The 64,523-nt window shown below is 42.7% G+C and overlaps 2 protein-coding genes across 4 annotated transcripts; one reads left to right on the top strand and one right to left on the bottom strand.

Annotated features, from left to right (window-relative positions):
- The first annotated feature begins 2,725 nt into the window (after positions 1-2,725).
- Positions 2,726-17,798, top strand: ZCCHC9 (zinc finger CCHC-type containing 9). 2 transcript variants are annotated; one of them, XM_037903172.2, is made up of 7 exons: positions 2,726-3,104; positions 4,496-4,546; positions 6,706-7,097; positions 7,954-8,104; positions 8,352-8,444; positions 9,976-10,044; positions 16,425-17,798. In XM_037903172.2, exons 3-7 carry the CDS (start codon positions 6,732-6,734, stop codon positions 16,541-16,543), a joined length of 798 nt encoding a protein of 265 aa, XP_037759100.1. In that variant the 5' UTR covers positions 2,726-3,104; positions 4,496-4,546; positions 6,706-6,731; the 3' UTR covers positions 16,544-17,798. The 2 variants fall into 2 exon arrangements, with proteins under 2 accessions (XP_037759100.1, XP_043402920.1); XM_043546985.1 differs by lacking the exons at positions 2,726-3,104; positions 4,496-4,546 and adding an exon at positions 4,631-4,952.
- Positions 17,799-20,713: 2,915 nt separating this feature from the next.
- On the bottom strand, positions 20,714-58,443 carry ACOT12 (acyl-CoA thioesterase 12). Of its 2 annotated transcripts, XM_037903174.2 has the most exons (15): positions 57,998-58,442; positions 53,246-53,315; positions 48,601-48,661; positions 47,423-47,524; positions 44,889-45,033; positions 39,313-39,469; positions 35,926-36,045; positions 34,147-34,297; positions 32,562-32,617; positions 32,081-32,144; positions 30,886-30,969; positions 26,162-26,295; positions 22,579-22,707; positions 21,962-22,088; positions 20,714-21,379 (listed from the first exon to the last, which is right to left on the bottom strand). In XM_037903174.2, exons 1-15 carry the CDS (start codon positions 58,131-58,133, stop codon positions 21,230-21,232), a joined length of 1,686 nt encoding a protein of 561 aa, XP_037759102.1. In that variant the 5' UTR covers positions 58,134-58,442; the 3' UTR covers positions 20,714-21,229. The 2 variants fall into 2 exon arrangements, with proteins under 2 accessions (XP_037759102.1, XP_043402919.1); XM_043546984.1 differs by lacking the exon at positions 47,423-47,524 and having other exon boundaries at positions 57,998-58,443.
- Between the last annotated feature and the right edge of the window lie 6,080 nt (positions 58,444-64,523).

Raw genomic sequence — 64,523 nt, forward strand, 5'->3', positions numbered from 1 at the left:
TGCAGTTGTATCGTAGAGCTTGGCTGTAGACAACGGATCGTGTGGTGTGGTCTGGGTGAAAGCTGGAGACATGTAGGTAGGAATAGCGGCCAGTAGGTTTCTGGTATAGGGTGGTGTTTATGTGACCATCGCTTATTAGCACCATAGTGACCAGGAAGTGGATCTCTTGTGTGGACTGGTCCAGGCTGAGGTTGATGGTGGGATGGAAATTGTTGAAATCATGGTGGAATTCCTCAAGGGCTTCTTTTCCATGGGTCCAGATGATGAAGATGTCATCAGTGTAGCGCAAGTAAAGTAGGGGCATTAGGGGACAAGAGCTGAGGAAGCATTGTTCTAAGTCAGCCATAAAAATGTTGGCATACTGTGGGGCCATGCGGGTACGCATAGCAGTGCTGCTGATTTGAAGGTATGCATTGTCCCCAAATGTGAAATAGTTATGGGTGAGGACAAAAGTCACAAAGTTCAGCCACCAGGTTTGCCGTGACATTATCAGGGATACTGTTCCTGATGGCTTGTAGTCCATCTTTGTGTGGAATGTTGGTATAGAAGGCTTCTACATCCATAGTGGCCAGGATGGTGTTTTCAGGAAGATCACCGATGGATTGTAGTTTCCTCAGGAAGTCAGTGGTATCTCGAAGATAGCTGGGAGTTCTGGTAGCATAGGGCCTGAGGAGGGAATCTACATAGCCAGACAATCCTGCTGTCAGGGTGCCAATGCCTGAGATGATGGGGTGTCCAGGATTTCCAGGTTTATGGATCTTGGGTAGCAGATAGAATACCCCAGGTTGGAGGTCCAGGGGTGTGTCTGTGCGGATTTGTTCTTGTGCTTTTTCAAGGAGTTTCTTGAGCAAACGGTGTAGTTTCTTTTGGTAACCCTCAGTGGGATCAGAGGGTAATGGCTTGTAGAAAGTGGTGTTGGAGAGCTGCCTAGTTTTCAGACAGCCCCGCAACCTGAAGCAAATACTCACCAGCAACCACACAACAGAACCACTAACCCAGGAACCTATCCTTGCAACAAAGCCCGTTGCCAACTGTGTCCATATATCTATTCAGGGGACCCAATCATAGTGCCTAATCACATCAGCCACACTATCAGAGGCTGGTTCACCTGCACATCTACCGATGTGATATATGCCATCATGTGCCAGCAATGCCCCTCTGCCATGTACATTGGTCAAACTGGACAGTCTCTACGTAAAAGAATAAATGGACACAAATAAGAAGTCAAGAATTATAACATTCAAAAACCAGTCGGAGAACACTTCAATCTCTTTGGTCACTCAATTACAGACCTAAAAGTTGCAATTCTTCAACAAAAAAACTTCAGAAACGGACTCCAACGAGAAACTGTTGAATTGAAATTAATTTGCAAACTGGATACAATTAACTTAGGCTTGAATAAAGACTGGGAACGGATGGGTCATTACACAAAGTAAAACTATTTCCCCATGTTTATTCCCCCACCCCTACCCCCCACAGTTCCTCAGATGTTCTTGTCAACTGCTGGAAATGGCCCACCTTGATTATCACTACAAAAGGTTTTTCCCCCCAGCTCTCCTGCTGGTAATAGCTCACCTTAAGTGATCACTCTCGTTACAGTGTTGTATGGTAACACCCATTGTTTCATGTTCTCAATGTATATAAATCTCCCCACTGTATTTTCCACTGAATGCATTTGATGAAGTGAGCTCTCGCTCATGAAAGCTTATGATCAAATAAATTTGTTAGTCTCTAAGGTGCCGAAAATACTCCTTTTCTTTTTGCGAATACAGACTAACATGACTGCTACTCTGAAAGGTTTCTAAGTATCCAGGAATATGTTGTGACAATTGGATCATCCTCTTTGTAGTTTACCATAATACAAGGAAAGAATATATCCTGAATATTTCAAGAACTACTTCACACTGCTGTGTTTGGAATATTTTAAATAAGAATATACATTGTCATAGAAATAAACAAAACATGCAAAGCAAAAAGCAGAATTCTCTCTGGGCAAGTAATATTTTTAAATAAGAAATCTTAAGTGCTGAGAATCATGGAAATATGGGAAACTTTGGGAGAACTTTCCTGTGTGTTCCTTCCTCTTGAGAGCATTGTTTGGTGGGGTTGAGCAATGCCAAACAGAAAAAACCAGGAGAGAATATTTGTCAACTGGTGACATAACTAGATGGTTTTTCGTGGTCATATACTACTGCGGTAGGGACTTCACTTCTGTGCTATTCTAGTTCTTATACCACACCCACCACCGTATCTATCTGCATGGCCTGGTATCTGAGTGCCTTCACTTGGCATTGAGATACCAGGGCTACTGGAAGGAGTAGCATATGCGGGCATGTCTATCCCAGTATTTGGTGGAGGCTTTTTACAAAGGGGCGTAGGTAGGAATTTAAAATTTGAATCCATCTGGTTTATTCATTGCCCTGTGCCCACAGTATACTTCAGAAGCTTCCCGGGGGAGACGTGCCCGGGTATGCTATGAGCGCTAACCCAGGCGGCACAGCTGAATGGAGACAGCACAATGTTCAGAAAAGACCTTCTAAGGAAGCCAGAAATTCTGCCAGTCGCCCAAGACCTGCTCCCCTTCGCTCCCCACCGGCCCGGAGCTGTGTTTGCTCGGGGAGACGCGGCCTGCACCTATACTCACACCTGGACGCACCGCTGCTCGCCTCGCTTTGCTCTACCCATAGTCCCCGTTCATTTAACGGAGAAGGGGAATGAAAACACGAGCAGCGGCTTTGCGGGCCGCGTACACCTGCACACTCGTGTCGCGCTTCCCGCCTTGAGCACCGCGGGGCTTGAGCGCGGCTCCGCCTAACTCGCCTGCGCGCACCGCAGCCCGGGGATGTGCCCAGCGGGTTGTCTTGTCCCGCCGGCGGCAGCGCGTGACGGGCGGGCTGCCGGCCAAGGCCTGGCTACAGGAACCGGCAGCGGCCTTACACCGCAGCGGCCCGGCTAATCCCGGGGCCGCCGCAGGAGCGCCCGTCCTTTGGCCCCGCCCCCTGCTCCTCTCCTCCCCCGCCCCTCGCCCTGTTCCGCCTCTTCCCCTGCAGGCCTCTCCCCCTGCTAGCCGGGCCGGAAGCCGGAGTCTGGCTGTGGACAGTGAGGTGAGCATGTTCCTCCCCCCCACCCCGCGCGGAACTAGGCCGAGCCCCTCCGCGCCTCCTCCCCCCACCCCGCGCGGAACTGGGCCGAGCCCCTCCGCGCCTCCTCCCCCTCCCCCCACCCCGCGCGGAACTGGGCCGAGCCCCTCCGCGCCTCCTCCCCCTCCCCCCACCCCGCGCGGAACTGGGCCGAGCTCCTCCGCGCTTCCTCCCCCTCCCCGCGCGGAACTGGGCCGAGCTCCTCCGCGCTTCCTCCCCCTCCCCGCGCGGAACTGGGCCGAGCCCCTCCGCGCCTCCTCCTCTTCCTCTCCCCCCACCCTGCGCAGAACTGGGCCGAGCCCCTCCGCGACCCCCCATCTGAACCGGTTATATAATAATTGTTTGACCCTCAATTCCAATCACTGGTATTTATTTTAAGCCTTTTTTTATTTTCAATGTCATAACAAAATAAATATCTAATTCTGTCAACTATAGGGAGGGCCCTACCAAATTCACCTCCATGAAAAACATGTCAGGGACCTTGAAATCTGGTCTCCCACCATGACATCTGGTCTTTTGTGTGCGTTTACCCTATACTATAGAAGTTTCTTTGGGAGACCAGAGTTTCTCAAATTGGGGGTCCTGACCTAAAAGGAAGTTGTATGGGGGTTGTAAGATCATTATAGGAGGATTGCAGTATTGCCACTCTTACTTCTGTGCTGACTTCAGAGCTGGGCGGCGGAGAGTGGCAACTGTTGGCTGGGCGACCAGCTCTGAACGTGACGCCCCGCCAGCAGCAGTGCAGAAGTAAGGGTGGCAATACCATACCATGGCACCCTTACTTCTGCACTGCTGCCGGCAGAGCTGGGCCCTAAGTGTGGCAGTACCACACAGTGCCATCCTTACTTCTCCACTGCTGCTGGCCGCGGCTCTGCCTTCAAAGCTGTGCTCCAGGCCAGCAGCTGCGGCTTTCCAACTGCCCAGCTCCCAAGGCAACTCCATTGCCTGCAGCAGTGCAGAAATAAGGTAAGCAGTATCGCAACAGTCCCCCTCCCCCAATGATCTTGCAACCCCACCACATTTCCTTTTTGGGTTAGGACCCCAACAGTTACAACACTGTGAAATTTTAGATTTAATTAGCTGAAATCTTGAAATTTACTATTTTTAAAATCCTATGACTGTGAAATTGACCAAAATGGACAGTGAATTTGGTAGGGCCCTAACAATAGGGTTTTGACCCACCCCCTCCCCTAGCAGAGATGGAGAAGGGGTAAAACCTCCTCTAAGAGAATTTCAGGATGGGGATGTGTGCACATATGCATAGAGGGTAATTTGTATTTGAACGCAAAGAGCAACTGTAAGTGTTGTTTTCTTTTAATTTTGTTACTGACAAAATTTCCTGTTTTTTCCTAAAGGTTTTCAGTAATCCGTTGGGTGTGTAACTCTCAATAGCGTTATCTGCTGAGGTTAGGAAACATTTCCCTTTACATGGTGGATCGCTCTCTCCGGTTTAAGGATGCAAAATATTCACAGGCAGAGCTGAGTCCTAAATGGTGGCCTGTACCACATGAAGCTGAGGGACATGAACAAGAGGGGCCAGCGGGGCTGGTGCTTCCCCCGCTCCCCGTTACAGCTGCCCGAGGCGGCTTGCAGCTCTGCTAGCCAGTATGCCTTATCCCCCTTGTCCTAATAGGCCAATGTCAAACCCTCTGACTGCAGGACAAGGGGATCCCACACTGAGGCCCCGCCAGGAGCACCAAGCTTGGGGTGCACTGCCAGGTGCTGGTGAGCTTGGCACCCCTGCGGGGTGGAGACTGGTGACTGCAGGCCCCAGGTCTGGCAACGCTGGGGTTGGCAATGCTCTGCTGGTTGGTATGTGCAGCCCCGCCCCGCCAAGTTGCTCCATCTAGGTTAAAACAGTCCCCAGCCCCACCCGCAACCAGCTCAGCTCTGCTTCTGATGAGTGACGGGAAGTGCAGAGCAGCATGTTGGGAAGTGTTTCCAGGGTGGTCGGACCCTGTCTCTCCCTCCCTGCGGGTCTCTACTACACTGGAGGCCTGGTCCTGACACCCTGTCTAGTATGTGCTTTGCTGTTCGCCTGAGCCCGGCTTGCCCCCCACACAGGGAGCGGTGCTCAGGCCAACAGCAAGGGCCACGATGGGGCTTGGGTAAACCCCGCACAGTGTCCCGTTTTCCCTTTGGGAAATGTGATCACCCAACCCCGGGGCCTTCGCGCTGCACCAGTGGTGAGTGACTCTTGTGGGCTGCGGCCCCCTGGACTCTCATGTTCTGCATGGTCAAATCCCTCTGCATGGCTGTGAAGTCACAAGAGGCCAGTCCGTATTGAGGCTGTGTGTTGGTGGGGTGCTGGGCCCATGGTGGCTGTGGGTTGCCTTGCTCCCTCCACTCCCCGCCAGGGGCAGCCAGGGCTGCGTTGAACCTGGCTGCTGAAACCTGGACTGGGATCAGGCCCTAAACGCTGGGCCCCGTGACTGCCTCAGGCCTGTAGCGTTGGGGGTGGGACTGCCTAATGCCCAAGTTGTGGGGTGGGGGCGCTGATAACCTCGCTGCTGAGGTCGCTTCCACACGCCCTCGCCCTGACCATGAGAGTGGCTCCAGCACCTCATGCTGCTCCCTGGGGAGGAGTTCGTGTGTGTGGGACTGGGTGGGCCAGATTAGCAGTGCCACACCCCTACCCCCTGGCGAGCAGCCCCATGTCTGGAGTCCTGTCTCCAGGCTGGGGAAGGCAGCACAGCCTGGTAACTGGGGAAGGGTCTGCTGGGAGCCCTATACTAGTGCCTTAGGTCAGAAGAACCAGATTAACCTTTTGTGGGCCCTACCCCTGCTTGGCATTTTCCCACCACTTGCACCGGTGGTGGAAGGGGTGGAGAGGAGTGAGCAGCAAGTGGGGCCATGGGGAGGAGAGGCTAAATGGGACAGGGCCGTGAAGCGTGGGCAGAGTCTGGAGCGGGGCCGTGATCCAACGCCCTTGTAAACCCGGTACTGTAGGCCAGGGCTATACAGCAGCGGCACAGCCACAGCCCTGGGGGCATGCTGCAGAAGCTTAGACATCTCCTGTATCAACGGGAGGGGTTCTCCTGTTGCTGTAGTTAATCCACCTCTTCCACAGGTGGGAGCTAGGTGCACAGAAGAACTGTGCTGTTAGCCCGGCCATATTTACACTAGAGTTAGGCTGACCTAATTGTGGCACTAAAGGTGCAACCTTTTTCACAGCCCTGAGCAATATAGCTAGGTCGATCCAATTTTTAAGCATTTGATCTGGCCCAAAGTTGGCTAAAACAAAAGTGTAGATTATACATTAATGTGACGGTTTAGCTCCACCGACCCACCCAGCAGGGCAGTAACTTAGTGGTCCCAGATGCTTGAGCAAAGAGACATCTCAAGCTGTGGTACAAATGTAGAATTTTGTTTTTCTTTGGTTGGTGCCTTGTGCGGTGATTTTACATGATTTTATTTTTTAATAATGTTTGTAGAATAGTGGTTCTCGGAGTCCCCGATCTTAAATTTAAATGTAGTCCTATCATGCTAAATTTTGTGCAAACTGATAAAAAGTCATGTACCCTGCCCAAAAGAACAAGTGTGACCTTCAGTATTTGCTTTAAAGGCTTGTAAAATATTCCAGAAGAAATAATGACCAGGTGGGCCCGTACTAGTACCACTCATAGCAAAAAGCCTCTGGATGCTACACCATGGGAAGATATGAAAAATGGATCCACCAGTGGAACAGTGAGGAATAAACAGCAAAATTATTCAAGTACGCTTTCTTTAAAGAATGATCAAGTGAAGAAGAAGAATAAAAAGAAAAAGGACTATTTGAATGAAGATGTTAATGGATTCATGGAATACTTAAAACAGAGCTCACAGTTTATACATAATGGAAAGGTGAGAGCAGCCGACAGCCATGAGGTGAGGGAAGAAGTAGCAACAGCCTTGAAGAAAGACAAGCGTCGGGAGGGAAGAAGATTGAAGAGACAAGAGATGAAGAAAAACACCATGGTGAGATCTCTGTCCTGTTCTGCCGTTTCTCTTCAAGTTTTTGTTCATAAGTGTGTTCTAAGATTAAGGTAAAAGTAATTTAGGTACTTATATACCTATATATTAGGTGTATAAATTGCAGAAAATTGTAGAAAAGTCTTAAGGCCTGCAGAATTCCAGTATAACTAATGTTAAGTTGCCCGCCTGTTTGGAATCCACAAAATGTACCAAACTTACTTTTTGAAGGAGGATGCACTCCTTCTGTAATGATCAGCTGTTGATCAGTGAATGCGCAATATGATATTCCTATATACACCTTTGTACAATCTTATAGATGGGTGAACAATGCCTATAATATTGGAGCTTGATCATCTCATTGGTTGTGGGTGCGGGTCTGTGACAACTATTCTGTAGCAAATTGGATTCATCCCCATTATATTCTAAGAATTTTCCCCTTAAGGCTGACTGTGTAAGATTCATAAAGTACTTATTACAGTGGAATTTTGTGGTCTTGCTTTCAGTGCCAGTTATTGAATCTTAGACCTTGAGATCATTATATGTCTTATTGGGTATTGATGTGACCTTATTTTAAAGATCTAAGGACCAAAACTTATCTTGATTCCAAAGTCTAAAACTAGACCTTGCTGGGGTTCTCTTACCCTAAATATGTGTCTATGACACAGAGATTTCAGTTAACTTTAATTTTAATATGAAAAGTAGTTTGAAGAAAATAAAATTCTGTTGGAGGTAAAAGCTGATTGTGTGTGTGTGGTATTAGCAGTAAATGTATCCTTTTAAAATATTCCTGGCTGTAAAAATACACAGCAAAACATGAGTTTCCATAGTTGGTTTAGTAATTCACATTTTATTTTTGAAGGTATGTTTTCACTGTAGGAAGCCTGGCCATGGAATTGCTGACTGCCCAGCTGTACTTGAAAGTCAGGATATGGGTACTGGAATCTGTTATCGATGTGGATCTACAGAGCATGAAATCACCAAGTGTAGAGCAAAAGTAGATCCAGCTCTTGGTATGTTTTTTTTTTTTTTTTTTTTTTAATATCTACTTATCTCTCTTAAAGGAAGTGCTTTGTAAGGGTTTTCTGATCACTGAGAAGAGTTTCATTTTTAGTCAGTTTTGAGGACATGCATTACCTGTTAAAGTGGTTCCACATTACAGCAATATTGATTTATTTTCTGTAAAAACAATGACATTATCTGTAACTTTGGTGTTAAGGTTTAATATGTATTTTAATAAGAACAATTGGAATCTTACAGGGGAATTTCCGTATGCAAAATGTTTTATTTGTGGCGAGATGGGGCATCTGTCAAGGTCCTGTCCAGATAATCCTAAAGGACTATATGCTGAAGGTCAGTATAATTATTGCTGTAAACCAAACATTTGCCCTCTTATAATGGTGGTTAAATGTAGCAAAGAACAAGGTGACAGCTGCCAGGAATGAGAGAGTGTAGTGAAAAGAGCTCCTTGTAGAAGGTGGACTATGTACTTTGTGTAGGAAAAATTATGTCGCAACTGTAGAGTGTCTAGTGCATATCTTCATTAGCTAGTGATTACCCCAAGTAACTGAGCATCAGCAGGATGAGTAGAAGAGCATATGAGCTAAATTCAATTTGAAATTCAAAAAAGGGGTGTTCTCAATGATTCTAATAGGAAAAAGACCCTTTATATTTATGTACCTGGAGAAAGGGAGACACTCTAAACCTGTGGGGAGGAAGTGTATAGACTCTTTTGGCTAGAGAGATATTTTGAAAGCTAAATGAGCTGTTCAGTCCTCCCATTATATGTTGGATACATGAGTCTCTTCAGGTATTCCATGGCTGTTAGCCAAACAAGTTATTACTGCACTAAAATTCTATGTTTAAATATGTGATGACACTGCAAAAAAATAAGGAAAGCTGCCTTTAACTCGTCCTTTTGGAATATAATTCATTCGGCCTGTGACGTCACATGTAGATCTGAAACATGCAGTGCCTCGGCATCCTCGTAATTGCAACATGTTCTTAGTGAAGGCTTTATGTTAGAAAAGGGACAACCTCAACTTAAATCACATTTCTGTCTGAAGTTGTTTAACATAAGAAAGGGATTAAAATAAAGTCTTTTTTTAATTTGATAATCCCTTTTTGTATAGTTAACTTTTTCATTTCCCAGTATAATCAGCTAGTTTGTAGATCTTTCACACTGTAACCTGGCAAAAATAGGGAAGTGACTAAAATCTCAGATTAGTTGGAGGACTCAGTCAGATGTATTTTAAATTGGTGTTAACCTTTTTTGAATTGACTAGACCTCAAGTAGATGTTGCCCCTTTAAAGGCTGGATTTTGTCCTCAGACATCCACATGCAACTCCCATTAACTTCAGAAGAAGTTGGTATATGCTGGTATCTTGGAACAGAATTTGTTCCTAAAAAAACAATGTCAGAATTTCAAATAGCTACTAAGTATTTCTAGGAAAATATAATTCAAATGACTCTTTGCAGTAACATTAATACTGGATTTGTGTATATCATTTGGCATCCGTAGATGAGAGTGCTTTACAAAAGAGGATAAGTATAATTATTCCTATTTTATAGAGGGGAAACTGAGGCCCAGAGGTCAAATTACTACTCCAGTGTCACAAAGCAGGTCTTCTATACACTGGACCACGTTGTCTCAAGTTAACTTGAATTTTAGTCTATGAATGACCTCTGAGTTAGTCTCTAGAGGAAATTTTTATCTTAATTTGTGATATATAATATTCAATTTGTTTAACTTCTAAATTTTCTTGTTTCAAGTGAAGATCAGTCTTTATAACATGTTGACAAGTAATTAAAATATGCATAATGATAAAGCCAATATTATTTCCAGTTGTTAAGAAATAGCTTTGGATGTTGCTTTCTTAATAGGAGGCTGCTGCAGGCTTTGTGGATCTGTGGAACACTTTAAAAAAGATTGTCCAGAAAACCAGTACTCAGGTGAGATCCACGGGAGTATAGCTTGCATGTCAAAGTTTTAAAATATAAAGACAAATTATTCTGTTGTAATGATGAGACCTATAAAGGGGGCTTGAAAAATACACTCACCTAGTAGCAAATATGAAACTGTTCGGGAGGAATGGGGAGTGTAGGTGGGGTAAAGCAAACTGCAGAAATTGACAACTTTCATTACAAATGGTTCTAGCCCTTAACACATATGACAATAGTGTTCCAAATATAAAATGCATGTGAACCAATAGAATGCTGTCTTCATGAGACAGTCTGCACCAATGCCTTTACTTTCTCCAGGGGCTGCAGGGTGAAACTGACAAAATGGTCATTTTGCTGTGGGTAGCAGTGAAACTGAAAAAGTCAGTTTCAGAGTGGGAAAGCTTTGAGTGGCAGTTGGGTACTGGAGCTATTTGAGGAAGAGGATAAATCGAAAAATGGAGACTAGGGATCCTCCCTGTTCTACAGCAGTCAGGAAAGAGAGATTCTGATGAAGGGAGAATGGTGGGTCCTATAGACTTCTTAGTAGGGGGAAAAGAGGAGATCTCTCTGGCTGCTGTAAGGGAGTTTGACATCTACTACTAGTCAAGGCTGATACAAAAGATGGGGGGCCCTGAGCAGGATCTAGGGACTACAGCCTGGTATAAATCCAATAGCTGAGGTTGGAGGAATGCACAGCTTGCTGTGGTGTTGCTCCTTAATTGCTGCTGGTGTGGGGGGAAGACACTTTACCAGTCTCTGGCTAACTGTTTTAGTTCTGCGCTAAAGGTTGTTGGTTAGCCCTTCTAAGCCCTACCAAATTCTGCCAAAGTTATTGTTTGTTCAAATATCTGGAAAAAATGAATTGAAAAATATCCTTACATTGTCTACTGATAACTCTGAAAATTCATCATTAGGTTTTATTTTCATTTACTTTTCTTTCCCCCTAACCGACCAGCGTTTCTTTATTATAAAATTGTCTGCATCTGGGAGATATGGTTTAATGATCATGCAGAGAATGGAGTCCAGGTATTCCTAATTTCTAATAGCTGTTAGGCTACTGCTTTGTTTTCTGAATATCTGTAATAGAGACTACAGGAAGGTGAAATCGCAGGAGAGGGATTGTATGTTGTTATAGTGACTCAGTAATTTTGAGCTGCACACGTCCCCCTCCAAAAGTCTCTAGTGCCATTGGCTCTAAGATGCTGTCAGATTTCAATCATCAAATCCAGTTTCCTTCACCAGGATCTCACACATTCTTCATCCATCACTACTAAATGTATATATCTTGATCATATAAATGTTATGTCAATTATTCGCAGTGTGCAGGGAGTATCTCTGTGCCGGCATCAGGTGTACATGAATAGCTGAAGTGTTTTAGTTGTTGAAGCATATTTTTGTCAAGTAGGGTTTGTTGGAGGTTTCATAACCAGTGTATGATTGTCAAAGATTTGTAACATAGAAGGGGCGCTAATGGTACTTGTGGTAATTTGGTCTTGAAATTTTTCCAAAGGTTAGCAGGCAGTATAGATTTTAATTAGATGTAGTTTAAACAAAAGCTGCTTCTGGTAACGTAAAACAAAAGAGATGTTTTTTTTAATGTTGGGGAGATCTGTAATGATTGATTCCAAGGCTCAAACCAAACCCATGTCACATAGCAGACTCCCATGGAGTGGAGTTAATTTCTCAGGAATCTGATTCCAACCCACTGAAAACTAAAACATAGAAACTGCCCAGTTCTAAATTAAAGAATGGCCCACCCTGGAATGGGTTGGGGCAGTCCTAGCTTTCACAAGAAAGACTTACACAGAAGTAAACAGGCTATAGAGGCACAGGTAGGGGCTTGTCTACCCTACAAAGTTTTGTCCTCAAAAGCTGCCTTTTGCCAACAAAATAGGGAAAGTGTACACAGTACAAAGCTACTTTTGGTGGCAAAAACAAAACCACCTCAGTGAGAGGCATAGAGCCTTTTGTGGCAAAGTTAAGCGACAAGGCACCAGTGTAGACACTGCTGCTTGTTTTTTCCACAGACCTGGCTTCCACCAGTATCCCACAATGCCTGCTATGACTGCTCTGCTCACTGTTTTGATCTCAGCTGCCCTGCAGGCATGTGTCCCTCCCCTTCCAAAGCTCTGGGGAAGTATCTGAGAGCTGAGCCTTCTGCTGCTTTTGGGAGAAAAAAGAAGAAATCATTAATGTGGCATGCTCCTGTTCTGCCCTGCTCTGGGAACTCAGCAGCAGGCGGACTGCTGCTTGGGGGGTGGGGGGTGCAGGGTGAGACTGCTGTGCTGCTTTGACATTCCTCAGCAGGCTCCGGATGCTGCTCCGAGCAGCTGAGGAGGCTGTGCGAGAACTCAGACGGAAACACAGAACGGCAGGCAGGCAGAGCGGGCTGCTTCGGGAGAGACTGCTGTACTGAACAGAGCTGAGGGCTGACGTGGGAAGGGGGTGTCCCCCTCCCACTGCCTCAGGATAGGTCAGTCAGCCTGTTTTCTCCACTGCCCCAGACACACCACTCTCCTCTTCTTCTGCCCACACCCTTCAGTTGGAAAAAGCAGCTGACAATCTACTTGGATGCTCCTGGAATGATGGGATTGAGAAACCTGCATTATGTGATGCTGTATCTGCCCCATGAGGCATTGCAAAGCCTTCTTAAAGCACCCTGCCGCCAGTTGCTCAGTGGGATACTACCACAGTGCACTGCTCTCTGTGTTGATGCAAGAGCTGTCACTGTGGATGTGCTCTGGCGACACAAGGAGCTAGCGTGAACATGCAACAGCGGTTTTAAGTAAAGCACTTTAATTAAAGCAGCATAACTTTTGCCGACACAACTTCATAGTGTAGACAAGGTAAGTGTAAGATGTTCTAGGGCAAACAGAATCTAATGAGTGCTACTGAAAGCTTCCCTGCCTGGAGCCCCACTGTGAGTGATGCACAGGACTTGGGAATGCAGCTCGAAACTTCTGAATAGCTGTGTATATTGGGGCTGTGTATACCCCATGTCCATGCCCTTGTGTGTTTCTCTACCCCACGTCAGGGTCTATTATATTGCAGTTGTGATTGCTTTGCTGTTCCTTTTGATCACCGTAAGTACTGAACAGAGGAACTCCTTGGTATATTTCGGGTCATTATTTTTTCTTTGTTTGTGGGATGGTCAGCTAGTGTTAGGATTTTTAGTCCCATTGGATAGTTAGTTTCAAGGCTGAGCAATTCCCACACTCCTGTGGACCTTATCTAAGGTGGCCAAAGCCCAGTCTACCCACTTCAAGTAGTGCCCCTCTTGTAGTGGCATTGGATCAGTGATGACACAGGAGGATTACATTCCTAGTTACTGTTCTAGCCCAGACCATCTTAGAGGGGGTTGTGAGTGTGTCCTGTGGCCCAGTAGAATACAGGACTCCCCTAGATACCATGCCTATCAGGGGTGTCACGGCATTGATGTCTGGACACTCTTTGATACTGCTGGTGTTGATGCCTTGACACTGAGCACCACTACATTGCCCATACTGATATCACGTGTTTGTGGGTTGATGGGCTCTTCCTCTGGAGCCCTGATGTCAGACTCCTGGTATCCAGTGCCTCAGCGGTAAGTTCTTCTTTTATGTAGTTGTTCTGCAGTATGACTCTTAAGGGGGGAGTCCTGAGGACGTAGGCAGGGTACATGTGCGGCCCTAATGGCTGGGTACTGTTCAGACATTCTGACCAAGGTGGTCGTATCCGCTACAACATGGACTCATGTGGGCAATAGTCTTGTGTTACTTTGTTTAAGTAACCATTTTTTATATACCATGAAAAAACACAAACTTTCTGTCAGGCTGGCACACAAGTGGAAATTGGAGAAGTTTCAATAGGAGAGAAGGAATTTTGTAGTGAAATCAACAGCAGTGCTCTGCGAACCCTTGTGAATGACAGACTGTCACTGTGTGAGTGGCAGCCTTTAGTGGATGAATGTGGTTTTCATTTAGCAGTGTTGGTATTCATGTATGTCAGAAGGCAGGAGAGCATCACTAAACAGTGTGCTTACTCCATGCAATTCCTATACTGCAGGAGATATGAGAGTCAAAGGTTTAGTGATGCCTACACCTTGAAATATATAGCTTCTGTGAGATACTTAATGGCAACTGACAAATACCATTTTGTTTGCAGAAGTACACTGCATATCCCAATCTAGAAAAATGTGGATCTCTCTCAGGAGACTAAATTATATGTATATATACGAAGCTGAACTGGAATTCTCCATGGTTGGAAAACACATCCATAATGAAGACTGACAGTTAGATGCTGTGTAATTTCACAGGAGACCTGTTAAAACTAACACTGATATTTAAAAACAAGCACTGCTGCTTATAAAACTGTTAGAATTCATTGAATCTATAATGATATGCTGTGGATAAGAATGAAGAGAGAAAATTTTGTAATCAGTTTGCATCGTGCAAAGTACTCTTTGTGAGTGGGGATAAATTAAGATAACCGATACTCCCAAGACTCAGGGTTACAGTCAGTTACTAAAAGAAAAGGAGTACTTGTGGCACCTTAGAGACTAACCAATTTATTTGAGCATAAGCTTTTGTGAGCTACAGCTCACTTCATCGGATGCATAAAGTGGGAAGTACAGTGAGGAGATTTTATATACACACAGACCATGAAAAAATACACATTGTAAGGAGAGTGATCACTTAAAATGAGTTATTACCAGCAGGAGAGTGGGGTGGGGGGAGAGAAAACCTTTTGAAGTGATAATCAAGGTGGGCCATTTCCAGCACATTTCCAAGAGTTAACAAGAACGTCTGAGGAACAGTGGGGGGAGGAATAAACAAGGAGAAATAGTTTTACTTAGTATAATGACTCAACCACTCCCAGTCTCTATTCAAGCCTAAGTTAATTGTATCCAATTTGCAAATTAATTCCAATTCAGCAGTCTCTTGTTGGAGTCTGTTTTAGAAGTTTTTTTGTTGAAGGATAGTCACTTTGAGATCAGAAATCGAGTGACCAGAGAGATTGAAGTGTTCTCCGACTGGTTTATGAATGTTATAATTCTTGACATCTGATTTGTGTCCATTTATTTTTTTACGTAGAGACTGTCCAGTTTGACCAATGTACATGGCAGAGGGGCATTGCTGGCACATGATGGCATAAATCACATTGGTAGATGTGCAGGTGAATGAGCCTCTGATAGTGTGGCTGATGTGATTAGGCCCTATGATGGTGTCCCCTGAATAGATATGTGGGCACAGTTGGCAACGGGCTTTGTTGCAAGGATAGGTTCCTGGGTTAGTGGTTCTGTTGTGTGGTGTGTGGTTGCTGGTGAGTATTTGCTTCAGGTTGGGGGGCTGTCTGTAGGCAAGGACTGGCCTGTCTCCCAAGATTTGTGAGAGTGATGGGTTGTCCTTCAGGATAGGTTGTAGATCCTTGATAATGTGTTGGAGAGGTTTTAGTTGGGGGCTGAAGGTGACGGCTAGTGACGTTCTGTTATTTTCTTTGTTGGGCCTGTCCTGTAGTAGGTGACTTCTGGGTACTCTTCTGGCTCTGTCAATCTGGCTCTGTCAATCAGTTACTAAAACACACACCATTTCCCCTGGTGACTCTTATTCAGATGCAGTTAGGGTATGCCAGAGCTGGCTGTTACTTGTTTTAGACACTGGAACTGCCACATATGCACTGAAATTAGTATAGGTTACTGATAACTAACGTGTCCATGTAATATTTTCAGCACATTCTGACTAGCTGGCCTCCAAAAATTGAACTGCTGTACAGAAGAGAAATATAGCATGCCAATGAGCTACGTGTTTAGGAGGGGTATGTTAACTGGTATTGAATGGAGTAAAGTGTGGAAAGATGCTCTCATAATTAAAAAGAGTCAAGAGATCAGCCGTGCCACAAACTTCTTGCATGACCATTGGCAGATCATTCTGCCTTAATATCCCAATCTATACAATGGGGATGATATTTACCTACTCTCTAGGCGTGCTAAGGCTTATTTAATGTTGGTTAATTACAATGAGGCCTTTGTGGAAGGTGTTGGAGGGGAAAGAAGGTATTATAGTTAACCCAATTTGGTGGTGATAGGTGAGGGCCTAATTTGAGAATCTTGGTGAGTCCCCTGCTGAGAAAATATACCCTTATATAGTGTGTTCCTTGTTTTGGGGTTTTTTTAAAGTTACAATATTTACTGAACCCTAATAATGCTTTGGGAGATAGCTGAGTTTGCAGAATAGAGGTTAAACAACTTGCCTAAGGACGTGGAGAGTTTGTCAGAGCTAGAATTAAAATGCAAGACGTCCTGACTGAGAGGATGTCGCCCAGTGGTTTAGCCCCAAGACCGTTCAAAGTGAAAATCTGGGATATAACCAATGGAGTTTTACATAATCTATTTTGCCTCTCTTGCTTCACAGATCAAGCAGTAACAGTTGGTCGATGGTCCTGTGGAATGAGTGCAGATTACGAAGAAATTCTAGAGAGCCCTAAACCACAAAAACCAAAAGTAAAAGTACCAAAAGTTGTTAATTTTTGATAACTGCTCTTGGCTCTCAGACTATATTAAACATCATTTGTCTTCTGAGTGGTCACTGACTTATACAACTGAAAGATAAAGCTGGGTTCCTTAGGCCAAATTCAGCCCTAGCATAGTGGGCATAACTCCACTGACACCTACTTACATTGATTCTGGCTTCAATAAACCAGCTGGATCGCATGACTTCCTGTGTGTTCACAATTTTCTACAAACCCCCTCTCCCGCCAACCTTAAATGGTGATCACTTAAAAACCTAAACAATGCTTAAATGAAGTTGTCCTGGGGAGAAAAGGTAATACAGCAAACAAATGGTTTTTTAAAAATGCTGGTTCATAGCTGTCATGGTTCAGGGCTAACTGCACCACTGGCCCCTCTCCAGTCTCTCTAAATGTGCTCATTAAATCTCAGACTTCATGCTTTCAACTCTCTCAGGGTGGAATGGCACAATTCTCCCACTCTTAGATTGGGGATCTGGGCTGCAGTACTCCGTGTACCAACTATTCTCACCCCTACAGGTCTGCTTGTGTTCAGCACAGTCTCCTTAAAGTATGGTTTATGAACACATCCCTTCAGCAAAAAAAAATTAAAACAAAAAAAGGCCAACACATATGAAACCTCAATTATGCAGCTTCACTTACTGTCCCCAGTAACACTTGGATAGTCAGTTATACTCTACTGCAAAACTTCTAGAAGCCACCCCAGATTTATTAATGCTTTACAAAATGGTGGGTCTAGAGCCACAAAATGTACTATGGATGGCGAGTGGTGTACTATGGGTGCCAAGACTGATTTGATGCATTCAGTATTAAATCTGAATTGCTAAAGCATTTACAGACAAAGTAGTTCTGTGCACCTTAGAGGGTGTCAAGGATCCCCCTCTCATCAAAATCTTAACGTTTGATTTAGAACTCTAATTATGAGACACTGTACTAAACTTTAAAGTAGCTTTGTCATAGTTAATCTTTGAAGGATAAGTATGTAGTGATCAAGATGTTCACTTAACTTCCTATTTTAACATGTCCTTTTATGAATGTGTTATGACCCTTCTTAAGGTGATCTTCATGCGCTTTGAAAGATGGCATGGCATAGCAGGCTCTTTTGGGCCAAGTCCTGGCTTATTGCTGCCTTGGAATGTACGGTTTCTTGTGGTAAATCCGAATACACGAACGTATTGTTTAAATGCTTCCTTATTTATACATTTTGCTTAAAATTAACTATTTTTATAAAATATATTAAAAGTTTGAATTTTCTGTAATGGTAGTTGCATTTTTCCTAATGATTTCCCTGGTTTTGGTTGTCTTCTTCCACAGAATAGCTTTCCTTTTAATGACAGGTTTCAGAGTAGCAGCTGTGTTAGTCTGTATTCGCAAAAAGAAAAGGAGTACTAGTGGCACCTAGTACTCCTTTTCTTTTTCTTTTTAATGCATCTTTGGACTAAGTCTCTCTGGACTTTAGGAAATAAATGTGTGTGCATCTGGCTCATCAATGGCTCAACAGCTTTCAAAAAGTACATAAATACGATTTACAAAAGCCAAAGAAAACAAACAAACCCAAAATGGAAGTAAATACCAGGAACCACCTGACTGCCTGATGCCTTATAGCGATTAACTACAGAAACCTAACAGGGAGGGAAAGCACAGAATAAATACTAGGCTGAATCTTTTAAAGCTTTGACTGAGATTTCAGCAGGTGCATTGGTATTTGGTTTACAGTACGGAGTGGGGAGTGGCATCTGAGGGAGAACATTACAAATGTACTGGAAGTAGATAGTGTGTAGCTGAACTTTATACATCCCCTATGCAAGGAGCTGCTAAAGCAGCCTGAGGATTGCCCAGATTTGTGCTCCCTGCTGCCATAGTCCCCATGAGTGTTTCAGTAGTGGGGAAGGGCACAGCACTGCTCTGGCTATATCTACTCACATTCCCAACATGTCCCTCCAGGCCCATTCCTTCACCAGCGATATCTAGAAGGTGATGGGCATCACAGAGCTGACTTGGCACCTTATAGGGAGCTGTGCTGGGAGAATTCACTAGAGTGGGGCCATGCAAACGCTTTGCAGAAGCATCTCTGGTGTAATGTGGCTGAAGCACAAAACTGCATTCTCTCTCCCTCCCCCTCCTCATTAGTAATTGAGCACTCCCACTATATTATACACCAGGCAAATACAAAATTAGAATAAGTAACCAATGTTAGTTTTCAATCAGTGCTTCAGCGTGTCGGGAGCACTTCTGTGTGGCTATTTTTAAGTAAAGTAAGAAAGTGAGTAGTGTAACCCCAACCGACAGGCAACACTACTGGATGTTTACGGATCTATTCACTTCTGATGTAAGTTGGAACAATTCCTCTGTGGTCTGTAGAGTTATACCTGCTTAAGGCAGTAGTGACTGGTGTGTGAAGTCACCAAATGCTTAGGCAGCTGTGGAGCAACCTGACAGCATCAGTGGGAAACGTCTATGCAAGAACTAAAGAACCCCTAGAAACACTGGATTGTGCAGGTTCTCTGCCTGAGATTCAGGGTAGCTGTACTGGACTGGGACCCATAAGTTGCTGGGGCCTTTTTGGCTTTTGCATAGTCAGTGCAAAGGGTTCCTGGGACACTGCTTCGACTCAACACTTAGAGCCAAATTTTGGCATTAAAGAAGCCCCTCGTGGTTCACCTGAGATTTTTGGAGAGGGAGTAGGGTGGTTCCTTCCTCTTCCCTGCAAGTTTCCCCTCCGTTTGTGTGATTTCCCAACCATGTTTTTGCTTCCCATAGGTCATTTTTAGACAACTACCCACAGCTAGATGCTATAGTGGTGCCTTGGTGTCTCGCACTCAGGTAGACTCCTTACATCCTCTATCACTGTGCAAGGGGTGTCTAAATTAGTGGAACAGGTGTGTGTGTGTGGGGGGGTGAATAAAACCACCCAAATGACTGATGATGAGCCTAAGGGTAACATTTTTGAGGGCATCTCAGTCTGATTTTTCAAAAGTCACGGGGGCCTATATTCTCAAGGCTAGTGAGTTAGGTGCCTAAATACTTTTGAGGAGCTGGGCCTAGGTGACTTTGGAAAATGTAACACTCATATGTTGGTGGAGTGGCTATAAAGAGGCCTAAAAGAGTCTTCGTGAGTGTAAAGCAGTCTGAATTAGTGTTAGAAGACCAGATCCTAGCTCCTGTTCCATAGTGCAAAATGGGGTGGAAACTGGTTGCGTTTTCTCTGCAGGGAGAAGATCCCAGCAGGCACAGAGCTGATGTCACTGGCACCAATGCCAGATGCTCCTACAGCTGTCAACATAGGGGCTGGGGAGGGTGTGTGGCTCAAGTACTATGTGTTCTGGCTATCCCAAGCTGCTGGACAGCTCCTTAGGCGACTTTTGCGAGCCAGCCCAATATGAGAGAGCCCCATGGCTGCTCAAAACTGCTCAGGGCATAAAGCTGGGATGAAAATCAGGGAGCAGTAACCAGCTCCCTTGTATTGCCCCCTGCCCTCCCATCTCTGCTACCTGCAACAGAGGAGCTGGGGACAGAGGTACCAGTAACACTACCTTATACATCCTGTTTTCTTAGGACTTGATCCAGCTGTAGTTGAAATCAATAGGAGCCTTTCCACTGACTTCAGTGGACGCTGGATAGGGTATTAACCGCTCAGGTCTGAATGCAACAAAGCATGAGCCTCTACTGCAATCCTGAGGTGCACCAACATGATTCCTGAACTTTTATTCTTTAAATCCATCCGAAGGTATTAATTCAGACTAAGGACTAACTGCCAGCAATATTCCATTTTTTAAATCTCAAAACAGTTTAGACCAAAAAGCCTCTGAAACCATCATTCCTTTAAGTCTATAATTTAACATGGCCAAAATAGTTTATTCATCGTTACTATTTATTGGTATATTTTTTCAAAGCTATCATAATATTAATACCCAGCACTTCCATGGCACTTTTCATCGGTAGACCTCAGAGCACTTTACAAAGGATGTAAGCTTCATTATTATTGCTATAGACCAGAGCAGATTTTTAGAACTGAGTTTAGCGGCCCTTCCAAAATGGTATTTGTAATAGAAATTATGCCCTCATTTATGCCTTGGCCTCTCCACCAAATTCAAGTGAGCAGTATAAATAAGAACTTTCCCCCATTCTATTTAAAATTAAAAATATGAATCAATCCATTCCTGAATCAGTGGGAATTGCAAGTGCTCAGATACTCTCAAGATAAGGGCTGAGATGAGCTGTGTGACTTAAAGTAAATATTTCAGTCTGCAGATCAGGGGTTTTCAGCCTTTTTCTTTCTGAGCCCCCCACCCCAACATGCTATAAAAACTCCATGGCCCACATGTGCCACAACTGGTTTTCTGCATATAAAAGCCAGGGCCAGCATTAGGTGGTAGCAAGCAGGGCAATTGCCTGGAGCCCTACACCACAGCGGGCCCTGCAAAGTTAAGTTGCTCAGGCTTTGACTTCACTCTCGGGTGGCAGGGCCCCACACTTCAGCCCTGTATGGCGGGGGCTTTGGCTTTTTGCCTGGGCCCCAGTGAGTCAAATGTTGGCCCTGCTTGGTGCCCCCCCCAAAAACCTGCTGGTGGCCCAGACTCCTGGTTGAGAACTACTGTAGTAGATGATATAGATATTGAGAAGCCTCATGTTTGCATGCGGCACTTAAAAATGTTTTATGATAATCTTTAGAGCTTCCCTGATATTTTACTTAAAACAAAATACTGTAAATCTTGGTACTGTCCATCTCCAAGAACCTGATGCATGCAGAAGCAGTATCCTCAATGGATTTTGATGAGCCAATGAGATTTGCAGCAAGGTAAGGCAGAACACCAGAGGTAACTTGGTTAAAGTAAGACACCTGGAATAACAAATTAAAAATGAAAAACTCAAAACTTGGGGGTCATTTTCTCAGAACTCATATCAGCATCAGTCCCTCAGAGTATTTTAATACTAAAAATAAAAGCACTGTGAAGGCAATATTAACTGGAAAATAATCACCTTTTAAAAATATGTTAGTGATATTAATGTCCCCACATCAGCTAACTGCTCAAGCATGTGCTAAATGTATACAGCAGCATAGCAGAGAGCAGAATTTGTTCCATCATCTTTAACTCATTAAATACCTTTGTTTTAGTAACACAAATGTTGGCAGAAGAAAGGCGACTTAGCCCAGTTAGGGTACCCAAACATTTTCATAAGTATATGTTCTTATATAGTAACCTTCCCTTCAAAGTGAACACAGACATTCCTTACTCTCAAAGTCAGTGTAATGCTTATAATTTAATATCCACAGGAATTCAAGTGTTTAAGCAAATTAGGAAATAAAGTGATTCCTTCCATTGTGTCACTGGCCTATTTCAGATAGTGCACTTCAGTGAGATGATGCACATGTAATATTTGAGGGACAGCAGATACCATTGTGATTTGTAAAGCTGCTTACCATACAGGAGTGGTTGCCATCACTATGGATCAGGAATCCTGCACATAGGATTTCATTTCTACGATAGTTTGGAGAAGGTGGCACAGATGTCAGGGTAACTGACCTCACAGCTATTATGTAAGGGTCCCTGTAGGGAAAAAACCCAAGAGTCTCTTCAACAAGCTGTAAAAAAATACATATGAGTAACTTGAACTATATTAAATGTAGTTTACTATCTTTAAACCATATAAATAACTATAACATTTTCTATGAAAACATTAAACAAATTAAAGTTTCAACCACAGCTGGCCCATGTAAGAAATGAGAACCCTAAGTGTGATTTGGCGTCGCAAGCATATAAGAGGGCGAGCTTGCCCCTACTGTGTCCAACCAGCAAGTGTATGAAAAGGGGTTGCAGTGAATCCTCAGATTGCTCATTAAGACCACTGACAAACAGTGCCAGGTGAAGATCATAAGGATGATGGTCCAAAACAGTAGTCCACCCAAATTCTTATGGGCTGCAATAATATCTTTACTACATTCATTATTCTGGGATCTGACTTCTAGATATGCATGGTAATCAAGAGTTATAGCTCCGAAGGTTTAGCACCAGCTAAGCTTGAAATTCACTTACTCACCCAGTCTTACAGGGCTGTCTTCGAGACACAAGAACTACAAAATCTTTGGGTTTATCTCCTTTCACTGATGGCGATGTAATGTGGTATATCTTCTCATCTTCATTCACATTCTCTACAACCTCACAAGTTCTGCAAGTACATTTAACATGTCATAGTCAGGGCAGTTCAGCACCTGAAGTGTGCAATAAGCTCTCTTTAAAAACACTGCATCAGAAAGAACACCTTAGCATTTTAATGTAGGCTCTTCAGTTTTTCTTCGGATTACTCGGAGAGTGTTAAAACTAGCCTGGAAACTAATTTGCAGTTCAGTTGGGCTTGTGCCACAAATAATGTTACTTTTCTGCAAAAGGGGGACCAACACCAAGTTTTCAAAGAATGGGGGTGTAATGAAACAGAGTGAAAGAGCCTTCTTCTTTGCAATGCCTCACCTATGGCTCTGCCCTTGATGCGCTAAAAAAAAAATCAAGTTAAGCTCCAGGACCAGCTGGTGTTGGAGCAAAGCAGTACAAGCAACTCTCACATATTGTCCTCTTTGGAAAAGCATCAAACTGCATTCAGTACTATTTTCTAGGTATCTAAATGTTCCCCAGTATCACTGGCTTTATGGCTGATTACAACACTCTGTAACCCACTAACAATCAGCCACCCACCCAGTTGCCTTCCCCCCCACCCATCTTCCTTTTGCCCCTGTGACTGGAGGGGTGTTCACAGGCCACTTTACCTTGACTTGTCCCTTGAAATATGTTAACTACTGATGCAAAACAATCTGTTCCACCTTGTATTTAGCTGTGAAAGTCTGAGGCCATTTCCCAGCCCTGAAGAAGAGCTCTGTGTAAGCTCGAAAGCTTGTCTCTCTCACCAACAGAAGCTGGTCCAATAAAAAAAATATTTACATCACCCACCTTACCACCTGCCTTAGCTTAACATACATGGGAAAAGCAAAGACCCAGGGGAGTGCTCCCCTTACACATCTATTTCCCTCATTAATGAGGCTCTTAAACCACCGGCTGAAAGACTGCGTGCCAGACTAGAACATTTTCTCCTAAAACTTGTGGGCCAAAATCAAACTGGCTCTCTGAAGAACAGCCCCGCTACCTGCAAGGCTGCCTGCTATGTCTCTGGAGCTCTGTGGGCCTCCAGGCACTCAACACTTGAATCTAGTTCCCGCTTTTTAGATGCAGAAAGAGCATGTGACAGAGCATCATTGAACATTCGCTTTGATGTTTTGCATAAATTTGAATGAGATGATGTATTCCTCCAATGTTCAAAATGTTCAAAATGTTATACTCACATCCTAAAGCGTCTGGACTGATTTTTAATCAAAGTTGCCAAGTGCACTGTTTAGGAATAGCCCCCTGCCAGGGTATCCTTACTTGCGCTCTTAGAGCCACTAGCCACTTACCTTAGCAATTTACCTTGATTTCAGCCTATTCAATATAAAAACATTATCCTCACTCCTGGGGGGATCCTGCCTGACGGCGCGCCTGCAGAAAATGCTCCCCTACCCCCGCAGAATTCCTGTGCTCCCCTGCAGAAAATGGCAGGGAAGTAAAGGGACGCCATGGGGGAGTGAAGGGAGCGTGACCATGGGTACAGTTTTTGGGTGGCATGGGGGGGGCACTCTCCCCCCCCCCACACCCCTCATTTTTGCAAGTGCAGAGCTGTCCAGCTGAAGGAGGCTGCATATTGGCTCCGCTGACTCTGCAGCTGAATGCTGCCTCCTGGGTCCTAGTGCCACCTGGGTCCTAGTGCCAGTTATGCTCCCCTTCTGTGTGCTGGGAGCCTTCCTGTTTTCTGTGCAACAGGGAGTGCCCACGATGGGGCTAGGTAAGGGGGGGAGGGGAGAAATGAGGCGGCCTGAGGGGGTGGGGGGAAGAGGCAGTGGGGAAGGAATGGGGTGGAATAGGGCAGGAGGAGAGGAATGTGGGCATAAGGGGAGGCAGATAGAGAAGAAAAGGGGATAGGGGAATTGCAGGGGGAAGCAGGAGCCCAGCATGCGGCAGCTCCTCGGCAGCAGCTGGGGCTCCCCCGTTAAGCAGGCCCATCAAACCCTCACCTTGACAAGCCCTACCCCACCAAAGAGCCCCCTACACCTGGACCCCCACCCCACTGAGCCCCAATCAGCTGCACCTGGAACCCCACCCCAACCCCCCAGCTCCTGGACCCCCACACTGAGCCCTCCACCCACACACCCCTCACTAAGTCCCAGATCCCCTCTCCTGAGCTCCAACCACATTCACCTGGGTGCCGTGCAGAGGCCCATTGCCCCTGCACCCGGAACCCCACAACAAGCCCCTGTGATTTAAATCTCCCACTGAGCCACCCCTACCCAGATTGCCCCACACAGAAACCTCTCACCCCCACACCTGGATCCCTCCACACTAAGCCCCTCCACACTTGGATCCTGCTGTGCTGAGCCTGCCCACCCACACCAGATGTGCCTGGGGCAGAGAGGCAGGGCCCCGGGGTGTTTCTGGGGCAGGCCTGGCCCTTGCATTATGTCAGGGTCAGGGGCAGCCTCACTGCCAAGTCCCTGTATGGGGGGGACATGGGAGCTTCAGGGTGATCTCCCACCTCAATGCAGCCAGTGTGCTCTGCTCCCCACTGCCATGCTGGAGCCACATTTATATATTGACAAATAAAATTTACAGAATTTTGCAGAATTTTAAAATATTGTGTGCAGAATTTTAAATTTTTTAGCACAGAATTCCCTCAGGAGTAAATCCTCAACCGTGCTTTTTATGCAGACAATATTTTTTGCTTTATTTCTACTCCTAATGCCTGAGCACTGTGGAGCCAATAGATCATTTTGGCCAGTTCTCGAGGCTACATATTAGTTATAAGAAATCCGAAGCTCTAGATATATTGCCACATATGCCTTTCATTTTTCTTCAGACTTTCCTCTTTGTTGGGCCTGCAAATCCCCTCGAAGCACCACTCGGAACATAATCAAAACATTTATCCTCTGATAAAAACCTTTAAAGATACAACGAATCACTGGAAAAGCTTCTCCTTTTCCTTAAGTGCATGTATACACCTAATTAAAATGGTACCACATCCACCTGTTTTATATCATCTCCCACTATTTCCTATTCTATTCACTGTGAGGGATATTAAGAAAATAAACAGCTCACAGAGTTTATTTGAATTAGCAATGACAAGAATTACTCTAAAAAACCATAAAACTTCTTTGGCATTTAGGAGGCGATGACTATGAGGTTCCTGATCTCTGACATTACATTCCGCTGCGGCACACTGTGAATTGGTCACACCGCATAAACGTGTTCAGTTAGAGCAGACTAGGGCTGAGTGAGCTGCTCTGCCTTGCTTCTCGCACTGTGAATATACACTATTACCCTATACGATTGAAGTTGAACCCTTCACTATGCCCCATGTTTAGGGCATGGAAACTTGCTCACTCTCATACAGGAAAACCTATGGCCCAGCCCCCTCTCGTCAATTCATGGCAATCCCAATTTGAATCCAGAAGAAAGGTATCTACATCACAAGTGATAGCATCTGAAAAGTTTAGTTAACAGCAGAGTGAAATAGTGCTAGAAAAAAAATCTTGAGCTGCTCTTACAAGTAATGTTTGTCCCATTGCCTGCGGAGTCTGAAGTCAGATAAAAGGAAGAAAGCTAGATTTGATGGTATCCTCACTTGCATTTCTACCTTGACAGACAAGATATCACTCTCCTCCTGTGTGAATATTTTTATCTGAAACAAATGAACAGCATTTAAAAAATACAGAATGAAGAACATAAATGGACAACTTCACCAGCTTTTCACTTGTCAAGAGAACATGCAACATATGTCTGACAGGCAGCAAGATGCAGTTGAGTATTTAAGATTAAAAAAAGAAAAGGAGTACTAGTGGCACCTTAGAGACTAACCAATTTATTTGAGCATAAGCTTTCGTGAGCTACAGCTCACTTCATCCGAGTTGCACTCAGAGGCTTGCTATGTGAAAGGGATCACCAATACAAAAGTTTGAGAACCACTGGTATAGTCTGTATAAGCCAGTTATAGTATTGAAAAGCTGTTTCACAAAAGTTTTAAGAGTTTTTATTTTTTTTTTGGTATTTCTCTACTGCTGAAGCCACGCCAACTGTACACGGCCCAGGGTGTGTGACGAGCCCAATTCCTGTGTGATTTCCACAAACACTAGGACACCCTTTTCTGGTACAGAAAAAAAGCCTCTTCATTAAGGCCCCCAGATGCTCAGGCCACTTTTCAAAACAAATGGCCAAATCCTGGGCCCCCTCAAAAATCCCCTGTGCTCCACCCAAGTGCAGGGACCTAGAATACTGGACTTAAAAGTCATGACATTTTTATATATCGAAAAGCTGTTGTTGGCCCAGAATTCCATCTTGTCCATCCTGGGCCTTGAGCTGGTAAAAATATTGTAAATATTGAGGAAGAGATGGGGGGGTGGGGGGGTTGGGAAATACCTGAGCACCTTTCAGTAGTGTATGAAGCCACATGACTAAAACCACATGACTAATGTATTGTTTGTTCTCTCTCTCATCCTCTCTCCAGGAGGAGAACTGTGTGTGCAATGGAGTATTTTGTTCCAGTAAGGTTTTGCTTTTGTTTTTCTTTAAATGTACGTGTTACTCTGGGTTTGTATTAGAGCTCTCCACACAGAGACTGAGTGCGCAGCAGGCAGATTCATACCCCAGCTCTAAGTGTCCATGTGGAAAAGTCCTTAGAGAAGCCAGGCAGAAGAAGTACTCAGACTAAATGTTTACTGTTAGGAGTATGTACTGTGCCTTTAAGAGCAGAGCACATGTTAGAGGGAAATAGACTGGGGTCAGTGAGAATGGGTTGGAGGCAGTCTAGTGGCAGCTTCACCAGACACACAGCTAGGAGCTCATGATTCTCCTTTACCTTAGGTAACCCAGTTTTTAATTCTTTAATTCTTAGAGTCTTAGAATTTCTCCTTATGAATTCACAAGACGATACATGGTACCAGCTGGGTACAAGAGAAGACTAAGGAGTTGTCTACACTGCGACATTGTCGACAAAACTTTTGTCTTTCACACTTAAACCCTCCCCTCCCCCCACCACGAAAGACAAAAGATTTGCCGACTCGGGGCTGGAAGTATTTTGTTGGCAAAAGTGCTGACAAAATACCGACAGACAGCGTTCACACATGCTGACTTTTAGCCACAAGGCTGTGTTGACATAGCCTTGTGGCTAAAAGCTGCATAGTGTAGACAAGCCCAGAGAAAAGAGGACTGTGATGAAGGAGTAAAGGAGTCATATTGGAGAGGAACCAACTAAAAGCCCCCAAGGCGTTGAAACTCTCAGGTAATTCAGCAGACTCCTGGAAAGGATTCAAACAGAGTTTTGATATATAAATGCAAGCAGCTGGCTCTGGTGAGAAAGAAGACCAGCAGAAAACAGCAATCTCCTTAAATATTTCAGGACTTGAGGCAGTGGATGTCTTTTATAGCATGCAACTAAATCAGGCAGACATTTGAAGACTATTGTATACCTTAAAAGAGTGAAACATTTGACAGGTACAGTATAAGTTTCACCTAAGAAGACAAACTGAAAGGAGTGTCCTTTGAAGAGTTCCTAACAGAACTGAAGCTAATGACCTCAACCTGCAACAATGGACAGTTAACAGATTGTTATAAGGGATCGAATTTTAATTGAAAACAAAGATCCAAAGCTGAAAAAAGAGAGTTGGATGACACAGAGCTAACTTTGGATAAAGACTGTGTCAGGCAGCAGCAACCACTCAAAACAGAATAATAATAATGGAAGGAAAAGAGGACACTGCCACTCTGGATAGAGTGACAAAAGAGAAAAAACTGGCGATCAATAAGTCAGTACAGAACAAAAAACACAGAGAAGCCTGAAAAAAGCAAAGCATGAGAGTTTGCAAGGGAAATCTTCAAGGACTGCACAAGGTGTGGACAAAAACAGACTTCAACAATGCCCAGCTTTTGGGAAGAACTGCAATATTTGTAAGAAATACAATCCTTTTGCCAAAGTCTGCAACTAGTATGAACAGCTGCAGAAGAGGAAAGCATGCATGCTGCTGCAGTAATCCAGGAAGAGAGCAGGGACAACAACAGAAAAAGAAAAGGAGTACTTGTGGCACCTTAGAGACTATAAATTTGTTAGTCTCTAAGGTGCCACAAGTACTCCTTTTCTTTTTGTGAATGCAGACTAACATGGCTGCTACTCTGAAACCAACAGAAAAAGGAGTTTTATCTGGGACAGTGGTTTTCAACCTGTGGTTCGTGGACCCATGGGGATCCACAGACTATGTCTAAGATTTCCAAAGGGGTCCACACGTCCATTTGAAATTTTGTAGGTGTCCACAGATGAAAAAAGATTAAAAACTACTGATCTAGGAGCAGTATCTTAAGAGGAACAGATGAATGGACAGTTTCCTTATAGACTAATGGGACTCTTATATTTTGACACTGGTGCTCTGGTAAATGTTGTTTCAGATATTAGTTTTAAAAAGTTAAAGAAAAAAACATGAAAAAAATGGTGAGCAAACAGGTTAAATTGAAAGTTTATAATGGGGAACTCATTCCTACTAGAGGTATGTGTGTACCAAAAGTGAAGGTAAAAGATATGACTGGTGTAAAAGTATTTTATTACTTTAGATGCGTTGTCTGGATTCTAGCAGATTCCCTTACATGAGAGGAGCGCTATATGGAAGATATTGCTTACTCAGATTACCATTTACTAAAATCTGCTCCAGAAGTCTTTCATAGAAATGTGCAGCAAATATTTGAGGGCACTGAAGGCACAGAAAGCAGCACAATAGAGAATCAGAATTACAGGTTACAGAGAGCATTGGACAGGACTAGAGCAGAAAGCCTGAAGCTAAATAAGCAAAAATGTAAATTCAGGCTCAGAGAAATTAACCTATTTAGGAAAAAGGTTAACTGAATAAGGGGGATATATTGATCTTACCAGAACACAAGATATAACAAATATGCTACATCCAGAAAACAAGGAGGGAGTACAGAGGTTCATAGGAATGGCTAATTTTTTTCGTAAATTTAAACCTAATTTGGCTGCAGAAACCAGCAACCTCTGTGCAGTCATGCAAAAGAATAACCAGCTGACATAGGATGCTAACCTGGACAAAGAGTTTGGTGATTTAAAACAACTGATTCAGAAAACCCGTTCTAAGGTATTTTGACAGCAAGAGGCAGACCTAATTGTCCACTGATGCCTCCAAAGAAGGGATAGGGGCTGTGTTGCTACAAAGATATGATGAGCATTGGAGACCGGAGGCATATGCATCCAGGGCTCTTACAAAAACAAAATGCCACTATGCCCAAATTGAAAAGGAAGCTTTACCTCTGGTGCATGGTTGTAAAATATTTCATGTGTTTCCTTTAGAAGACTAATTGTTGCAGAAATAGCATGGTTTATGGCCCTGAGGTACCACATAGACTGCTTTGGATTTGGGAAGCCCAGGGCTTTCAGGGTCCAGAGCTCTGGAGCAGCCTGCCACTTGGACTGCCTCAGATTTGGGGAGCCCACAGCTTTCAGGATTCATGCCTCCAGGGCTGCCTGCCAGATGAGATTTAATTCATGAAGCTAGGGTTTCATTCCTTTTTCTTGGAGAATGTGACAAGGTGTATCAACCCCTTGGACAGGAGGGGGTTAAGAAGCAACTCTGGGCTCAGGGGCCCCACCCCTCCGCCTGTGATGAGCATGCTCAGGTTGGAGGCGGGGTTTAAAAGGCTGCCAGACAGCTCACTCTGATGCTGGCAAGCCAGGGAGAAGTATGTGTTCTGGGATCTCCAGGGCAGGATGTGACCTAATTCCTCCAGCAAGCCAGGGAATGGGGGGAGCTGCCGCTTCCAGAGACTGGGACCAGGGCCAGAAGCCCGGAAGGTAGCTGGGATGCAGTATGATGGACAGCCTCTGAGAGCCCTGGGTCAGAACCTGGTGGAATGGGAGGTCCTGGGTTTCCCTACCCCTCCTGTGAGCTGCATCCGTGAAGTGGAGCAACAGCCAGTGAGGCAGAGCCACCACCCATGAGCTGTACCCAGTAGGCAAGGACGCTACTGGAGACAAACCACTGGGCATAACTGCTGCCTTGGGCTTTAACCACCAGGCAGGAGATGCTGCCTCCCACTCACAGAGAATTTCAAAAATTTTGTTTTCCTTTCCTAATCAGAACTAAACCAAATTTTGAAATATCAAAATAATTCATGAAACAGAATATATGTTGTCTGCCCAGTTCTAAAGGTGAGCATGATCTGCCCCTCCAAATGTTACTGAAGTTGGCATGCAACTGTTCCACAATTCTGGACTTACATTATCCAGAGTGCTGGTTATTTCCCATCCACATTTTGTTGCCAGGACTGTCAGGGTGGCTACATTGCTGTAACTCAAGTATGCCTGAAATGTAAGATATATTATTAAAAATGAAGGGCTGATATAAAAGAGAATCTCATTTCTGTACCATAGTTACTCCAGAATCACAAACCAGGCAAATGTATTTTTTCCCTTAAGTGGTCTTCTTCCAGAAAACACAGTCCAGTAGTTTCTGAATTAAATACTTTCAATAGCTGAATTGTGTTTTCACATGGCCGATAGCAAAAGAACCCTAATTAAAAACACTAATTTGGGCTTCTTTGATGGATAAAATAAAGCAATAAACCCCTCTACTGTCAGAGAGACAATACTCTTCACCTCTGAGGCTACTAAATTAATGGTATACTTCAGTTTTCTTATAAGTAATTAAAATCTGCTAGCAAATTAACCTCTTCACTGCTGTTAGATTGTGCACATATTTTGGCAGCTGCTTGAAAACAGAAGGTGTAATCAGAGGAGTGGATATCTGGACTGGATGCCTATTACTTGTGTTTGACAACACTGGATAGGTACATGTCCAGGATGGAGCTGATATTTGGAAGTGGTAAAAAGAGATCATACAGTGCAAGAATCTTTAAAGACTTGTTTCAATTTCATCTTTAAAAAAATTGGATTATTCAGTTTGTTCAGATTTACTGTCTGTTTATATTTACTTTCCTGCAGAAAAAAATTTCTACATCCACAGAATTCAAACTCTGATGGAGACACACTCCAGTGCTGCCATAGTCAATGGCAAATAATTTCCCACATTATACATCTCCAATTATTATTTATTTACTTTTAGATTTAATTAAAAGGACCTAATACAACATCAAGGAGCCAATGGGGTTTAAAAAAAACTTTCGTACAGAACATTCCACAATAAAATAACACTAGGGATTTGTATAAATACACAAAATCATGGAAATTCAGGGCCAGTATTGCTAATCCATCCTTAGTTCACCCCACTGTGCGTAAGTATTGCTACACATAGACTATATACATTTACCCACTGTTCCGACATTAGGTACAGCAAGTCAAGTTAAGATGCTAACTGTTTGGGTCAGATCTTTAGCATTGTTTTGACATATGCAGAATGTCCAAATGTACCTCTAAGACTATGTATGTGGATGAATTCAGATGATGTAAGTATTACCTGGTTGCTTCTATCCCAGAGATCAGAGGAAGGAGTGTCTTCCTTATTGGAGAGGATGTATTTTCTGAAATACATATTATGTATACAAAGAGGTCAAAAAAAAACCAAATAGTATTCATTGTCTTCCTTCAGTGTACAATGACAACCACTTACATAGTATTCAGCATCTTCTGAATGCTTCACAAATATTAATTAATTAATCCTCACGACAACACAGTGAGTTAAGTAAGCATTAGCTCCTCTTTTTTCCCCAAAAAAGGATGGGGAACACACAAGAGGGCCCAAATATTTCTTGACTTACTCAGATGAATAGTAGCCATTGATTTCATCATGACTTAGGCAAACAGGATCAGGTCCAGAAATGCTAAGTGACAATAGCTATTTAATCTGAGAAGACTTAAAATAATGAGCACAGTATATGTAAAAAAAACCCATTCACTTCTGCCACCCTGTGAAAGTTACCTTTGAAATTTATATATACCTGGTTAGTCTAATTCTCCTGCGTGCAATAGCTCCATGGTATCTTCTCAAACCATCCTTCACAAGAAGCAAAACGAAACAGAAATAATCTGATTGAATTATGATACATTCTACTTTGATAATGTTGTGCAAATAAAAGACAATTAAGGATTATTTATTAAAAGGGACACTGTCACATACCAAATGTAAAGTATGTTATTTAAACCCCTCTGCCCCAAAATACCTGCACTAATTACAATGGAATTTCCCCAGGTACGGACTTGATCAATTTTTTTTTAATGCAATGTATCCCTTTATATAGCAAAAATAATCTAACTACCAGTCTGGAGTATCCTAGTAGCATAGTGTTATTACATGGACTTTTTCCCAAGAGTAATAAAGAAGTACAATGCTAAACATTCTGTACTTGCCAAAAGTGCCACCTTTTAGATAAAATATTAATCCAAGGGACTTTCTACGCAGAGCTCAACATGGAAAGCAATATTTGAGGGATTTCTATACCCCTTTAGCATGTCTGCATTGGAGAGCAGAGGGCAGCACATTATGAAAAATTAGAAGTGAGTACTGCACAATAGGGTTGATCACCACCTCAAACTGACTATTCAGTCACTACTTTCTTCCATTGCTATTCCATTGAGAATAGAAATTTCAAAAGCAACTAAGTAATTTAGGAGCATAAATCCCACTGAATGTCAATGGGACTTGTGCTGTGTGACTTAGGTGCTTTTGAAACTATCACACCTAACCCTCTATTTTAGTCTGTTAGTCTGCATATTTTTTCTTCTTCAACTGTAGTAGAAAGCAGCTTCTTTTTTTATTTCTGCTTCAGAGCTGGTACTCTGTTCCTGTTAGAAAAAAGGGACTGGAGTTAATGCCCTGTGAGGTGCTGCTTAGCTGAAGCATTGCTTCTCTAGTTGAAGTTAAGGTGCCAGCAGCCATCGCATTTTTTAGAAGAGTGGCGATAATGCTGACGTAAGAGTCAGCTTTCCCTCTTGAAACAAGATGGAGTTTAATGTTCAAGGTAGTGCATTGGCTAGTGTGGAGTGCATATGACTCCTCATTTCCTCACAAAGTCATTACCCTACTAGTCATTAATTCACTATTTTAATAGCTCTTTTATTCCTGCCCTGGTGCTTTATGGAATTCTGAGAGAAAGAAAAAAGAGCTAACAAAAGATTACATCATAGCAGACTATTCAAACAGAAGTTTTATATTCATGAAGGTTTAAAAGCTCAACGAACCACTTTAAGGGATGCTTGTACTTGGGCTGGAATGTTCAAAGGAGCCAAAAGGAGTTAGGCACTAACTCCCATTGAAATTCAGTGGGACTTGGGTGCCTGACTCCAGCAACTTCCTTTACAAATCCCCGGGCTAGTAAGGAGTTGTTCAATTACCCTACAAGCGTTCTCAAGTTCAGAATACCCTCTTGAGGAGGAGGAAGAGAAAGTAATTCAGTTTATAACCTTGTTTAGCTCTTCACTTCCCCGGAATGTCTGACAATGATTGGCTGTGGGATATGCATTATTTTGGGTTGGACTATATAAGCCATCTCTATATTCATTTTCTCTCTCATGTAAAGAGCTGACCTTTGTAGTGGGTTTGACTCTGGGGAAGATGAGGAGCTCTCCTTTGTCATTTACAGCATTAAAAATCAGAAAAGCGCTGTTAATATGCCGCGCTTGGCCTATGGTCCACTCCTCACAGTTGTAGGCCTCAACACGAACGCCAACCTCAACACTGAAAGAAGAGTTTAAATGAATTATTTAACCACAACAGAATGACACAGAAGCAGCAATGAGACAAACATAATAACTAGAGCTGTTATATACTTCTTGGGTACAGGGAACAACAGTGATGGAAATCTGAGTATTTTGGACATAAGAACAAATAATAATTAGTTTTCTGTCTGAACACAGAGGAATATTTCAGCAGTGATGTAAAAGGTGGTGTAAGATAAATGTCAGGACTAAAATAGGCAGAAAATGAACTGAAGTAGCAAAGTAGTGTAGGTGCTTAGATATCCAATGATGAGCAGAGTGTGGGAACTGGGGGTCGGAGGGGGAAGACTTGGGGGTGGGAGCGAACTTGCACTGATTTGGCATTCAGATGTGCACGATAAGGTAACTCACAGCAAGCTGGTGTCCTGGGAGGACCAAATTTAGCCCTGGATAGAAGAGAGTAGCAGTGGGAGTTACATCTATTGCCACCAGGAGCCTATTTGCTCCAGAAATATTGACATGGCACAATATAAGCTGACGTTCAAGGAGGGACTGCTGTAACTTATACCCTCCTAAAAAAAACAAGGACTACTGATACAGACTAACACAGCTACCACTCTGAAACCTTATACCATCCTGTGGCTTTCCCTGTGGCACTTCCGTCTACCTTCTAAGGCCACAGCCTCTGGTCTGGCTGAGCAGTGCTTATCACAGGACCAGGGGTCGGAGTGGGGGCAAAGATGGGTTTAAGCGACGTTGACATTCCTCGTCCCAGGCTGGCTAAGGAACTGTCACTTCCCTGGTGTCATTTACTTATGCCTGACTGCAAGGAGTCATTCCAGTAGCTGGGGATTCTCCTGGCAAAGGGGTATTGCAACCACACACACTCTTTGCTAAGTTTCAGAAAGGGGGTCGTGGTGTAGGAGCCTCTATAGTGGCCGTAAGTCACTGGAGGTTTCTCCCACCATGGGGGGATCCTCAGAAGGTAGGATCCACTGTGTTTAAGTCTGCTTTATGCCACAGGATTGGTACAAAGCAGACTTACAGAAATTCAAGCATTAGGCCCTTTCATTGTGCTAAATAAATTCTCCTTAACACTCATATTCTGCCCAACTTAGAACCAATCGCGACTGGTATAAAGGCTTCTATGGCAGCTGCACCCATTTATTCCAGGCTGCATTTGGCTCGGTTTAACACCAGATGTACTCACCCTCCCCTTCGTCCTCCCTCTTCCAAAAGAAGAGTTTTGCAACCAGGAAGCAGCTGCAAGGGCCTGGACTCTGCAATAAGCTCCACACAGATAGAGCCCGGTACCCACATGGAGTATACTCCAGGATCAGGGTCCAAATGACTACAATGTCCAATTGGAGACTTGGAGTTCCATTGGACTGCTTAGCATTACACTTGTAATTAAGGTTTGCAGAACTGGGATATCAATCACTAGAGGGTATGGATAATCTTTTAGATTTGAATAAACAATAAACCAAGCTTCAAACTATTTTTGAAGTGAGAAAAGCAGAGCTATTTTAAAAATAGTTCTTCATCAAAAACCTGATAAGGAAAACCCCAGTGAGGGCTTGAGTCTGAAATATTCAGGAGGGATTGTGCTATAGAGGGGCAGTAAGACAAGCACATAGATAGTTTTACCTTTTCTGAAATGTGTTGTTAACTATTGCTTTGAAGACAAGACGATCGCCAACAGTGGAGGGTCCCCGAAATTTAAACATATCAACTGATTTCAAGATGGGATATGAATGACAGAGACGGCTGAATGAGAAAGCAGGAGAGACACAAAATGGAATATATGGCCTTGTAATTCTTTTTTCTGTATTGGTACAGCCCAGGATTATTTGGCATACTTAAAGTAATGAGGTCAGCACAAATTAGAAGTTCACAATGCAAGCCTAATTTAATCCCTAGATTTCCCATAAATGACAGCACATTCAGCTAAATAATGGCACAGAATTTGGGTCTCAAAATATAATACCACTGCTATTGTGCTGCTTCATTTGCAATGCACTTTACAAACATTTAACTAATTAATCCTCACTCCTTGTTATAAACCTCACATTGGGCCAAATTATGAACCCCTTACTCTCATTCATTCAGTAGTACCTTACTTCTCAAAGAGTCCCGCTCACTTAAACAGGGCTACTTTTGGAGTAAGATATTGTTCAGTGTGAGTAAAGAGTTCACAATCTGGACCTATTTGAGTTAGTGAAACTTCCTCAGGGCCAAAGACGATGTATCTATGTAAGAACTTCAGTCCATACATCCTTTTTACCTCTGATGGTTTCTGCACATTTATCAGAAATTAATATAGTTTTGTGCAGTATATGATTATGTGAAACATTAATTAAAAATTCACCCAAATACAGCCTGCATTATTTTGTAATGACACTAGGGAAATATGTCTTTTTTCTAAAAGTTGCATGCAACAACTGAAGCTGAGTCTCAGAACTGGGTTTTGAAACATGCAAAAAGCCAGTTAGATGTACAACTGGCCATCTGCTCATGCAGAAATCCAAAGTTGTATGCCTAACTTCTAAAAATCAAGACTTAAAGGTATATTAATTTAATATAAATTCTCTTATTATTGTTGTTTACCTCATCCTTCCATCCCCCATACCTTTCTGTTGTTTATTATACTCACTAGTCTCTCTTTTCTCAATTTAGGCCCTGATCCTGAAAACACTTAATCACATGCATTACTTTGCACACCTGAGTTGTCCCATTGGAGCTTTGGAGCCCCACTGGATTACTTAGAATTGCACTTGTGATTAAGTAGTTACAGGATCATGATTTTTAAGTTTGTAAATTCTTGTAGGGGGACTTTTCTATTGTTCTTCACAGCCTTAAGCCCCAGTCCCAACTGGGGCCTCTAGGTGCTACTGCAGGATAAATAATAACAACAATGCAATTTATTTCCTGACTCTAAAGGGCCACATTCTGCCTTCATGAATGTGCATGAGACGCCCATCAAATTCAGTGAGAAAAGCAGACATACATAGTACAGAATTTCATCGTACACATTTTTAGCCTAGAAATGACAGTTTTGTAGTAGTCTCAGCTCTTAATTCAGTTGCGCTCTCTGTAAACTAATGTACCAGTATTGTTAAATGCACACAATTATCTGTTGCTAATTAATTGAATAGAGCATCTTTATAATAGACTAATACATTAAATGACTTTGTAATTTCATTAAACATAATTTGCTCTTCCTATTTAAAATGCTAAATGGGTATCTCATTTACTACACTCAAAGTAAAGATACAATATTACCAAAAATACCAACGGGACGAAAGGACGTGATTTTTTTAAAGGGGGATTTTTCCTAAATATGAAGCTCTATTTTTCTAAAAAAACAAAGCCCCGAATACTTCTATTAGTCATATAAAATATCAGAAAGGACAGCCCTGGTTCAAATGGATTTTCAATTACTGCAATACTGTCTTTAAGCTGCTCAATTTCTGTCACAATTTTTAGAAAGGGGAAATAACCTTTTGAAAAAACCTTTCTGTGGGTGTTTTAAATTTATTCTTCAAGTATTGCTTTTTCCCTCTCTCTTCCCCACCCTCTGCTTTCCCCATCTTAGCCTGTGGCCATAGCAACACTAACTGGTACCTACAAAGGTCAGAGCTAATTGTTGCCTTATAGAAGGTTTGTAGCGAGGGCAGCTATTTCTCAAGCATAAAATACAAGCTCTCTTTCCATCCAATATTGTCTCTGCCATGAGCTATAATTCCTAAAAGTTTCAACCTGATAAATCATGTTAAATATTCATAGTTCCAAATAAACTATTTTAACTTTCAGGTTAGTTGTGTATTGATATATCAAAGGGAAACAGAGCCTGATATTTTGGACTGGGTCTTGGGTACACTGGCATAAATGAGGAGTAATTCCTTTGAAGTCAATGGAGTTACACACTGATGTAAAATCAGCGTGTTTTCTATTTTTAATAAAATGAGCTGTTTATCTAAGAACTAAAGAGAATCTCTTATCGGAACAACTAACTGGCTATGAATCAAAATTATATGAATAAGGAAAAGGAATGGCATTTAATTATTAAGGTAAAAAAGGAACACATCGCTAGCCTTCCTGCAATGAAGTAGGTCAGGTGGTGTGTGAGAGGAATTCTGATAGAAATTCAGGTCTCACATACAAAGAAGCTTTGTTTGTGTGGAGACCAGTGTCAAGGCTGAGGTGATGGAACCCTCCAGCCTAGAGGCAGAAGGCAGAGCAGCTGCGCAATTGGGCCACAGCCACTAATGAACCTACAAGGGTAGCAATAATACTTTGCACTTTTCATCTGTAGATCTCAAAGCACTTCACAAAGGATGCTGGGGAAGCACTATTGCTCCCATTTTACAGATGTAGGAACTGGGAGACAGAGAAGGTAAGTGACCCACCCCAGATAAAACAGTGAGTCAATGGCTAGAATAGAACTCAGTTCTACTGATTCCCATGCCAGTCCCCATCCACACCTCCTGGTAGTGGCTCTCATATTGTTCAGACCCACTGGCCACACTCAAGTTTATCTCTGCTATGTATGGGGGGCTGCAGACTGTCCTTGAGCAGCCTCTCCATTTTAAGATTTCATTGATGCTGGGCCAGAGGATTTGACCATATATGGAAGGATATTGTTGTGGTCAAGGCACTGCACTAGCCATCAGGATCTGGATTCTATTTCTAGCTCTGCTATTGACTTGCTTTGAAGCCTCAAGCAAATCACATAATCTCTCTGTCCCTCAGTTCTCCATCTGTAAAAAGGAGATAGCAATATTTCTCAGCAGTGTTGTGAAGCCCTCAGATGTTCTGGAAATGAGTGCCATAGAAAAGCCTATATATAAATATGTAGACATCCCCTGCACCTCAACAGGAAGAGAGATCACAATACATTTTATTTTCACTTCTCATTTGTAACTAACCTCTGTGATGCCCTTAACATTAAAATGATGAATTTGGAATACTTTTGATTTTCCACACAGCATGTCTTTTCAGAATCATATAGGAAGACGTCAAACAGAAAAGTACCTTGCTGAAATAGTAGCTACTGTCTCCATCCATGCCATAATCTGGCCACCAAATGTATTTCCATGATGGTTTGCATGAGGAGGCAGGACAAGTTCAATGCTCTGCACATGGGTTAGATCAGTTGAAATAGTATCTTCCTCTGTATTACTTACATTATCTGAAACATGGTAACAATACATTAATGGGATAGTTAAGTGAGTAGAGTTATTAGCTGTCCCAAGAGGGGAATATACCCTTTCCCCATCATTGTAGGGATCTATTGACTTTTGGTACAATTTTAAAAAATGACTGTAGGGAGAAAGAAAACCACACCAGGGAGTGCCTGAAGCCAAAAGGCTGCTCCTTCTTTCAATAATAGCAACAGCCTGAAGCTCTTCCAAGGTGCAAGGGCACCATAGCCTCTTGTCTGACAAGGGAGCAGAATGGAGAGAAACAGAACACCCTGGGGGCAGATCAAATTCTGTTAGGAGGGATGAGAAGCTATCCTTCATACAAAAGCTATGTTAAAAGCACACATTCAGGGAACCAGACAGGTATGCAGCTCTCCTAATTGAAAATGTAGGCAACCTATGTATGCCAGTAAATTTTCCTTATTACTCTTGCTTGCTCTACTTAATCTGCAATGTGTTTTATAAGTAAGTACAGTTTATTATATACTTTTGATATGAGTTGCAGTACTAAAAATTGCTATACATGTGGATTTAAGACTGTAGAAAATTATTGTATCATGTTGTACTGTATTACTTGTGAAATAGTGTGTGTTCATTAAATACTATATTATAGTGACTAGCCATGCACTGGGGGCAGAGGTAGGGTTGTGTGCACAACAGTAACATTGCCAATTCATCTTTCAAGTGTTTAACCATACAACCTTAGCATTCTCTTACTGAAACTATTTCAATGGACTTACACGTGTATTTTCATCATAAGTATGTAAACATACTCATAAATATGCATATTACACAAGGTCTAATTAAGAATCTAGGGATAAACTGAACCCTTGTGTAACTCAGTGAAGGTACATCAGGGATGAATTTGGCCCTCCAATGTCTTGTGTGAGAGGACTTAAAGATCACACTCTTTTAGGTCTCAAGTCAGCTACATACTCAAGCATATGCATAACTTTAAGGATGTGAGTTGTCTTACTGAAGTCACTGCTTAGAGTTACATGTGTATTAAGTACCTTGCTGAATCAGGGTCTTGACTGTAAGGTGCTCTGAATTTAAAAAAACAGTCTTTGTATTTTCAGTTACATCTTGATATAATAATTTCAAGTATCAGATGTGTCAGTCGTTCCGAGCATGGAACAACTTCTGCACCACAGGATTTCATATGACCCGAATTATGTCTTTGGCTTCTGCCCTAGTAAACTGTGGTTTACGATAATCAAATAACCATTTGGATGGCTGATTACCTTGCACTTTGGACCTACTTAAGGAGTTGTATAACTTGCATTCAGAAGACAAACTTCAGTTTCTTGCTTGATGTATTTTGTATATATTTGGAAGCTAACAATCTTCACATATACTAATCTCATTTTTTATCCTATTTTACTTTTTATATGTCACTGTAGATGTTGAACAGCTGTGACCAATTGTAGAAAATATCTAGAAAATTTCCCTAACGCAGCTAGGGCCATGGAGACTGAACTTACTACTCTCTGATTGCTCTGTGGTGGTCTTAGTTTTCCTACCAGAAAGGTATCATCATGACAATGTAAAGTGTCCATCCTGAGTCCACACAACCCAATTAAATTGTGAACGCAAGTATTATATTTATAATAGATGTTGTTTTTCCCTGTAGATAATTTATTTGTGACTGAAGTTCATAAACAGAGATGTGTACTTCAGACTGTAAATACCAAAAAGTTTCTTAAACATTTGTGAATAATTTCATGTTTTTGGAAGGGAATACAGCGACTTTGATTCATGTCATTTCAGGACAGAGATAAGTCTGGGAAATAGAGGCAAATCTAGGTGAAGAAAGAAACCAGTTATGCTTCAGTTTTTTTCTTTTGGTCACATGAACGCTCTACACTTTTTCTGCCAGGATTTAGATTACCACTCTGAAGAATTTTTCTTCTGTTTCTTGAGAACAATCTCCTCACATGCACATAGTTCCTATTGATTTATTGGAAAGCTATAGGCATCAAGCCAAATGGATTTCTCCTCTTATGTGTGTCTTAACTGGTGCTATTGGACTTTATTTCTCCACTGCAAAATGCAGCTTGAAGTATGAATGAATTCTACAAAACCCTTAAAAAAAACCCCTAAACCTGCAAAGTAAGGGTATTTCTACACAAGGGGTTTAAGCCAAAGTGCTTTTATGAGCCTCAGGTAACTCGCTGTATTCAAGTCATCCCAACAGTGTGCCCACAGAATGCCTGTTCTATTTTCAATCTGCATCGTGTGAACACATGGCGGCAACTTTCTGTGAACTGAGAACATAGCATTCTCTGGGGATAGCCCACGGTCCTTTGCTTTGCTGCTGAGCATTGTGCGCCCTGGGATTGTTTTCACTGTGAATTGTGGGAAGCCATGTTAGTTCACATTTTTAAAAAAATCCCGTATTGTCTCTATCTCTGGCCCATTGTCTCGCACCCTTTTAAAGTTGCTGTCAGCCAGCATAGACCACCAATGCTCTGAGCCACTCTGGTGGCAGGCGTGAATATGCACAGGCTGCTTGGGCTGTATTACAGCACTCAGAGCCAGATGAATTCTGCATTGGACTTCACCTGTCTCACCACCACATGGATGATATGGGAGCAGGAGAATATTCTGTGGCAGCAGCAGGATAATCTACAGTGGTGGCAGCAGGATGAGGCAGACGAATAGGAGGATGCCAAGCTGTTGGAACAAGAGGACCAGTTTCTGGATCACCAACAAGCATTCAGTGCTATTCGGAACGCAGGAAACCAGTGTGGATTGATGGGAGAGGATCGTTCGGCAGAGCTGAGATGACCAGCACTAGCAAGAGAGCCTCAGGATGCGGAGGGCCCAGGACATTACTGGTGGCTTTGCACACATGGCATTCCCAAGCTGTACTGGGGCAACTGATGGAACCCATGTGCCTATCATTTGCCTCCCCCACCAGGGTGCAGAATTCCGAACAGAAAGGGGTATTGGAGCACCATACAGAATGGTGGTCAAGTGTGCCTTTGGCCTTTGAAAGGCAGATGGTGCTGTTTATGGAATAGGTTGGAAGCAACAGTGAAAAAATGTTCCAGCCATTATATCTGCATGTTGTGTTCTGCACAATATTGCTGAGAGCAAGGGGGAAAGCCTTAATGTTGGGTGGGAGAGGCCAAGGAGTGGAGACTTGCTCAGATGTTCGAGCAGCAGCAAGGTGTCCCACAGAAAACATAAATACAGAGGGGAATGTTGCCAGTGAGCCTACTGTTTGTGTTCTGAGTCACAGGCCTGCCCATGTTAGCTTGTGGTGGGGTGGAGTGGATTGGGATGCAGCCACACTTTCCTTGGCCATTGCCACAATCTTCTGGGAAAGCTTCATTTCTTTCTTCTTCTGGGTCCTCATGTACAGCCTCTACCTCTTAGCCAGCCTGGTTTTCCCCTATGATTCTGCCATTCTGACATCTTGTCCCATGTCTTCCTTTTTCTCTCCTTCAGGTTGGCCATCCTGTCAGCAGTACACAGAAGCCCTGTCCTTGATGATCTGGCAGTTGAAGGCGCTGTGGTTTTGGGAGTGGGGGGAAAACCAGTTGTTTATTGTTCATGGCACAGACAAGTCATGACAGCTTTTTTTAGTAGGTACAGCATATGTGACTTTATCTCCAGCTGAGACTCTTCCCATTTTGGGGGGAACCTCAGAGATGGTAACTTGTGTGAATGTATGGAAGGTGCTGAATGCATTTGGATTTCAGTCTACTGTGTCTGCTTTCATGCTTTTAGGGATGGGGTGATTGGTTTGTTCCAGGTTTGTTTTTGCAATTTTGTTTGTGTGCCAGATGCTCCTCTTCGGGATTAGAGGTTTAAAGGGAGGCTCATGGGGGGGGGGGGGGGCGGGATCTGGATAGTAATTCCTTCTGTATGACCATTAGGCTGTGAGATATTTCTCAGTGTTAAGTTCTGCTATGACTCCCCTACAGACACGGAGAAAGTGTAGAAAAAACAGATAGAGTCCTGCAATGACTGTCAACTAGAATTCATGTTACAGAGCATTTGTACTTCAGTGAAGAATAGTGCTTTTTGTGCCTTCACCAGGCATGCAGTGTGCATTTATACCTCATGAAAACTACAAAAACTAACCAAATTTCTTTTCTGTAAGCCCTGTCTCAATAAAATGTTGAATTTCGCACAAATGAATGCTTTCGGTGTTTGAATCTGCCACTGGAGGGGAGCAGAGAGGGACAGGTACCTTCTGTGATTGCACCATGCTGGTGGGTGCCATTTTGAAACAGAACAGAGAGGGTGGGAGGAAGGCGGGGGCTCTTAGCTCACATCAGCCAACAATAATAATAAATAATACATTGTAAAGATAGCTGCTTACATGCTGTAGTTCCCTCCAGGGAATCTGACTCTTCAGTCCCAGCCTGGGTTTCTGGATGGGACTCGGAAGGGTCCATTGTAGCAAGGCAGGACTGGAGCTTACTTTCCAGCTCTTCATCATCAGGTTCCTGAGGCACAAAAAGATCCTGGCTCTCAGGGGGCATCCTCCAGCTCAGCCTCCAGTGGGTCGAGCCAGTCAGCCTTGGTGGGGGGGAGGAAGAATGTGGGCAGCATCTTGGATGGGTTGTACTATAATTGTATAGAATCGTGTCCAGTTCATCAAAAAATGGTCAGGTCACATGTCTTCTAACAGATTGTCTCCTCTTATTCCTCATTCCAATGCATTTTTTTCTGAGCTGCTTGTTCTTTATCCAGCACTGGTTGGCGTCCCAGTCATGACCCCTCTAGGACATCTGCTTTGCAATGTCCACACAAAGTCCTTACTCCTGTGGCACACCACAAGAGCTTCCTGCACTGACACTTCTCCCCAGGTGGCTGTGAGATCCAGGATCTCAGCACAGCTCCAATTAGATGTGTGAGGCATGTTGTGGGACTTCTGCAATGCTATGTGGTTGTATTGCCAGAATAATGATATACTGGGATCGATGAGCAAAGAGGCATAAAAAAGTGGTGCACAGCAATTGCGTGCGCATGAGCAAAAGATCTAACTAGTCCACTTTGCAAGAGTTCTCAATAAATGCAGAGTTAGTTCACAGTAATGGGTTGCATCGTCTGTATGCAAGGTTTTCAAACCAGATTAACTCAATTTGATCCAGTTTTAAACCCCCCATGTAGGCAAACCCTAAGTGAAAAGTAAATGTGAAATGATCAACTCACACTTGGGCCCTGATCCTGCAACCTTATACCTGGAATCCCTGCAGGACAGAAGGACAGAGAGAACCATCATGGAGAGTTGTTGTCCTCCACACCCTCACAAACCTGGCATGCCCCTTGCTAGCCCCTGGATTCTTATCCCCAAGGGTTTTTATATGGTTTTGCCCCTAGTCTGAATTGGTCGCTTGGGCTCCCCTCTGTTTGCCCATAATTACTGGTTGTGTCTGCTTTACTGACCACAGTGATAATCTTCCATATTACTCTCTTGCGTTAGGGTCTCAAAGACATGTTCATGGTCCAGTCGTATTCTTCTTCTCTCAATAGCCAGACTATGCTCCAGATGATCTTGTGGAGACAGAAGCTTCACTGGTTTTAAGTATACCTACACAAATGAAAAGAAGCTGTCATGTGACTGTATAATCATACCTAAGTGTGCTCTGAACTGCACTTTGAGCCAATGTCATTTAAAAAGTACACTGGCATCAGCATTCTCTAGAATTCTTGAGTGTAATTTCTGCAGTACAGCAACTCATATTACTACGGATGAGGAAAGAGTTAAAGTTCAAGTAATTATGCAATATCTAGGTTTTCAGTTTTAGTCCAGAGTCATTTGCCAAAATTCAATGACAAGGTGTTTTTGTTTTGAAAAACTAAAAATACAATCAACTCACCAAAACCTACTTTGTTTAAAATGCTTCACAGAAAACAAAACTGGAAATGCATTTTCAAGTTATTCTGAGGATTTAATATTGTGTGTTGTGTCCCAGTTGCGCATTTAACCCCTATCACTACTTGTGCTCAGATACGCTCCTTTGAAAATGCCTTAGCAGCACACTTTTACAAGCTGTTTTTCTAACACTCTCCTTCTGCAGGTGAAGCCCTTCTGCCTCCAAGTGTATTTCCCTTTTCACACACACTGCATGTGCAAAATCCATTTATGCGTATGGGTAGAATTGGTCAGTTTAATGGCACAAACTGTTTGAACAATGTTATCTAAACAGGGGACAGACGAAAACAGCTGAGTTGCAAGGAACAGCTGCTTTCTGTATCCAGACCTATCCTATGGTCCCTTCCATCTAGGCCCAGAAGCTTCAACAAGAACAGAGTCAACATCCTGCTGCTCCAAAACCGCCTCTCCCCTGGACCTACTGTCAGCAGGGCATGGGACTACACCAGTTTTCCTCACTTCATGTTCTCTCTCTCAGCTTTGCCCTCTCCCTTTCTAAACAACTCTGCCTCCTTCTCCTGGGGGGATGTTTGCATCACCAATCCCTGATAACACTTCTCTGCCTTTGATTCTTTTCTCAAACCAGCTCCTTTCCTCCACTTCCATCCCTGCTCAGAATCTTGCCAATTTTTTCTTAAAACAAAATTGCCCTCCCTTCCAGCAGAGTTAGGTAGTCACAGGGTTACCATATGTCTGGGGTTTCCCAGACATTGCCTCTTTTTTGATCCTCCGCCTTCTGTCTGGGCAGATTTTTCAAATAAGAGGCAAGATCCAGGTTTTTTGTGGGGCAGATTTTGCAACTCAGAAAGAGCCCCAATTGGTCCCTCCCCTGCATCGACATCTGATTAGTACCTCGCCGATCCCACGCTCCCAGCCCTGGGGGTGGGGTGGGGAGAGCCCCACAGGGAGGTGCTGACTGATGGCTGTTGCTGTGTCCTGGGTCTGAGCCAGACCCAGCAATGACACTGCCCCCCACCTCAAGAATGAGAACACAGGTACCCCCTCCAGCACCCCACGTTCCCCCTCCAGCACCTCCCAAATACCACTCCCAGTACACATACACACACCTCTTCCAGCAGCCTCCAGGTTGCTGCTCTAGCACCTCACTCAGATTTCCCCTCCAGCACCCTGTCCTAGATTTCTCCTCCAGCACCCCCCAAAAACCACTCCCAGTAGACATACACACCTCTTCCAGCACCCCCCAGGTACCCTATCCAGCACCTCTCAAATACCCCCCAGAACACGCACACACCCTTCCAGTACTCCCCAACTGTAGCCCCTCCCAGCTTTCCCCTCCCCACCCCCCCAGCAGTGTCCTCTTTTTGGGAACCTTAAACATGGTAACCCTAGGTAGTCATTCTTCCCTCTTCCCAAACTTGTCTATAAAGCAACAACAACAAAAGTATAATAAATAAGTGGGCTTTTAAAAAGGTATAAAAAGTTAAAGTTGTTTGCTCCAAATGCTGAAATTCTGATGGATTTTGAATTGAGGTCTCAAATTCTCCTGCTTGAATGGCTGCCCACTGAAGCTGATCTTAGTTAATCATCACCAGTTTCATCCTGAAATGACCCGTTTGGAATGTTGAGCTAAAGAGGCGTGAACTAAGGGGTTGGACACAGGATCAAGCCAATAATAAATAATAATACAGAGTATTTATATAGTACTTTAATGTTCAAACATTAACCAATTAATTTAGCCTCTAAACTTTTTCAGGCAGGTTTCATTTTACGTTTGGAAATATCTGTTTTACCAACTCTGTCAGTAAAGTTGGGATAAAGATGCCAATTCTAGTAAGGAAGAACTTGCAAAAATTAAAAAGTAAGGATCTATAAAGTGGGAGAAAAATAGCCCATCATGAGGTCATAGAGAAGGTCTTTAAAATATTCTTACAGTCTGGACTTCACATTATTTTTCTGCCATCAGATGAAACGAGTGGATAATATCATCTTTTTTTTGTTGTCAGTTTCACAATAATCAAACGAGACATTTCCCAAAATCTCTTTTCATGCCAGGATTAAATGATTTCTAAATTAAATGAGATACCTTTTCATCACCAACTGGTCTTACTACATATGTAGAGAAAGCCACACTAATAAGTTTCTGAACACTAGTCAAAATATCCTGTACTGTAACCTTGACACCAACCTAAAATGAAAAAGAAAGTTGCCACATTGTTAATTTCTAGATAAGACATCAAGTCACAACACTTGTAGAAATAACTGTTGTCTTGAACTTACATCTTAAAGGAGTAGAATGCACAGACTTTTCACTAATGTCCTAGTATCACCAATACGCTTCATGAATATTTAAAGCCATGGCAACATATCTGTAAATGGAGGCTTAGCAGAACCTCTAAAAATAGTACAGATATTTAAATTTGGCTTTATGAACTATGACTTCCATTTACTTATGTGCCATTTCAGTACCCTGCTTGAATCTTTAGAAGCAGTAGGACTTGCATCAGCAAAATTCTGTACAACTCTATAAAACACAATATGAAGTGAATGACTAGTGAAATGCTTTACTAGTTCATCTGAAACAGACATGACATGCATCAAGTCTTTGGTCTTTAGGATTTTTAGAACACTTTGGAATACATTCTCCCATCGATGCATTCATATGACTCCCATTACAGCTAATGGAAATTGCACAGGGGCACAGAGAGGAGAAGAGACCACTTGAGGTTCAGTTCTGATTTCAGGTACGTGACTGAGCAATGTATTACTATGTCTGTTACAACGTAAGCAATAAGTGACATTGACACATCTGAGATAAGGATCTTTGTGTCATGTATTTCAAAAACATTAAGAAATCCACCTATTCTGTGAGCCTTTCTAGCCATGGACCCTGATCCAAAGCCTATTGAGGTCAATGGGCTTTGGAATGGGCCAATATTGACTATCTACCCCACTTTATATTTTGTTTTGTATTATGCTTGCTAATGCCTTTAGACCTTAACCTCTTCAGGAGACCTTATATTAGTCTGGCATAGCTCACCCATTGGACAGCAATGTGCTATAGAAATATAACAATCATTTAGGTGCACTTGTTTCATATGAGGATGATGCACATTATTTAAGAATCTTCATTAAGCCCCTTCTGAAATTAATACTAAAGTTACAGTGCTAGAATCTTGTTCCATTATCTTTCTCCTCCTGCCTCTCTGTGCAGCAATTTGTTAAAGAAATAAATTATAAAAATGAGAAATGAATATCACTTACTTCCATGCTAGTAGTGAATGCTCGGTTTACCTTTGCTTTGATGATGATAATTTGTCCAACTCTGTTAAGACAAGTGTCATCTCATTAAGTTGCACAATTATTACATGAACTGCACTATGATCCACCACCCACTAAAGTCAACCGGGGCCCTTCCATTGACTGCAATTTACTTTGGATCAGGCTGTATAAACATCTGTCATTTCAGAGGTCTGTCTGTGTAACATAATGGAATACCACCAATGGTAAGCAATATTACATGCCAATGCACGTGTTACTGATAATGCACAAGGCCAGTAAATGCAACAACAAATAGTTAATTGTAGAAGTTTTTCTCAAATCAAACTTTACTGGGAACTTCAATAAAGGAGCTGCTGAACCAAACTGGAGTTATTCAGAAAACTGTATAGACTTAATAAGAGAGTACCTTTATATTAGAAATATACCTATATGCACCATTATGCTGTTATACCATTATACACCAATCTCAAGTCCAGTCAGACTGGATTTCACTTTTAAGTACACAGGCACATATGCTTGTGAGGTTTGTTAAATCAGTGAGTGTACATATATGCACAATTGCAAAAGTGGGTACTGATATCTCATTTCTCAAGCTATGCGTAGGCTGATAGGGCAAAATTCACTTTCTTCCCCACAAACAAACCCAAAGCAGGCTCTGTTCTGTGATGCCCTGAGAATGCACTCTCCAAATTGTGGACAGGGCCAGGGTTGCAGCATGCCTCCTCTGTGGCTGATATTCCAACAGAGAAACTTAAATAGCAAATACTGTCTCTTCACTTTGTTAGATCCTCAGTGGATGTAAACTGGCATAGTTCCACTGACTTCAATGGAGCTATGCTGATTTACATCAGCTGAGGATCTAGCCCAATGTATACAATGGTGCATACACAGGATACAATGGGCCTCAGCTTTAGTAAATCAACCTAATTCCATTGAAGTCCATGGAGCTAGATGCATTTACACTATATGGGGATCTGGCCCAGTGTGTTTATTAATTAAACTTGGAAGAAATGGTAAAGGGAGCAAATTTGTTTAGGTTAAACTAAGGGTCTCAAATTAATCATCTCACTTCCAGTCTTTTGGAAAATCATTCTGGTGGAAAATTCTCAACCAGCTCTAGAAACAATGAAGATGGTGGCCATCTTTGCTGGGGGCAGCATCACTTTCATCTGCAAAGGCCTAAGGAAGACAATAGCCATCTTGCTGCTTTATTGCTACTGACAGTGATGGGAGATGGGAGCCATTCTGGATAAGGGCAAAACTTCACATATTGAAGGAAGAAATCAGAAATTCATGAGTACCCTTACAACAACTAAATATTGTGAGTGTTAAGAACACTGTTGAATAATTTGGTCTGTTACTAATAATACAGATAAGGAGACTTTTTAAAAATATGAGTTTTATCTTGACAGTGTGCCTTTAAAGTCTGAAAAGCTTTTGCTTAGGAGACCATAAAAGGATGCTTCATCCAGAAAATTGACAACAAATTCTATTTCTAAACGATAACTATTTTTCCCTGCAGTGAAACTTGTCTCTATTATAAAAATAATTTCAAACTATTTTGCTGATCTTGTAACATTTATATTCTATTCTGAGGATCTTTTGGAACATTAGAAGGGGCCAAATTCTTCACTGGCAAAAATTGGAGGAAATTGTGTCTATGTGGAAGGCAAATATAAGCTCTTGAGTAGGTGCTAGTCCTGCTCTCCATACTGCTCCTAGGCAGTTGAGTGAAATATGGATCTACAATCACTTTGAGTCCTGCAACTAGGCAGAACTAATTTATGTGGATCAAAATAGCCACTGGGTCCTAGAATTTGGGAACCAGGATGGGCACAAAGCGGTTTTGCCACCCCCAATCTCATTCATGTCACACCTTCCTCTCCTACTTATGCGCCCTGGCATAAGAAACCAAAGGACTGGTCAGGTGTGTGTGTCTCAGGCAGAAATTTGCATAAACTGAATTTGGGTGTTGTGCACAAAATTCCTCTGCTCCTCCTACTGTACTGCACTGGTCAGTGCAGGCTTGCCTCCTGATTGCTTCTGATTTTCTGGTTCTCTCTCATTCTGCTAAAATGAAGAGGTTCAAGTTGGTCGCCCTTCCCTTTCCCAATATGGCAGAGAGACTAGTGTTCAGTCATTTTAGAGGTCAATTTCTGAAATGATATCACAAGCTAATTCCATGACATTTTTAGAAGCAGTGAAATAATCTTCATTATCTTTATTTTTTTAATATGTTGTGCAGGTAGATTCCTCTAATTTGCTGCCCGGACATCGGAGGTCACAACATTTCTAGCAATCTGATTTGTGGGGTGTCTATAAGGCAGACTTTGCAATATGCAAAGGTGAGGAAAGAAGAAATTAATTGCCTTCTCCTTTGGTCCCACTCTCAGAATAGGATATATGAGTTACAAAGCTTGCCTCAGACTGAGAGCCTCTGAAACAATGGGACTCCAAGAAGCTGCCTCTCCTTCAGCTGGCTCTGGGCATTTGAATGGATGTTCAAGAACACTGGTCATATAACACTGCATTTTAATTGATGGGAACATTTTGAAATGTACCAGACTGAGAGGTTTTGGTGGGGATACATGGTGAATAAAAGAATTTAAATCAGATTATTTTAAATCATACAGTGCTCATGCTATTACTTTGAGCTCACACAGTGTAAAAAGACAAGGAGCAGGAATTCATTCTTTGTCGTGGCATAAAACTAACTTTCCCAGTATACAGTTTAAGTTGCAGAAATTTCAGTTTCAAAGTCAACTGAAAAGAAGTAGTCACAGAATAGATACCTCTTCCCAAAAGATTTGGTAAGCTAATGTAAGTGAATGAAACATTAAAGCAGGAAACACTACACACTATTATCAAGGTTAAAGGGGATAGTTATTAATTATATGAGAAGTTTAATTAAATCTTCTTAATTATACATGTTCAGCACATCACACGGTAAGCACTACTCCTCTCAGGATGTTAAAGCTGATCTATGGCTGAAACACAGTTAAAATATTTAAGGTCTAATTCTGCTCTCAGTTACAAGAGTGAAAATTCCATTGAAGTCCATGAGGGTGGCATCTCTGTACCTGAGAGAAAAATGTGACAGTTCGTTTGTAGGACCTTTTGTTCACAGCTTTCCAGAGAAGTGGTTTTCATTAGAAAGCAAAATGGAAAAGTCTGTAGTTGGGAAGAGGACTCTTGAGACTGGCTTTGTGAGGGAAGTCAAGGACCTCTTAGGTCTCTTCCATGTGGCAATGTTTATGCATGTCTCTTCTCAATCTTACTCCTGGCCTTAGGTGAATGTGGGTTTAGAGGGCCCGATATTCAGCACTATGAGTGCACAAATGTGTGCTTATTCTGAATGCACAATTGCCAATAGTTACTGCAATTACACCACTTCTGTAATCTTGCTGACAATTACCCAGCTGTATGTGCAACTGTGATAATTGCAAACTCCGCTACAAGGATTGCATCGAGTGGCACATGCAGTCTGCCAGGCTGGACTTAATGATATGGGAGGATATGGCCCACGACAGGCGAGCTTGGCACTCCACTACAAAGGAAGCAGAACGAGTAACAGAATATTATCATGCCACCTTGGCCAATAGGAGAAGGGAATGTATACACTAACTTGGCCTGGCATGTCTCCTGAACCCTACATGTGGAAACTGATTTTTAGTCATAGTCATACTCGAATACGAGCAACAGTCATTATTATTATTATACAGTTCTGAAGACAGGGCCCATTCCATATATCCTGCCTTCTAAGAATTCAATATTGTAGCTCAGCACTTAAAAGATGTCAATGTTCCAAGGGTTAATTATTTTTTTTTAAACCTAGCTACATCCAAAAGTACATTTTTGTCCTGGCTCAGTGCACTAGTGGTGCAGTAGCAAATTTGGTATCTATATTTTTTAAAATGGGAGTGAATCTGAACAAGAACAATGCCTTTTTTAAAAATAAACTCTTAATTAAAGAGTTAATGTATGTTCCCCATTGTTAATATCAACTGCAAACAGTTGGCACTTACAGCGCAAGACTTTAGCCTTAAGAAATCTTAGTTCCCTGGCTGAGAAAGAGTTAAAGCAGAAGTGAAAGATTTTTTAACCCCTGCACTATCCTGTGGATTCACTAAATATACAGAGTTTGCAAATATAAAATTCCTCTTTTATGCCTTTCTGTTACATGGATAATTTTTGTAAATAGCTGAAGAACAAATAAAAAGAAAAGAAAGAAATTGAAAGAGAGCTTGCACCTTTCAAAAATTCACACAGCATCTATAATTGAATGTATTCCTCATTCAAAAACGAATAAAAAAATGGCTCGTAGTATTCATTTTAACCAGGGGCAAAAGTCATTGGGCCTTACGTTTCTGACCTGTTTTCTAGTTTATAGGGTCAAAAGTAACTACAGTTTATTTTAGACTTTGTGAAATTGATCTTTGCCTTCCAGCAAATGGGAAAGTTAAGCCCTAGCACCGTAGGCAAATTTCTAGAATGAACCCTGTGCCTGCGGGGAAATCATTGAACCACTATCTCAGATTTTATATGCCTTGGTTAATCTCTGTTAAATAGAAAAAAAAAAGAGGACTCTAAACTGATAAGGTTTGATAATTACTATACAGGGTTCTACCTGGCAGTCTCTTCAAATTGTATGTCATCCACTGACGCTGTCACACAGGACACACCAGCATGTTTTTCAGCTTCAAAGAGAGAGAGATAAGGTGCAGAGTTACTACACTCGATATACTGCTGCAAACATCTCACATATACATATATTGTAAAGCACAGTGGTCCTGATTCTCCTCTCGTCACTTCAATGTAAATCCAGAGTAACTCCCCTGATGTAAATAGATTAGAATCAGTGTTTACCAGGAAATATCAGGCCTGCATCAAGCAGGAGACCAGAATGGATTATTATAATGATCCCTTCCGGCCTTAAAATCTATGAATCCATGAAAATTGTGGGATCTTACTCTAAAAATGGTTAACTAACAATCCAACATAAGAGTGAGGATAAGTACTTTGCAGGAGAAAAACATCATAAAGACCTGATAAAAAAGTATCATTGGCATTGTAATTGTAAAAAAAAAAAAAAAAAGTATTTGTTTCATTATCAGACAAAGGGTTACAGCCAAACAACTGAGGACAATGCTGATGAGAGTTAAAACATCATTTCAATTTACATATACTGACCAAAAAAAAGAGTTATTTGTTTATCTGTGCTTAGATATCTTTGGAGCTGGCCAGTCAGTGCTTGGTGCAAGACTTAGGGAAAGGAAAGTTGGCTTTATGCTCTCCTGATCCTGGAGCTGACTGAGTCCAGGACAGTTCCCAGTGTAAATTAGAATAGTCAAATGGCTTCTTTATTTACGCCTGGATTCTGACATTTTGGCAGCAGGGGATTACCAAGGCATAGCAGCACCCAAGCCCATGCTCCCTATGCCAAGGGACTGTGAGAGGTGGTTGTGTAGGAGTCACTATGGAAGCGCTATATCACTCAAGGATTCCCCTATGGAAGCGCTATATCACTCAAGAGGGAATTTTCAGGTGGCAGGATCTATTGGCTTTATAGCCACTTAGTACTGCCAGATGCAGCAAAAAGCAGCTGGAGGAAGGTGGCTCTGGGTATTGTAAAAAGGAAAACTGAAGGGATTTAAATCACATTTTTTTTTTACCTTAAGCTGTTTTTCCTTCTTGTTTGGCTTAACATCCTCGTGCCCCTGAGGCACCTTCTTCCCTTTAAAGCAATTCTTCAAACAGCAATCAATTAAAATAAACCCCACTTGCTTTTCTCCCGAAGATAAATAAAGCTCTGCCATGCACTAGCTGCTATGACCATGTGGGTGAAGACATGTCACATTCTTGAGTTTTCTTTTTGATTTTTAAGAAACCAAATCTGTAGTCCTTATTCAGTGGCAAAACTTCCATTGATATTCACTGCCACTCAGTGCCTGCAGAGGGCCCTATGCATTACTTAAGCCAAGTGTTATTGGCTTAGTGAGTCCTCTTTGCAGGGGTAAATTTAATCCAAAGTGATTGTGATTTTTGTCTGGGTCGGGACTGAAGGACTGGGTTAATTCTATATTACTGCTTGAAGGACTCCATTCTCCTATCACCCCTGTTCCAACTTACCGATTCCCTCCCTCAAAAAAGTATATGTAGGTATACAGATATCGCTCATGGTAATATCAAGACAAGTACATGACATACCTATGTAATCATGTGATCTTGTACTTTTAAGATTTGTTCTTCCTTCCTTTAGTCCCACAACTGTTTGTTATGTTCATTTGTGTGAGTTTTGTTTGATATTTAAAGAGTGACATATTTGTTTGTGAACTTCTGGTTGTTAAAATCATAAATAATAATATTAATATTTTAATGAGGAAGGCTAGTTTTGAGAAGGAAAACAACTCCTTTGCTCTTAGAGCATTAGAACTTGAAATCTATTTCCAGTAAGCATCACTAATAGGGACAACAAAAAGGGGAGAAAAGTGAAATACAGGGGCAAATCCTCAGCTGATGTAAATTGATATATCATATGATAAATTATATCAGTTGAGGACCTGACAATTCAAAGTAGGGAATTAATCTAACAGGCCTTCTTAGATTAGGCTTCTGCCTGTTAAAATAAGTAGTACTTGATACACCAGGTATAAGGGTAGAATACACAGCCCTGAATGACTATTTTTTTAGAAGAAGTAAAAAGCATGTTTATGAATAGCAAATAGCTACATACCTAGAGCAAACAGCTACATACCAGATTACTATGCAGGACAAATTCTCCAGGACCCTCATATCTTTCTATATATAAATAGTAGATTAAATAAAGCTGTTAAATCACTAAAAGTTGCAAATACCTACACAGTGGTAATACTACAGTGTATGGAGATGCTATTCAGACACAAGATATCTGCTAATCTCCTCAATGCTTATAATAGACTATTTGCTAATATATGGAGTGGCACCTGTAAATGAAGTTCATGGACAGCAGAGATGGCAAAGAGTTGAATTTGCTTAAGATTTTAAATGTAGCATTGCAGTTTAAAAACAGCTAAATTGATAAACATGCATTGGCATACTGTATATACACACATATTCTGTATACTGTAGTTTGAGTATGGGCAATTCTGTACCAAATGGAAATCAATGCATTTAAAATTGGAAAGACAGAAACAGAACCTTCTGATCTCATTTTTCATTGTCTCAAATCTTTCCACTTGTTCTTCCCCTTTTTCTACTTAAATGGGACCACTTCATTTTTCTGTAATACCCTTGACAATCTTAACCTCTCTAAGGCATTTCTGAAGGCAGCACTTATCATATTATATGTAGGCAGAGTTCCTGGCAAATGGGTTTTCTCTGTCTCTCAGATTTGACTGTACTCCACTAGTGCTTTTGTCTCCTTTCTTCCCATTTTTTCTCTTGTCTATTTCCTTCATCCTTTTCTCTCTACTGTTGCTCTCTTCTCTTCACCTTTTCCAGAATCCTCTACCTACTCATCACATTGTAATCCTCCTCTCCTTCCCCTTTTCTCTCTCACCTATATGTCCTTTTCCCCAAGTTGTTACTTTCTTTTGATCCCAGGATTCTCCCTCTCTCATTACTGCTCCATGACATCAAACACAGTTTCATTTTAAGGGGTAATGGAATCCGTAGGGGTTATTTTAGTTGAGTAATCCACTCCTAATTGCTAGCACGAGTGAATTTTCCTCCTGGACTTCTTTCAGTAGTCTGTAGTGGGCTGACATTTCTTGTAAGCCTTTCTGGCATTACATTGCCACTCAGTCGCAAGTTGCACAAGATTGCCTAGTAAAGAGGGAGGGCAAGAGAGGGTCTTCAGATGTTGGCTGGAGCTGCCCTTGAAAGAGAGAGAATTGGCAGATCCGGAACACATCCACCAGGATTTAGCAAATTATGTACAAGGGCAGTAATTTGATATCATGCAATTAAAAGAAAATAAAAATACCTGTAAACACAGCATCTATAATGAGCTCCTTACTATGTGAAATAGAGTTCCAAGGGAAGTGGTGGAAGCCCAGTGCTTTTGAACTTTTAAATGTGAAGTGGACAAAACATTATCAAATGTACTGACGGGAAAATCTTACATGATCTAAACCTCTATTCCACTTCTCATTCTAAGGTTTAATTGAACAATTTTCATTCTGCTCCTTTCCCATAATAAAAGAAGCAGTGGGACATTGTGAAATTAAAAGGCTACAATTTTAAAAATGGGTGAGAAGAAATACTTTTTTCCAAGCAAACTACAATTCACTTGTGGAATGTATGGCTCCCGGATGAAGAGTTGAGATGAGATGAAGAGTTCTGTAAGAATTTTTAAAGAATTCAATATTTATATGAACAACCAGAACTTTCGCAGCTGGAATAGCTAGTTCATATAGTTACAATGGCTCTCAGTCCTCAAGCTCCAGGTTCTAAAATAGTCACTTAATGGGAACAATTTAGGAATTGTCTCTGTCCCTTCCAATAATATAGCTGTGTGTAATTGGCCTAATGCAACATATCCCCACTGCCGCACACAAACACCTTCTGAACCATCAAGTGTAGGTCACCCACTGCCAGAGGCAAGATACTGAACTGGATGAACCAGTTTCCAGCATAGGAACTCCAAGTATAAGTGGCTACGAATCCAAAGGATGGGCTCCTTCCTTCACAGCAACAACAATGCTCTCCAGCCCCATGGCTGGGCGCTCCAGTCTGAGCCATTACCTCTGGAGGGGGAGGAGGCTGCAGCCTGGCTGGACAACAGGCTCCAGGGAAGCCAAACTAGCTCCTCTTGCTGGTTTAACAAGAGCCCCTGGCAGGCCACGTCCCTAGTGGAGCTTTCAGCTCCCAGGCAGGGCCAATCCCAGCAGACACTGGAGTCCCCATCTCTGATGAGTCTCATCCTGCGCTGGAGGGACTGTGCTTGAGTGATTAGAAGAGGGAGGAGCTAGAAGTCAGGACTCCTGGGTCCCTTGTCAGCTCCTCCCCCTGATTTGCCTTGGGAAGGTCCCTTCCCCCTGGAATCATAGAATATGGCAGGGACCTCAGGAGTCATCTAGTCCAACCCCCTGCTCAAAGCAGGACCAACCCCAACTAAATCATCCCAGCCAGGGCTTTGTCAAGCCGGGCCTTAAAAACCTCTAAGGAAGGAGATTCCACCACCTCCCTCGGTAACCCACTCCAGAGTTTCCCTCCGTGCCTCAGTTTCCCCCTGCAGCCAACGTTCAGCCCCGCTGTCCGGCTCCGGGGCCGCGGGACGCCCGCTGGAAGCGGCAGAGCGCTCCCCCGGGAGCGGGATGCTGCCGGGCCGCTGGAGGGCTTCCCAGGCCAGGCGGCAGCGCGGCGCTGAGCGCGGGCTGCCCGCGCGCCGGCGCCTTACCTGCCAGGCAGGCGGTGGTGTCGATCCACTTGAGGAGCTGGCCGGCGCTGAGCTCCCCGCGGTGCGTGGCGTGCGCGGGAAAGATGGTCTGGCACATGTGCACCTGCCCGCTGCTCGGCCCCTCGGCAGGCTCCATGGCTCCGCCGGGGCCCGGGGGCGGCTGCTCCCTCCGGGGCCTCCGGCTGCGGGCAGGCAGCGCTGGCGGAGCCCAGGTTCCTTCGCCTCTTCCTGGCGCTGCTCGCACAGGGACCGTCCAGTCCCGTCCCGTGCCCCGGGCTCGCGTGTTGTGAGCTGCTCCCGCGTTGCTGAGACTCAACGGCCCGCCGGTGCCCTGCGCTTTGCTCTCGGCTCAGCCGCCTCCTCCCTAGCCCCGCCGCTGCACGGGAAAGTACTTCAACCCCGAGCGCGGTCCCTGCAGGCTCCCTGCTCTGAGCCGCCGCCGAGCCCTGCGGGCTAGGAAGGCGCTAGGGTGCATCTCAGCGCCCCGTGCAAGGATGGTGAGTAGGGGTGAGGCCTGGCTTGAAAAGGCTCATCCTTCAGCCGATCTCCAGGTGAGCGGCATGGTGGAGGCATCGGGGATAGGGCTCTGAAAACACCACTCACAAAAAGCGAACAGTGTGAAGAACCATTAGGAAAGGGGTAGATAACATGACAGCAAATATCATAATGCGACGATGGAAATCCATGGTACGCCCACACCTCCAATACAGTTCCATTTGCCCCATCTCAGAAAGATATATTAGAATTAGAAAAACTGCAGAGAAAGGCAACAAAAATGATTAGGGGTATGGAACAGTTTCCATAGGAGGAGAGATTAAAAGGACTGGGACAGTTCAACTTAGAAAAGGGGAAACTAAGGGGGATATGAGAGAGGTTTTTACAATGATAAACGATGTGGAGATAGTGAATAAGGAAGTGTTATTTATCCCTTCACATAACCAAAGAACCAGGGGTCAGCTATGAAATTAATAGGCAGCAGGTTTAAAACAAACATTAAAAAGTACTTCTTCACACAATGCATAGTCAGCCTGTGAGCTGGTTGCCAGGGGATGTTGTGAAGGCCAAAAGTATAACTGGGATCCAAAGAAATATATAAATTCACAGAGGACAGAGCCATCAATGGCTATTACCCAGGATGGTCAGGGACACAACCCCATGTTGCGGGTGCCCCTAACCTCCAACTGCCAGAAGCACCTGGCATATGGCCACTGACAGAAACAGGCTACTGGGCTAGATGGACCATTGGTCTGACCTGTGTGGCCGTTCTTACATTCTTATTCAATATGCAGTGGCTGCCACTAAAAGGTCAACATCTGCTGATGCCCACACCCTATGGAGGAAAACATTGGCCTCTTGGAGTACGTCTGCATGAGGATAAAAGATCCAAGACATGGAGTTAGCTGACTCCAACTTTGCAAGTCCCAGAGCTCAGGCTGCAGCCCCAGACCAAACATCTACACAGCAATTTTTCAGCCCAAGAGCCTGACCCACATGAGCCCAAGTAAGCTGACCCAGGCCAGCCGCAGTATTTTTATCCCTGTGTAGACATACCCATAGATACCAAGCTGTGGTCGAGGAGTCTTACTATAAAGCAGTTAAGACATTCTCTTCTAACTTTAAACTAAATAACAATGGATCAAATTTTAAATAGAGATGGAAATCATTAGATCGGTGCAGACCGGAGAAACTTTGAATGGGGTTAGTGATCATTTTCATGTTAGATTAATAGCACCTAGCACTTTTCATCTGGGGAGCTCAAAGTGCTCCTTACAAAAGAGAACACGTATCATTATCCTCATTGGACATCAGAGGAAAGTGAGGCACAGACAGGTTAAGGCTTGCCAAGGTGAACAGCGAGTCAATAGTAAATGTAGGCAAGGATTCCAGCTATCCTGACATCCAGACCAGTTCCCTATTCACTGAATCTCATTGCCACCCAGACTGTTTATACTTACAGCATTGCCTGGTGCTGCAAATACATTTTAGCAGGTCTTACTGCTGAAATATTTATAATCTGACATAATTTTTTTGAACTCTCATTCATATTGGCACAGCCTGACAGCACCACCAATGTGTGTTGTATATGTAAGTGCCCCTTATCACTGTGAATGTTGATGTTTTTTCTTTTGACATCTGCCTCTGCAGTAATGACCCATAGGTCAAGCATCTCCTGGCAGTTAATAACTGGCTGGAGGTTTTGCAGAGGACCCATCCCAAGAAATGCCCATCTCAGATGTCATTCCTCCTATTCTAAACCATTAATACATAAACACAGTAAAAAAACAGTAAAGTATTTGCCTTTGCATGGGTCATAGAGTCCTAAGTTCAACTGCATGTTGCCATGGATACAGTGTTTGGGTTGCAGATATTATTTATTATGTATTACAATATTGCTTAAAGGCTTAAGCATATGAGGTGCAAGGGGGAAGCATGGAGGTGTTTGTTGAAGAGGCAGAACTAATTGATGGAGAAGACTGGCATTGCTGGCAGATTCAAGGCAGCAGTCTATGACATGTTGAGATAACAGAGTGGACAAGCAGAAAGGGCTAAATTGTGGAGGGCCTAAAAGAGAAGCTTGTATCTGATGCAATGTTAATTTTTTCCCAGCAGGTAAAAACCAGCACAGGCATCAGTAAAAAAGAGGATTTCATTCTAAGTGTTTCATGAAGTTTGAGAATTGTTTTATCCTTTAATTTTTAAGACCTAGCGACATCCTTTTCTTCATTAGTCCTTACCACAAGCTTTGCAAGTTTATTAAAAACATACGCGAATGAATTTACACACAAACGCATTTAAATGATGTTGAGGATCCAACTTTAATCCACAAAACAAGGAATTACTGAGTTTTAGGCTGATAAACCATCTTTGAATGGGCCTTACCAAGTCATAGTTTTGCAGTGCTGTAGAGATTCTCTTCCCTCATATTTGTTACCATCACTACACTATGGCATGATTCTTGCTTTTTTGTCAGACTACACTTATAGCAAGTTACAGCCAGTTTAGCATCATGCTATATACACCTCAGAGGAAACAGATTCTCCCAATCTCCACTTCACTTACTTCTATTCTCTGTTGCTTCAGAATGAAGTTTGTTCTGAATTCTTCTACCCTTTTGGATCTGTGAAGCAAATAAAAGCCCAGAACAGGGTGGCATAGCTTTAGCCTTTGCTACCTGATGAACTGTGTATAAACTGTATGCAGTTGGTATTTCTTTTCCTTCCTTGTCTGCTCAGTCTCAGTCCAGATGATACAGAGTCAAGCGTCTAGCCTTTCAGGTCATGGATATAAGATCTCAAAATGGAGTTTCATCAGAGTGAATGGAACATTTGGATTTTTAAAAAACTTTTTATTAAGGCAAAGTTACAAAAAAAGGTTAACATGCTACATTGTACATTACTTATTCAGGTTCAGGTGAGTAGTCAAAGAACCTGGCTAAAGATTCTGGCTTGCTGGCTGGGGAGCCCTTCTCCTTTACGTACATTAAAAAGGATGAAATGTCTAAATACCTATCCTCTTGTTGGCACTTCTCTTCTGTACGTATTTGTGGCTAAAGCCTTTCCATTACAAGGACAGTCCATATTTTACTAAACTACATTTCCATAGGAGGAGGAGTCAATTTTTTCCAATAATGTGCAGTAATAAAGAAATTAATTTGTCGTTCTGTTGAAAATGTAGATCCTTTCCTGGAGCAATAAGTAGGCAGGACAGGGGATCTCTAGGAAGCCAGCATTTTGTCATAAAATTAATCTCTTTAATTGTTTCCTCCCCAAACCATCTAATTCCAGGAAACAACCACCACATGTACAAGTATGTTTCCCTTTCCCAGCAACCCCTCTAACAGTGCGCTTACATAGTAGCAAAAATATGATGGATCTTAACTATAGTCTAAGAACATAAGAACAGCCATCCTGGGTCAGATCAAAGGTCCATCTAGGCCAGTATCCTATCTTCCGACTGTAGTCAATCCAGGTGCCCCAGAGGGAATGAACAGAACAGGTAATTGTCAAGTGATCCATCCCTTGTCACCCAGTCCCAGCTTCTGGCAAACAGAGGCTAGGGATACCATCCCTGCCCATACTGGCTATTAGTCATTGATGGATCTATACTCCATGAACTTATCTAGTTCTTTTTTTTCTAATGCCATCTATACAGTAATTTATAAAAAAAATTTGTATGAGCTACACAAATTGAAGATGTAGTCCCCTTTTCCTTATAGAGACCCACTAGATCCATTTCTTTGTCTAACTCCCTCTCCCATCTTTTCATCTGGGTTGTTATCGACTTTTTTTTTAAATCCAATTGTATATATCTTAGAAATTGTACCTTTTGTTCCAGCTTTCGAGACCTAGACCAAAAGTGGTTAAAGGCTAGATAGAGCTGCCTTGTACCCAGATCTCACGAGAAAATGTTTGGCTTTGTAAATATTGAAAATACAGGATTTTTATATTACTTATATTATTACATATCTGTTGGTATGATTTCCAATTAGGACATAGGAACAACTGCAGAATTGAGCACTTTCAGCTCTTACCCACAATGAATAGTCACTTTGATATTTCCTAGGGATTAAATTCCTGATTATTAATGAATGTTGCAAATGGAGAAGGCCTCAGTGACAGGAATTTAAAAAAATTTCTTCAAAATTGGTCTGGATAAAAGGGTGATTTTTTATTTTTTGTGGCCTAAATTGTCTAGCGGTATGATGCAGTGTTGCCCATTATTCCCCCCGTTGTTTGCTTTGGCAGTGGAAGCATTTGTAGTAATATGAGAAACAGGCCTTTGGTAAAAGGCATCTGTGATACTTCCTGGGGGCACCCAGGGTTGTGAGGCACCTCACTACCACCTGCCCGCAGAGTGAGGAAGCCTTGGTTATGGGGGTCAGGTCCCCAACCCCACTGGCCATAGGCAACACAGACATGGCCTTCCAGGCCTGTGCAGGCCATGCTCTCTCTCTCTCTCTCTCTCTCTCTCTCTCTCTAGGTTAGTGATAGGCACAATCCAACCCCTGAGTGCGTGGTAGGGAAGTGCTTGATAACACTAGATGCCCCAGGAAGCATCACAGCATCACAATGCCTTCCTATTAGAACACAAAATAGCACACAAACATCTGTTTATGGCAAATTACCGTCCAATGTGGAATAGTAAAAGACGTGGGGGAATGGAACAAATATGAAATTTCTTGCCTTGGTAAAGTAGCCTTGGTAAAGATGAATGTCCTCCCAAAGTTATTATTGTTTGAATGACTCCTTGTTGGAATAATTTAAGGGATAACTTGTCCTTTGCCTGACTCTGTCTATAATCTATAAAATAGTTTCCAGATTTACTGAGTTATCCTTATTATCCAAGCTTTCACCAAGATTATTATTTGTTCCCTCACTGGTATTGTTCACCAGCATTTAATTTGGCCCTGTTGATCAAAGATTTGGTCCATAAGATATCTATTGTCTGCTGTGAGATTAGAAGCTGCATAACTGTTGGACTCACAAAGCAATGTAAAGTCTAAATCTGCTCACATATAACCCTTCCAGAATTCCCTGGAGTAGTACATGTGCTGGGTGAGCAATGGGAAGAGCTCTTTTATTCTGTGTAGAAGGGTCCTGAAAAAAAACAAAACAGATAACTTCTCTAGTTACTTCTGAGGTAAGGGAAAGCTTTTAGTTTAAGAACATGTCTCAGAACTCTATGTATCCTCTAGTTTTTAGGAAGGGGAGTCATTGGAAAGAGGCCATGATCTGTAAGAAGTATGGGTTCCACTTCAAGAAGGTGCATAGCTCTACAGGATCCCTATCAAGAGTGCAGATAGTTGCCACCACTTTGGGCATAGCAATGAAATATGGAAAATAGTTGACTACCCAACTAGAATGAGAGCTTGTCTACATGGAAAAGTTAATCAACATTAACTCAAGTTTCTCCAGTGCAAAAATGCCCGGGTACACATGACAGAATTCATTATAGCACACTAACACCAGATTTATCATGAGCTCTGGAATCGTTTTCCAAAGTGTATTAAGATAGCTGTGAACTGAGTTAGTTCAGTCTACTGTTCATGTGCACACAATGCTCAAGTGGACTACTTTGGCAGTCCTCCATCTGCTATCCCACACTGCTTTGCAGGTGTCTGTTACTGACCTGTTTCCCTGTGTGCCCTCCACTGCTCTGGTGTCAAGTTGACCTGATGTTCCCTTCCCTGTTTCAAAACTGGTATGTGGCCATAATTTGCTCATTTGCTCCTGGATTTGAGTATATCAACATTGCTATGATGTAACTCAGAAGCTTTATAATGTGCCTCGAGCAGCCACTTGGAGCTGTGCTGAGCCCTGGATCTCATTGCCATCTGGGGAGAAGCATCGGTGTAGCAAGTTTTAGGGGCTAGCCTCTGGAAGAAAGATGTCTTTGAAGACATTGCAAAGCAGATGTCCATGAGGAGTCCCAACCAAGGCACTGATTAGTGCTAGCTCGAGTAAACAGGTCAGGAGAATGTACATTAAAACAAAGGATGCCAGGAAACAGTCCAGCTGTGGAAATA

Source organism: Chelonia mydas, chromosome 5, assembly GCF_015237465.2.
Source record: "Chelonia mydas isolate rCheMyd1 chromosome 5, rCheMyd1.pri.v2, whole genome shotgun sequence".
Classification (NCBI taxonomy): domain Eukaryota; kingdom Metazoa; phylum Chordata; order Testudines; family Cheloniidae; genus Chelonia; species Chelonia mydas.

Coding starts and splice junctions, on each gene's coding strand:
- ACOT12 (XM_037903174.2), bottom strand. CDS start 58,133: ATGGAGCCTGCCGAGGGGCCGAGCAGCGGGCAGGTGCACATGTGCCAG. Junction 48,662..53,245: donor CAATTTGAAGAGACTGCCAG/GTAGAACCCTGT, acceptor TTGTCTTAACAG/AGTTGGACAAATTATCATCA. Junction 21,380..21,961: donor ATGGCAACCACTCCTGTATG/GTAAGCAGCTTT, acceptor TTGTTATTCCAG/GTGTCTTACTTTAACCAAGT.
- ZCCHC9 (XM_037903172.2), top strand. CDS start 6,732: ATGACCAGGTGGGCCCGTACTAGTACCACTCATAGCAAAAAGCCTCTG. Junction 8,105..8,351: donor AAAAGTAGATCCAGCTCTTG/GTATGTTTTTTT, acceptor GGAATCTTACAG/GGGAATTTCCGTATGCAAAA. Junction 8,445..9,975: donor TAAAGGACTATATGCTGAAG/GTCAGTATAATT, acceptor CTTTCTTAATAG/GAGGCTGCTGCAGGCTTTGT.